General features: G+C 40.0%; 1 pseudogene across 1 annotated transcript; it reads left to right on the forward strand.

The window, feature by feature from the left end:
- The first annotated feature begins 25,165 nt into the window (after window positions 1-25,165).
- Window positions 25,166-27,840, forward strand: LOC308344327 (serine/threonine/tyrosine-interacting protein-like; annotated as a pseudogene). Its single transcript has 2 exons — window positions 25,166-25,241; window positions 27,188-27,840. The product of its transcript is annotated as a serine/threonine/tyrosine-interacting protein-like (transcript).
- The last annotated feature ends 44,249 nt before the right edge of the window (window positions 27,841-72,089 follow it).

A 72,089-nucleotide genomic window follows, 5' to 3' on the forward strand; every position in this document is an offset into this window, starting at 1 on the left:
AGGCACCATCTTTAATCCTCTGCATAGCCCCCCAGCATGAAAATAAAGGTAAAGACAAAATCTTTTCTTGCTCAATATAAAGCTGAGATTTCGTCCACAGCATTTCTCCAAGCTCCACCTTTGCCATGAAAAAGAGAGTGGGGCTCACTAATGATTGGAGACATAATTTATTTAATCTTCATGGATCCATTGGGAGCCATGGATCAGAAGCCCATGAATAAAAATGGCAAGTTTGCTCAGAGCATTCTAGGCAGTTAAGACAATTTGTTTAGCCCGCTGCTAAACACTCCAAGGACTTATCTATCCTGGCTGAAAAAAGCATGCTCACACTCCCATTAAAAGCACCGAATCACTATGCTTATATTCTAGTAAGTGGATATAAGATGAAATAAAAGTTTTAATGCCTGATTTCTGCCCCTTTTGGCTTCCATATGTTACTCCTTTATTCATTTATTCCCTTTCCATCTGTCTTCTCTTTCTTTTTCTCTGTGCTTTTCGATTTCTGTCTCTGTCTCTCCTCCCCTTTCCTGTCTTCTCCACTCCACCCCTGCCCCACCCTCTGTCTCCGCAAGCTGAGATGAACAGGGCAGTGAGACCACAAGCAGAAATTCTGATTCACATTTCCTCCCAATTCCTTCTGAAAAACTCTAAACTAAAGAAATATCAGCAGCAATGAAGAAGAAGTGAAGTTCTAAGGAGAATTGCTCGATTTTTCACTAAACATTTAAGTTGAATTGTGGCTTAACTTTGACCTTACTGAAAAGGCCATGGTCTCTCACAAAAACAGAGATGAATCTGACTCTCTTCCTAATCATTTATTAAGTTGATGGAATAGAAATATTTTTAAAAATTATGAGCACATTAATTAGCATATAAACTCTTAGATGTTATATATACTGATAAAGTAAATGATTTAATCAAATTAAGAACAGGAAAAGTTGGCAGTGGGAAAAAAAAAATCAGAGATTTTCCAACTGGGAGCCAAAAGTCAATGGCAATGAATGAATTGCCCATTGTCAGAAGAAAACTACTAAGACCCCTGCGTGGAAGAATTTATAGATCAACAGAGAATGAGAGCTCTGGAGGCTCCTGATATCCAAAACTCTCTCCTGTCCCTCCCTTTCCTCTCCCAGGATTGCGGTTTTATGATGATATGGATACCTGCGGCTCATGAGGACTTTTAAGACCTTGTCACCATTGGTAATTGTTATTTCCTGTATTAATTGAGCTCTGCTCTGTACTTTTACATCAGAGAGATTGTAAGAGGAAAAATCCAAGGATATTCTGCTTCACATATGATGGATTTCTAAGAGTCCTGAGAGAGGGAATACCAAGTGATGCTGATGGCCCAAAGCAGGTCGTCTGAGTTAGGTCCTAATGGAAGTTTTCTGAAGTAAATGTTACCCACCCTGCCTGGGATATAGGTCAGCACGGGTCAAGTGCTGGACCTGGCAGGGCAACTTTAGGTTTGAGTAGGTATGGGTGCTCATGTCTATCGGGTGTCTGGGAATTTGGGGTCATAGTTTAGAGCTCCCAGTGAACCCTCAAGTGATGAGCAGGGGCAGCCAGATTCCAGGCGGGCAGCAACTTCGGGAACTGACACAAGTGGGTCTCTGTCTGGGCTCAGTGCAGCTCTTACCCTTACTAGTTTTGTCTTCCCTACTTGGATCCAGTATCCTATTCTGAACCTCAAGAGGTTTTGCTAATCATGCAATTCTGTGTCTCCTGGGAGTTAAGATGGTTCTCTAAATGCTCAGAAGTACCACCCAGGGAACCAGCCTTCTATCAGCCCCCCTAGCATCTCCAGAGGAGCAGCTCAGTCCTCCTCATCCTCTCCTTCCTGGTATAGTGCTATTCCTTTCACAGGAGCACATACAGCAATCTGGCCTGACACCAACAGTCTGCCTGAATGCTTTCTTGTGGGGGTCTACTCTCCAGTGAGATGATGACCCCAGCCACTGATTCCCTCTGCCCTGGTAAGACTCCTGGATCTTGGTTAACTCTGCACAAGTGTATTCGTTTGCTGGGGCTGTCATAACAAAGTATCACAGACTGGCTGTGTGAACCACAGAAATTTATTTTCTCAAAATTCTGGATGCTAGAAGACCCAAATCTGCCAGTTTCATTTCTTCTGAGGCCTCTCTTCCTGACTTGCAGGTGTCCCCCTTTCTCTAAGTCCTTACATAGTGTCCCTCTGTGTGGTTGGTGCTTTACTTTTCTCTCCTTGTAAAGACACTGGTCAGACTGGCTTAAGGTGCACCCAAATGAATTCATTTTAACTTAATTCCCCCATTAAATGCCCTATCTCCAAATACAGTCACATTCTGGGGTACTGGGGTTTAGGGTGTCAACATATGAATTTGGGGGAGGAACACAATTCACCCCACAACCCCAAGTGTGCTCACAAGGACTGACTGCACTTCTGTCTCTACTATGCTGGGTGAATGGAGTTCTGTACCTCTACCTCAGAAGACAGCCTTTGAATGTGAGCTCTGTTACTCCCATGTCACTCTCTCTTTATTTTTGTGCAAAAAAATTTACAGATTCTCCCGTCTGATTGGACCAGTGACGTTCTGGCTATTTGCACATAATCGTCAAGGACTTTGACTCTTTCCATTGTCCTGGGTAAATTCAACAGCTATGTAAACAACCCATCTAAAACCAGTTCCCCATTTCCTCTATCTCCACAACTGCAAGGACTCATCTGTCCTTCCCTTCACAGCTACACATCTTGAGTAAGGAATTCATTCGTGCTATTTCCACAAAACTCCCCCCATTCAGTCCTGAACACAAAACAACCTGGTTTATGCTCCATCACCCTTTCTCCCAATATGTCCATATTTCTTATCTGTGAACATTTCACATTTGAAGAAGTCCTCCAATTGGCCCAACTTAAGCCATGCCCATCCTGGACCACAACTATAAATTGCATCTGCCTCAAACAGCAACCTCTTCCTTCTTTTAGATACTTACTTTTCTTCTAGTCATGTGGCTCTGGTGGGCTGCCAATTGAGGGTAGACACAATTATAGTTTGGAAGGATACATCAGAATTTAGCAAATAAAGAAAGCAGGAAACAAAGGGAGGTATAATAGAAAATACAAAATAATAGTAGTAACAGTAACACCAATAATTATAGTTGTTTTTGTTGGTTTTTTTTTAACACATCAGGTACTGGTTCAATGACTGCACTGAGGCTTTATTTTATTTATTTTTTAAAGATTTGTCAGAGAGAGAGAGAGAGAGAGAGAGCAAGCGAGAGAGCAGCAGGCAGAGTGAGAAGCAGATTCCCTGCTGAGCGGGGAGCCTGTTGTGGGACTCGATCCCAGGACTCTGGGATCATAACCTGAGCTGAAAGCAGAGGCTTAACTGACTGAGCCCTGCAGGTGTCCTGGCACTGAGGTTTTAAATAGATTAAGTTGTTTAGTCCTCTTACAGCCATGTGAGATAGATGTTACTCTTTCCCATTATATAGATGAGAAAACCAAGGAGCTGAGACATAAAGAATATTTTCTGATGTCTCCCAGCTAGTACAAGGCAGAGCTAGAATTTGGACCAGGCAAACTGGTCCAAAGATGCTTATTCTTCTAATCACTATACTACACAGCCTCATTATTATTATGTGTATTTCTTGGGTGTCAACAAGAATCCCAAGGTAGTATGCACAGGGAGAAGAAAAGATCAAAGTGGGTCTTCCTTAACTTGGCCCCAAGACCTTTTCAGGTCCACCATCCCTCATCAAGCACTTAGAACTCCTCTCAAGGGTGTGTGGGAATCTTCTAGATGCTATCAGTGAGGTTGTCTCAGGCTGTTGGTCTAGATGCAGGGTTTCTACTGCTATAGTACCATGACTATGTGAAGGGACTCTGGTAGGCATACCATCTTGGGCTCTTCAGATCTCCAAAACGGAGGCTCTGTCTTTGCCTCACCATGGTACTTGTTCTGTCCAGAACAGAGTTTATGGTTTTCTTTTAAGGATGCTCACCATGGTCTCAATCTTACTTTCTCACTCTGCTTCTCTTTCCTCCAATCCTAAAGTTCCCTCATCTCTTCTGGAATAAGAAGACTCAAGATCCTATCATCTACCTTTCTTTAACCTATTATTGATAGCATAAATTTTGTGTTCTAGCCCTGTAGGTCCTCAGATTTTATGTCTCTACGTCCTTTCCTCTCATACTTTTATCTCTGCCATGAGTTACAAAAATTCTCTTTCAAATTCAAAAAGCTGACAGTCGATGCTTTAACTTTCTTTTTCCATTTTGCCACAATATTGCCCCCATAGAAGGGAGTAAAAACCACCCTCAATAGTGGTAGGAGGTGGCAGTGTGGAGGGTAAAGTTAGTAAGGAAGTTTTGAGAAAATCAACAGATTAATATTTTAAAATTCATTTCTAATCACAGATGCATCATTTTACCCATGCTTTACATTGCTTCCAGATTCATACACTGCAAAGAAAGCAAACATTCCAAGCCACATCTCTCTGAAACTAAAATCTATTTTCTTTCCATGAGTGTACAGCAGTCCAATTTGTTGGATTGGTGCCAATGATTACAAAAGGTACCACAAAGCTCTGGCTTCTGCCCAGGGACTTGGAAGAAGTCTTTTTTTTTTTTTTTTTTTAGATTTTATTTATTTATTTGACAGAGAGAGACACAGCAAGAGAGAGAACACAAGCGGGAGGTGGGGGGAGGTGGGAGAGGGAGAAGCAGGCTTCCCATTGAGCAGGGAGCCCTATGGGGGGCTCAATCCCAGGACCCCGGGATCATGACCTGAGCTGAAGGCAGACACTTAATGACTGAGCCATCCAGGTGCCCCTAGAAGTCTTTATGTCAATAAATAAATGTTCACATACCTTCTTTCCCCATGCCCCCCTAAGTTTGAAGTACCATATAAATAATTACAAAATGTGGTAAAAATAAGTGGGTATGTAAGTCAAGGTGAAGGGAAAACAGATACAGAAAAATAAGATAAAGCCAAAGGTAAGATTATTATATAAACATAATTTCATCAGCTTCAATACAACTGTTAGATCTGGGTTCTCAGCTGGGCTGGGACAAGAACAGGTGACATGCTCATGGTCTTTTTAGCCATCCTTATTGAAACGCTGGATCAGATTAATGTGGACTAAACTCATAATCAGAACTGACAGGGAGCTCATTATAAAGGAATTATGCTTGGGGAATATTTTAAACAGCACAGAAGAGGGAGGACCTTGGTTGGGTTGTGGAAGTGTTATTCCATGCAAATTCTCTCAAAATAGGAGGGAAAGACATTCTAATCCTACCTGAGCAAGATCTTGAGGACAACAGGGGCATCTGCTTCATCCTGTACTGGATTTGATCATTACTATGTGTGCCTGTGGGGGAGACAGAAGGCTGGTGTCACTGGAGGCAGCTCTTAAAGAGATCTAGGCAGGCGCTCCAAATGGGGAGCCTGCTGAGGACCCAATCCAAAACGGCATCCTAGGGAAGCTCAATGAGTCAAAGTGTTGCCTTTCAGAAGTCACATGTTCTTCGTGGTTTTGAATAGTCCATGCAAGAAAGAAATGAACCATCTTGGTAAATAATTTCTCGCCCAGATTAATTACATCGCATTCCTTTCCTGCAATGTTCTTAAAACAAAAGAGTGGGTCAGGGGATTATAGGACCTGAGAAAGTGGGAAAACACTGGAATGGAGCAGGAGGCCATTCTTTCAGGTATTACAAATTTACTAATTTTATAGGTGAGCAGTTCCTGGGCCAAGACCTAGCTGACTTTTGTCAAAAAAAAAAAAAAAAAAAATAGAAAATTCTTATTTGCACATAAAGTTAAGTGATGAAGAACAGTAAAAGTATTAAAGCTTTTCTGTCTAGGACAGACATTTTTATCATCCCAAACATTCATGCAGTGTGACCACAGGGTCCACCTGAACAGGAAATGAGTTCCACCTAACCTGACGGGGTTTCAGACACTTTGGAGCATGGGGTTTGGTTCCTCAACGACATGGGAGAGATGCTCAGAAAATTACACGATGTGCAACTGTGCGTCAGTTGAGTGAGTAGAGTGAAAGAGAGATTGACACAGTCTGTGATGACCCCAGTGGAGTGCTATTTTGCTTCCAAAGGATGTATAGATCTTTTATTTCTAGGCTGGAATGTTTTTAAACATAAATCTGACATATACTAATTGAAAAAAAATTTAATGCAAAAAAATTGAAAAGAACAGCCTCGGGATTTTTAAAAATTTTTTTTATTTTTAAAAAGATTTTATTTATTTATTTTTTTTAAAGAGAGAGAGTGAGTGAGAGAGAGAGAGCATGAGCACGGGGTGGGGCAGAAGCAGATTCACCTGCTGAACAAAGAGTATGAGGTGGGGCTTGATCCCAGGACCCTGGGGTCATGACCTGAGCGGAAGGCAATCGCTTAACTGACTGAGCCACTCAGGCACCCCCTTGAGATTTTTTTTAAATAACTAAGATTTAAGCATATTTCTGTGTGGTTGTTATTTATGTATTTGTTTTTACTTAACTGAGACTATACTGCATATACTGTTTTTTATCCTTATTTCTCATTTCACATTTTATAAAAGCATTTTTCCATGTCATTTAAGTTTCCCTGGCAACATTTTACTGACTACATAGTATTTTGCCATATGAATATACCATAATTTATTTAATCATAAAATTTTCCCATTTTCCACTATGTATAAAATAATTTAATGCATATCTCCTACACACACTTTTTCTTCACCTTTTTTTAGTGAGAATGCCTAAGATCTACTCTCTCAAGTATACAATACAGTATTATTAGCTATAGTCACCCTACTGTACATTAGAGCCCCAGAATTTGTTCATCTTATAAATGTAAGTATGTACCCATTGACCAACATGTCCCCATTTCTGCCCATTCACCAGCACCTGGTAACCACCATCTACTCTCTGTTCGTATACAGTCAACTTTTTTTTTTTTAAAGATTCTTCATAAAAGTCATACCATATGATATTTGGCTTTCTCTGCTGGGCTTATTTCACTTGGCCTAAAGCCTTCCAGTTTCATCCATGTTATCATAAATAGCAGGATTTCCTTTTTATGGCTGAATAATATTCTACTATATATGTTATATGTGTAATAGCTAGCATTTTCCTTATCCACTCATCTGTTGATGGACACTTTGATTGTCTCTGTATCTTGGCTATTGTGACTAATGCTGTAATGATATCAGACAGCAAATATTTCTCTAAGATACTGACTCTATTTCCTTTAGATACGTAGCCAGAAGTGGCATTACTATATCATATGGTAGTCTATTTTGCATTTTTTGAGAAACCTCCATACTGTTTTCTATAATGGCTTCACCAATTTATGTACCCACCAACAGTGCACAAGAGTTCTCTTTTCTCAACATCCTCACCAGTATATCTTATCTCTTGTCTTTTTGATAACAGACATCCTAACAAGTGTGAGGTAGTAGCTCATTATGATTTTGATTGGCATCTCCCTGTTGAAGGTGATGTTATGCATCTTTTCATGTACCTGTTGGCTATTTGTACATCTTCCTTGAAAAACTGTTTGTTTAGTTCCTTTGCCCATTGTATTTCCTTTGCCTATTTTTAATTGGACTATTTGCTTTTTTTTTTTTCGTTATTGAGTTGTATGAGTTTCTTATATATTTTAGATATAAACTCCTTATCAGATGTACTGTTTGCAAATATTTCTTTCCCGTTCCATAAGTTGCCTTTTCATTTTGTTACTTCTTTTGCTGTGCAGAAAATTGTTTATTTTTGCTTTTATTGCTTGTTCTTTTCTTTTATATATACTTTTTTCTGTTTTTTTTCTTAAAATGCACACAAGGTAGAACTGCTGGATCCAGTCTACGCATCTTCCCATATTTCTTCCACATGATTCATTTCTTTGGCCCCATGCAGACTATTGGAAATAATACTTCATTTCAGTTTTGACTCACTAACTCAGCTATTTCTGTTCTGCCCCTTAGCTCCTCTCTCAGCTGTTAATTTCAACCATCAATTATTTAATTTCTAAATATCTATCTGGCTTTTTAAGTACACTGAATATACTCACATCTTCTTTGTGGGTTGTAATCATACATATTCTAATATCTTATTTGGTTTGCCTTACTACTTACTAATCATCTGCTGAGCTGGGCACTTCTCTTACCTGGTGTAGGTTTTATTCAAGCCCTTGGTGAAACAGGATATTCATCTTGGTATCCGATAGTCCTTTCACAAATGCTGTGTCTACAAATCCCATTATCATTTATCTCAGCCAGCCTCCAGTGATTTGAGTGGAGGGGTTGAATGTGGTACAACTCCGGCTGTCCCAACAGTTAGTCTTTTCAATGGGGGGTTTCTTATCATCTTGAGTTTCATCAACATCTTGGGCTCTGCCCCCACTTTATCCCTCTGGCACATGTATTAAAAAACATTGATCCCACTTGTTGAAGGCATCTCCTTTGCTTCCTTCTGGAAACAAGCAGGAGAGAAAAAAGGGCCAGTTTTCCCAGCTGCCTATATTTAACTCCCAACCAGCCACCCGAGAGTCCCCTTTATCTCACCATATGTGCCAAGTCCAAGCTTGGAACCCCCTCAAGGCTGCTCTTACCTTGTGGACCAATCTCTCTGTATCTATTTTCTGGTCTTTGGTTTTCTCCTTAAATCCAATTTTATTTTCTGTTTCCCCATTTTTTATGGAGTTTTCAGAATTTCTGATTCACCTGAGACATCACTTCCTGTTCTCCCAGATTTATTAGATTTTTAAAAAAATTCTATTATTTTTAGGGCTTCAGGAAGGAAAAGGAGACTAGAGCTCATCCTGTTTGTGATTTTGATCCAACCACCAATGATCTTTATTGAATAATTTGATAAAATATCGTGTTTCTAAGTTTTTTTACAAAAACAGCAGAATGATGCATTATCTAGTAACGTATGTAATATTTCAGTAAGGCAGGTGGGTCTCACCCTCACTGTATTAAAGAAGAATCAGAGGTGCAGAGTGATGGCTGCTGTAAGGCGCTTGGCAATGATAATGACCGGCATCTATACAGGGTCTTTCAGCTGATCCCACGACCGTTTTAGGTCATTTATTTTTAGCTGCAAAATTGCTTCAGGAACAGTTGTTTCCTGCATTTAGTACTGTGGTCAAGCTCTGGGCTGCCCACCCAAAGCTCACCAGTTCCTTACTTTGGAGACTCAGTGGGTATCCAGAGCAAAAGACAATCAGACGCTTTGCATAAATCCTTTCCTTAAATACATGTCTTACAGGCAGGTGGCTGCATTTGTACTGACTTACCCAACTCCCAATTAACGTCTAGGAGGCATCAAGCTTTAAATCTTCCTCTTGTTTCTAATCGCCTCTGGCCACACTTTGGAGAGTTATGATCCCATCAGCTTAGCTCTGATTGTGAACGGGCAGAAAACCTCTCCCCAGCTTTTGTACTCATCACTGCCAAACTGCTAGGCTCGGTGAAAAGGGAAGTACTTTGTTTCTGAATTCAGTCCATTCATAGGCCAATGCAAGAATGTGGCACATAGAGCAAAAACATTGTATTGCATGCATTGCACTGTCAGTGTGTCTGTCTCCACACTCCCTACCCCTTTATGATGGTGCTGGGTTAGATTCTAATATTTTTCAGAGTTTTCATAACTTACAGTGCTGTATACAGTGTCATTATGCAATGCACTATTAAAATTATTTAGCATAGTTTAACATGAAAACACTGGGCTTGCTGTGGAGATCTACACTGATTCTTCTCCCGACATGACTGTGGTTTCTCAGTCTTAGCTGCACATGGGGATGCAGCTTTAAAACACACCAATGCCTGGGTTTCCCTCTGATGGAATTCTTCCAGGGTTTGGCCTGGACATGGGGATTTTTAAAAAAGTTTCGTAGGTGATTCTAACATGCAGTCAAGGTTTCTAGCGTCAGTCAGGGTCTTAGGTGGTAAACTAAAAAATACAGTACCTACTCTTTTGAAGAAGACAACTACTAAATAAGTTTAGATAGATATAGATAGATGATACATTAGCTAGCTGGATAGATAGGTAGATATAGAGAGTTAGGTAATGGATGGATAGCTTTTTCTCCCTAAAGGTGGTAAATGTCACAGAGGAAAAGAACAGATGAGATAAAATAATAGGAGTGTTGGTAATCCACTTTGGATTAGCTTTTATAAGGAAAGGGTTTTCTGGGGTGTTGGCATTTCAGTCAGGATGACATAAGACAAGTGCTAATTAGATAAAGAGGAGGAAGGAAGAGTGTCCCAGGTGCCAGATAAAATAGCCTTTTTTTTTTTTTTTTTAATTTATAGAGGAATATATTGAGGAAAGATATTGACTTCAGTAAGAAGGACTCCAATAATATATTTCTGCAATAAGTGTATTTAGAGAAGCATTCTTTGGCTATGAAACTCTACTTGTATTAAATCTCTGATTTATTATACATCTGATTACCAATGATATTATGAGTAACAGTTTCTTTAGGTGAGGCAGCCATGATAGAATTCTAAAAATGGATATGGTTATATTATACATAATGTAACTTCTTAAAGATTTATTTATTTACTTTAGAGAGAGACAGAAGAGCTGGGAGAGGGGAGAAGGAGAGAAGCTCCCCTCTGAGTGCAGAGTACAGGAGCCCTACACCGGGCTTGATCCCATGACCTGGAGATCATGACCTGAGCCAAAATCAAGAGTCAGCTGCTTATCCGACTGAGCCACCCAGGCATCCCTGTAATTTCTTATTTTTAAAAGAGTTAACCCAAACTCTCCTATTTTAACATTACCTGCCTTAGTTTTACTTTTGGGGTGGGGGGAGGGAAAGATACATCATCTCTTGCTGCTCTATTCCAGAAATTCACAACCCTATATCCATACAAGGCTCTAATCCTTGTCATCATTTCCCTGAACCAGAGAAGCTGAGGCACAATTGGATGAGAAGTCTATTCTAGGGATGGGCAAATAGAGAGTTATCCTATCCTATATGCCAGCTTGATTAATAGTAGTGAATCCTCGTAGCATTGTTGAGGAGGATTCTGAGGCGCGGTAGGGTGTAAAGTCTCATGATTGATTATTGATGTCTGCCACGAGTGTGAGAGGAAGCACATGTGTTCCATACTTTGTTTCCTTAGATTAGTCTATTATAATTTAATTTGATTCAGGAGCTGAATTTAGATTTTTTTGACCGTGCTCTCTTTTAACTATAGATGTGTATTCTCTAAGGAAAACAAAACAAAACAAAAAGGAAACAAACAAAAAACCCCACAAAAGCCACCACGCAGCTGTGTTAATATTAGAATCATGCATACATGTGGTTGGGAATATAGGCTGATTCATAGTAAAAGCATTATCTGTGTCTTAACTTTAGGACAAGGGATTTTTACATATCACAAACTCCCTGCTAGAATGTCATTTTAAGATAGGCTGTCTTGTGTGTGTGTGTGTGTGTGTGTGTGTGTGTGCGCGCGCGCGTGCGCACATGTCCTTGAAGATAAAAGTGGTAAAGGAAGCCCTGATCCCCCTTTAAAGGATTAATTTTTTTATGGTGAATTATTTACTCCTTTTAAGTAATATCGGCATAAGATGGCAGACCAATAATGGATGCTACCAGATATGTCAAAACCCAGTATTACTATTCTAAACTACATTTTAAATACAGCATAAATGTGTCCCATTTCATCAGGATGTTAGATTCATATTGAATAAAGAAGAAAATACATAATATAATAATTTCAAATATTCCTTCAACATTCTAGTGTATATCAAACTTATTTGACTATTATCTGAGCTTTTGTTCTACGTATGACTTAGTATCAGTAGAGGCTGAAGAGATAAGTAACACTAGGTGTCAAACTCAGAAATGCCTGGAATCCTCCTTGACATAGAGCTTTTTAAGGGTGGTTTAACCTCACGATTACAATTTATTTTACCTCAGAATCTCAGTACTGGGTTGTCCTTCTTTGTACTTTTTAAAAAATTTCAGTCAAGTGACGAGAATGATAAAATAAGTTCTACTTCACAGAGATACTGTAAAAGAAAAGACAAAAAAAGATGCTTTAAATCATACTGTGGTACTTTGAAAGCAAATAGGGAAGTGGAGGTGGGTCATCTCTAACAGCGAAACATAAAATTTAATTATATGACATTGAAAATACTTACATGATATTGATGCTAACTCTTTTCACCTACTTTCACCGCTTACTTCCAAATGTGAGGAGAACACCAAGTGTTTTTAAAGTTTTTAATTGGTACTTCACTGACTGACATCTCTCTTCCCCTCCCCACCCAGGACACTGGCATTGACACTCTGGAGGGACAGCACGGCAACCTGACTCACTTCACCTGATCCCATTTCCACTCAACCAGAGTGCAGCACAGGAAACAGTTGTCTGGGAAGTAGTTTCAGCTCTCCATTTGCCCCTCTCTCCCAGAAAAGACAGAAAACGGATATGCAGATGGATTCAAGAACATCTCCCCAGGCAGGAAAGGATAGAAACCATTTGCATAGAATAGCATCTGGAGTCCCAGTGCACTCAGATGCTTCCAGGGGAAAGACAGCTTTCCACATTCATTGAGGTTTCCTGACCAAGGGGAAAAAGGGAACAAGGGAGGAGAGAAAAGGAGCAGGGGACTCCCTTTGTATCTGTGTCCAATATGGTTTCTTTTGATTTTTCATTCTCCATAGTCCAGGGCTCCCTAGGGGTTCTCATCTGTTACCAGGCTCGCTGTACCTGCCGGCCTGTGTGAAAGTGGCTCAGCTGCTGCCCTGGCTGAGGCTAACACACCACATCTATCTCCCTGGCGTCCGCTGAGCTCTCAGGCCGCAAGGATCAAGCCCCACACGGAGCACAAAGGCAGGTCTGTATAGAAAGAGTCGACCTTCTTTATTGTCCGATGCTCTTTGTGTGGATGCTGGGGGTCAGCCCTCCCTCCACATTCCTGCCTAAACATGAGAGAGAGAGAGAGAGAAAGTACAGTAAGTGCTCCCTGGATTTTTGTTTGGGTGAAAACTTAGGGTTATTCATGGAGTCACCATTTCCCGCATAATTTCTGTTCCAACAGAAAACTCAGGACATCAAAAGAACTGACATATAAAGAAATTTTTAAAACTTTATTAACATATAATGTATTATTAGCTTCAGGGGTACAGGTCTGTGATTCATCAGTCTTACACAGTGAACTAGCATTTTTTTATACCAGTTTTTCTATCTGGAGACCAGATAGAATATTTGGAATTGTGGTGGAAGGAATTAATGACAGAGAGGTAGAGTTTGTTTTGGATTTAAACTACCATCCACTGACCTCAGAAAAGAGGACATTAAGTGTCTTATCATCTTATTCACCATCATTGTCCACCTCATTTAAAAATTTATTTTACAAAGCACATGATTGTTGACTAAAGGTCAGAGGGGAGATACAGGAGACAGGGCTTTCTTAGTAGGTCAAAATGATCTTAATCAATGATAAAGAAGAAATCGAGGTAATTAAAAACCAAATGGGAAACATTTTAAAGTTTGAGGGTGTAATTTTTATTCAACAAAAGGAAGAAAATTTTCAATACAGGACACTGAATAAACAGTGGGGGTTTAAATCCAGATGTAAAACTCATTCTTAAATCTCTCATACTATCTTCCATGTCCTGCTTTCTGTCAAGAGTTTGGTTAGTAAAAACCATTATGGCCCACAGATGCTGATCTTTGATCTTAGGCTTGAGGGCAAACCCTTCTTTTTTTTCTCCAAAATGTTGTTTTATGGTTTAAAGAGGAAACTTTTCTATATTTAAAATCTCTTCTTTCCTGAACCCGTGCAATTTATACTTTATGAAAAGTATTTGCCACTTGAGAGTTAGAAATGATAAAATACTGCTTCAGTCTGCATTGTCTGTAACATTCCATATGCTACTAACTCCTTTGCATTTTTCCCCAATTAAAAAATATCAAATTTCAATCCCAGAAAACCAACATTCATCATTGTGCCCTGAAGTATATTTTGGGCACAAGTCATGGAGACCAACATTTTCTCTTGTGTTGTAGCAGTAATACTTTCCTAAATATTTTCCCCCACACCTATTTCCTGTCTGCCTCACTCTCCTATCATTCTTACTCTGAGAAGACTCAGAAAATGGGCAATCCAAAAAAAAAAAAAAGCACTGCTGTTCCATTCGTTCCGCCCTGCCCCCATAAAAAGCTAATATTTTCAGGTTGACTGAAAGTTTAACTTTGTTATTTTTTTTTTATTTTTCAAGAAAATCCAGCGTGACGTGGCACGTGTTAGTGCCCTCTTCCTTAACAAATTACATGTTTTTTTGACCTAAGCTAAAAGCTGTGCAAATCTCCCTTGTCTGTGTTTTCATTGTGTATGGATTTTGCTGGTACTGCCTCAGACATGTCCATGGTGGAACAGTGAAACTGAACCTCGGTTTTTCTGCCCAGAGCTCCTCTTTGTCCTTCGAAACTCCAGAAAAGACACCATCCCCCAAGAACGAGACCTTTTCTGAGGGTGCAACCTCCTTGCTCTGCTGCTGGTTATCAAAAAGCAGAGATGACTTGGGCTTTGTGTAACTCTATGTCCTTGTGGAGACAGTTACCAGAGAGTCTGCCATCATCTTATTTTTAGAAAGAGCTGATCTGGGGCGCCTGTGTGGCTCAGTGGATTAAGCCGCTGCCTTCGGCTCAGGTCATGATCTCAGGGTCCTGGGATCGAGCCCCGCATCTGCCTCAGCATCCCTGCTGAGCAGAGAGCCTGCTTCCCCCTCTCTCTCCGCCTGACTCTCTGCCTACTTGTGATCTCTCTTTCTGTCAAGTAAATAAATAAAATCTTTAAAAAAAAATGAAAAAGAAAGAGCTGATCTTCAGTGGTTAAAAGAATCATCAGGGTTTAAGAGAATCAGCAGGGTTTTTAAGAGTTTAAGCAATTTCTTAGGGGTTATAAAAAAACCAAAAGAAACAAAACCTAGCTCCCTTTTATTTTGAAGAGCTTTTTAATGTCATACAGAGTTCTTCCCCAGATACCAATATACTTGACAGTAGAACCTAACATGTTACCAGATGCTAACGTGAGTCTTCCCTTGTGGGAATCACCCCTTTAAGACTTTCAAGCAGACATTGCCTTCTGGGGAAAAAAAAAAAAAATTTTTGGATAAGGCTTTAAAAAAATGGATCAGAGAAGTTTTGAGGGCGCCTCTGCTTGTCTGTCACTAAGTACGCTAATCCTTTCTTTTCACTGCAGATTCGCCTGGACTGACCCAAACTTTTGCGCTGGGTAATGAACGTTGCACTGGTCATGCCTGGGGATAGGTCCTTTCAGCCAAGTCCCCCTTTCCCCCTAATGTGCCATTTCATTTTCAAAAGAGAGATATCCTAGAGCTATAAATCTCTCTTTCTTTGCCTGCTTGCAGCCCCTGCCCTTATGTGGGGCTACCTCTCGGAAGTTATTCACACTGGGATGGGAGAGGTCAGCCTGACGCACAGTTCCTGGCAGGTGGTCTAACACAGGAGCTCAGGGCCCCCATGCAGAATGGGCGGCCCCAAGGTGCTTTAAAAGCTCTCTCTGGAAATAATGGTCATGTGTCTTTGTCTACGTCTCTAGGGCCGTCTATGACAGGCTTTGGTTCATGACAGATCGCTGTCCAGACACTGACCCCGTTGTATCTCCAGTCAGCCTGCCTTCCAATCACAATATATAGCAACTTGACAACCTTCCAGAAAATAAACTCTTTTTACTTTCAGAGGAAAAAATAAATAAAAATTCATTGCTGGAGGTAGCTGTAGAGCGGCTCCTTTAGGAAAAACCATGGAGAATGGAGAAGGGAAACAGATATTAGAATATTAGAATATGGACTGTCATGACTAATATCACTGACTTTTTTCTGTTTGATCTGCCTGTTACTGAGATTCCATTTCTGCTTTGCCTTTCCATTTCCTTCTCAGTCTAAGTTGAATAACTTAGCCTATCATTTATCTTCAGTTTCTTCCAAAAATCTTTTTCTTTCTGATTCCTCTACTTTGGACTTTCTTTCTTTCTTTCCCTTCCTTCCTCCGTCCCTCCCTCCCTTCCTTCCTTCCTTCCTTCTCCTTCTCCTCCTCCTCCTCCTTCTCCTTCTCCTTCTCCTCCTCCTTCTCCTTCTCCTCCTCCTCCTCCTCCTCCTCCTCCTCTTCCTCCTCCTCCTCCTTCTTCCCCTTCCTCTTCTTCTTTGGTTTTCCTTCCTTTATTTTCCTTTTTCACGCATCTGTATGTAAGACCTTATGTCAAGCCTGTGGTGTATAAAAACATAAACATGCCGATTGCTCCTTCCTTTGCCCTATTTCTACTCCTGATGTAGTATAACACTTATGCCATTCCTTGACCATATTTGATGATGTTAGATGTGTCTTTATGCATAATTACTAATATGGTAACCAGTGGTATTTGCAACCCTACTAGTATTTTTTGAAAGAATAAATGAGAGCTTATATAAAGAATAGATTATAATTTCTTGTTAGCTCACCAATTCTCTAGAGTAGTGTTTCTTATCTCAGCCCTATTGAGATTTTGGGCCTGATGTTGTTTTGTCATGGGAGCAGGAGAGAATTTTGTGCATGGTAGGACATTTAGCAACATCCGTGCCCTCTACTCACTAGATGCTAGTAGTTCCTCCCCACCCAACTATGACAATTAAAAATATCTCCAGACATAGCCAGATGTTTCTTGGAGCAAATTTACCCCTCCCAATCCCCACTAGGAACTACCACTCTAGATGAGTGTCATTCAGTAGAACTTCCTGAGATGATAGAAATGCCTATTGAGCTCTTGAAATGTGACTAGTTTTAACTGAGTTAGGCTGTACATATAAAATTCACACCAGATTTTGATGATTTCATTTTTTAAAAAAGAATGTAAAATATAACATTAATAATGTTTAATATTGATTACATGTTGAAATGATATTTACATACATTAAGTTAAATATGATAAATTATCCAACTTACTTTCCCTTGTCTCATTTTACTCTTTTTAGCTTACATTATAGGGCTCACATTTTTGCTTATATTATATTTCTATTGAAAAGCACTACTCTAGACAGTCATTGCTTGATTTTGGACTTCTTAATAAGAAGTCCAAATTTTGGCTTCTTATTAAGAAGAAAATCCCAATTGATTCTCTTCTTACAGACATTCTTCTCACCTGCTATCCAAAAATGCCAAAAATATCTGTATGATTCTCTGTCTCAAGCCCTTCATTTGAGTGTCAAATCGGTGATTTGTGCTCAATGATTTTATTTTATTTTATTTTAAAGATTTTATTTCTTTATTTGACAGAGAAAGAGAGAACACAAGTAGGCAGAGCAGCAGGCAGAGGGAGAGGGAGAAGCAGGCTCTACGTTGAGCAAGGAGCCTGATGTGGGGCTCCATCCCAGGATCCTGAGATCATGACCTGAGCCGAAGGCAACCACTTAACTGACTGAGCCACCCAGCCACCCTTCTGTTCAATGATTTTAAAAGTCTGAAATCCACTGTCTAGGGGCATCTGGGTGGCTCAGCTGGTTGAGCATCTGACTCTTGATTACGGCTGAGGTCATGATCTAGGGTCATGGATGGTATCAAGCCCCATGACAGGCTCTGCAATCAGCGGGGAGTTTGTTTGAGATTCTCTCTCTCCTTCTCCCTCTGTCCCTCCCCCTTCTCATGCTTTAAATAAATAAATGAATAAAATCCAAAATCTAGCTCCAAAAATTGATTGCGTCAGCTGTGTTTAGTCAAGCATAGCAGCTGAATGCCGCCTGTTCTCTGAGGAAGAACAGCTTAGGATCCCTCAGAAAGGCAACTACTGTTCCAGTGCAAAGTCAGAGCTTTGCACTCAGCTCACCAAGTGAAATCCTTAAAGAATGTCCTAGAGAATGATGGCTTGAGCCATGCCAGTAGGAATTACCAGGGAGAAAGAAATTCTGTAGTCAAATGAGTTTGATATATTCTGGGTTAAATGAAATGAGAGAAGTCTATTTCACAACAGTTCTTCTCAAAAACGTCAATATACTAAAATGTACTATAAATCAAAGGAGGTAGATTGAATGCAACATTTCTCACATGTTTTTATTCATGGAACTTGTGTTGTATTTATTCTGAGAGTAATGAGAATCCACTAAAGCCAGGAGTGACATGAGCCATTGACATGTTAGAGAGCTTCTCTTTGGGCACTGTAGACGACAGATTAGAAGTACAAGAGGGGAGGTCAGGGGGAGGCCCAAAGTAAAAGGCAAAGGAGGAGGCTATTCCATTTGTCTGGATGAGATTTTTGAGGACCTAAAAAGAATAATTTGAAAGGTGTTTACAAAATTCAATGAACATGATTCAGTGAGTCCGGGCAGGCCCAGTTTCTGGCTTGGTAACTCAATGGTTAATGGTGGTTCCACCAAGAACTTAATACCCCAGTTAAGGAGACAGACTTGTAAACAAGAGATTACAGTCCACTATCATGCCCCCAAATTAGAAGTAGACACAAGACAGTACACAGGCAGAAGCCATAGCTTATACATAAACATTTAGACAAACAACAGAAAAATAGGTACAAGATTCATGATCTTTCCAACAATAGCAATATTTACAAATGTTCCAACTGTCCCTATTTAAAAAAAAAAAAAAGTTTGGATCAGAAATCGAGATTCAATTTTGTATTTAAAAATAAAGAGTGTTGGGGGTGTAGGGAGTTCCATAGAATTATAAAAAGACATATGTTATTGAAAAACAGAAAGCAAATGCAGACTGACAACTCAATGAAGGCAATGATTTTTTCTGTCTTATTTGCCCTATATCTCTAGTTCCTAGCTAAATGGCCTGGTATACAAATATTTGTGGAACAATCTGAACTCCAAAGCATTCTCTATATATCCCTGAAAACTAAACTTAATATTAAGAAATGGTACGACGTGATGATTTCATTTAACCAAAAACACTGTTTTTTGCAGTAGCAATGGGAATTCTTCTTTTTTGGAAATTGTTTCTCATCTTAGATGTGTTCGATATTCTAAATAACATTTGCTGTTGTTGGGAAAAAGCTCTTCTACATTTGAGGGTGGCAGCAAGCTGACTTGGCCTGAGTGGTCTTAGGGGAATCTTTCAAGGGATGACAGAGGACCCATAGCTGCATTGAGTTTCCTGATGCCACAGGCCTCAATATAGCTCCCACTCATCCATAATTCCATTCTGAATCCTGCTGAGTGAACAATCAGTTTTAAGAGACTACCCTAGTACTTAGTTCACAAAGAGAACTGGAAGTAATCTGTATCTTGCAAACTAAGGAAAGTAAATATTGGGAAATTTAGGCCAACACTTGATTTATTTTGACATTCTATTGATTATTAACCAATAGGTATTACTGAAACATATCAGATTTCCAGTAGTATGAGCTCTGCTTTTACCAGATACTTATTAATTATTAGAAGAATCTGAATTGTATTACCTTCAGCATATTCACACACCTCACTTTCAGTTGTGTCAATCTCTATGAAGTAATATTAAGGTCCTTGCTGCCCAAAGTGTGGTCTGTGGATCAACAGGATCAGCATCATCAGGCCATGTCTTAGAAATGCAGAATCTCAAGGCCTACCCCCACCAACTGAATCAAAAGCACCCAGAAAATTCATATACACATGCAAAAGTCACTGATCTAGACAAACCTTGATTGGTGATGTTAACAGGAATGAAAAATAGAGAAGACAAAATGTTTAATTTTAGGCATACTTGTTTTTATTAAGATATAATTGACGTAGACCATGTTAGTTTCAGGTGAACAGCAAACTGATTCAATATTTGTATATATTGCAAAATGCTCACCACAATCAGTGTAGCTAACTTACATTACCATTCAGGATTACAATTTGTTTGCTTGTGATGAGAACTTCGATGATACTCTTTTAACAACTTTCAAATATACAGTACAGTACTATTAACAATAGTTACCATATGGTATATTATATGCCCATGATTCATTTATTTTATAACTGGAAGTTTGTATATTTTCTTTTTCGTTCTTTCTTTCTTTTTTTTTTTTCTTTAAGTAGGCTCCATGCCCAATGTGGGCTTAAACACAGGACCCTGAGATCAAGGGTTGCATGCTCTGTTGATTGAGCCAGGCAGGCAGCCCAGGAAGTTTGTGTCTTTTGACCAGGTATGTAACATATGTCTTGGCTCTCTTTTTGTCAATATTTTCAGGAATTGCTAAGTTGCTATCCACTGTGGCTGGCTTTTAGCTTCATTTTGCTCACGCACTAGTAACGAGCAGTGGAATTTCTAAAAATAAATAAATAAATGAACCACTCATAAATCACATGGATAGATTGAACATCTCAGCATGCTATGACCTGGTATCTTAACCAAATCCCCTGGATGAAGAAGAGGCCAACCTTAGTGACCTTGGAAGGTAGAACAAGGACGGCCCTCTGGGTGGCAGGTGCAGAGGCCCCCAGCGAGGAATTCCAGTGTGGGGAGTGGGTCTGATACATGGAGAAGATAGGCTCTCTATTTCCTACTCTGGACATAGAAAGATGTGGCATTTTCGGGGGTTGTAGGGGAAAGGTGGTTCAATTTCAGAGAAAAGGGATATTTTTAAAAACTCTAGCCAGTCTTGGAAATCAACTCCAAAAATGTTATCTCAACCAGTATTACATCATTTTTCTGGAAAGGTAGAGAAAGTCACCTAAGAGGGGCCATTCCTGCCTAAGCACGTGATGGGCCAAATCTGGAGATGACATTTCCTTGTCTAAGTTCGAGACCCCAAGTCAGAGGGTGATTTACACGTCAGTTGCCGCGTGGTGGTCAATGTTCCAGGCTGTCAGCTCGGCCCCGCCCTGCTCTTCTTGAACAAGCCCCATCCGAGCTCCAGCTACATGGGGCTTTGAAAGGTTAGTCAAAGACCACATTGTGTTCCTCGAGCTGCAGGAGCGGCTGCACTAATTTGGATTGTGACTTGGCTTGTCTTCCCCCCACTCTTCCTGAGGTCTGAGCTGGGTTTGTGTCAATCAGTGGTGTCACATCATTCATGCACTGAAGGATGGTGGCCCTGCCAATCCTTAAAGTCGTTTTTTAGAATCATCTTAGTAAGACATCTGTATAGACAACTTATAGAATGCTATACAGTTCTGCTCACTCCATACCACTAACAGTCACCCTTGCATGTTTTTGCAGACTTCTGGAAGGCATGTGTCGTATCTGGTGCATTTAATTTGAATACTAATAGGTGGAAGGAACATTCGATTTGGAGCCAGAAGGCCTGGCTTGACCACTTCTTTGGTGCCTCAGTTTACTCACCTACAAAATCACCATATTATATATCTCATTGTAAAAATGAGGCATGTGAGGTAATTTTGTAAACCAGAGATAAATATTGTACCAAGTAAGAGGGAACCACATCTGAACCACGGATCAAATCCAGTGTAATCAACAATTCATGTTAAAGGATGTAGGTCACAATCAGACATTTTAAATTTGAACATAATCTGAAATAGCCAGAACGATCAAGGATCATTAGAATCAGGGATTATTATACAGTAATGTTGGCTTTAGCAGCAAACGTTCATTAGGTTTCCACTAAGGATGAATGGTTACTGGTTAGAAATGATAACTGTAATTGTCAAATAAAACTCTAACAGAAATATTCTTTGAGCTAATGAAGTACATGAGCAAGTAAACAAAACACAGCTTTCTTTTTCTTTCTTTCTTTTTTTTTTTTTTAAAGATTTCATTTATTTATTGGACAGAGAGAGGGAAAGCACAAGCGGGGGGAGCGGCAGGCAGAGGGAGAATCAGGCTCTCTGAGGAGCGGGGAGGCCAAGGCGGGGCTCCACAAGGGGCTGGATCCCAGGGTGCTGGGACTGTGACCTGAGCCGAAGGCAGATGCTTACCCACTGAGCCATCCAGGTGTCCCGGTGGCTTTCTTTTTTATAGGTAATGGCTGAAACAAGTCATCACTGAGATATAGCTCCACCTGGCAAAAGCACTCTCTCTCCACTTTTCTCCTTTATGGGGGCATTTCCCCATTCTCTTGGCTTTAGAAGATGACAGGAGGTTACATGAATCCGTAAAATCTCAGTTCTCATTCTCCTTTCTTTTCCTCTTGAGTATTGATTACTTTGTGGAGGGGCGTCTTTCTTTCTTCTGATTCTTGCTTTACTAATTTTTCTCTCTAAATGTTCTGCTTTCGTGAAATTTCCTCGACTCTGGTCTTTGTCACATCAACAGAAATTTCCCAACATCTCCGATCTTATTAGGAAAGCGTCTAAAGGAGGATTCCTGCTTATTGTCTCAGACCTTCCTTCTGAACTTTTAATGGCAATTTGGAATATTTTGCTTTTTAAAGGAGTGTTGGTTTAAAAGAAGAAGGTAGATCTTTTTTAACATGTGGCAGGATGGAGATATAAGGGAGAAAAATAAGAGTGTTCTTTCCTTCAATAAATCAAAATGCTACTAGCGGGAGTGTTTTGTGAATTGCAGAAAGTATTTTTAATTCCTTAGAAGAAAGACTTTGGGATGTTACAGCCCAAGATAATTAGTCTGTGACACAAACTGCGTTCACATTCGTGACGACATGTGTTAGCTGGGATTGATAAGGACAAACTGATGAGCTCAAACATAGGGAAGAGAGTCTAGAAATACTCATTGTGTGTTCATGACCTCACCTGGCATATTTCCTATGAAAAGCCTCAAGTATCCTAGCTTTTCCCACCCTTCATAAATTCAGTGTGAGCGTGTACCCGGTAACCCTTCAATCCAGGTTTGCTTTATGCTGTGTGCCCGGGGGTCTTAGTCACCAACTCTGCTGGGTCTCATCTTGGTGGACTCAGAGGTCCAAGCTCCTGCTTCCTATGTAAGACCTGCTCAAAAGCTGTATGGTTATTCGGAGTCTCATTCCCTTGGGGCCCTCAGTGTCTCCTAAAGATTAATAAGCAATCAGCCAATCTATCTTCTCACAGTGTGGCCAAAACTTTCTGTTTTTTTTTTTTTTTTTAGAAAATAAAATTTGCTAAGAATAATGGTATTTACCCCTTTTTGATCAGAGATGAAAAGAACCAGACTCTTGCCAGGAAGATGGAGAGTGCAATGACTTTCAGCTCTCTGCAGCCGAGGAAAGGAGATTGTGATTTTCCCACACTAGCTAGACAATTCTCAACCAACTGGATGATCATAGTCTTGTTAGAAGGGAGTATGTTTGTCCTCTTTCTACTTTAAGCCAATAATTACACAGTACTGTTGCAGTATACATCAATCACAGTTATTCATAGTATAAGTGACCAACCCTAAGAGAAATTAATTTAAAAATCAATTGTATATTTGTATATTTATGGCTTAAGTCCCATGAAAACTGGAAATATATGCATGGGACATAGTATATGCAACTGGAAATATATGCATTGGGACAGAGTAGTGTCCCAGGCCAAAACAGTGCCAGCCCCAAAGGAAACTGGACTGGAGGTAGAGCTGATGAAAATCTGAAAACAGGCCTAAGAAATGTAATGTTAACAAATGCCATTGTTGAACAAATAACTGTGTAGTTAATGGTCCGGACTTTTTTGTCTCTAATCTTCAGAGCAACTCAGCAAGAAGTATCATGGTCTCATTTTTTTCAGATAGTGAAACTAAGCCTGAAAGGTGGAGAAACTGACCCAGGTCACTTAGCTTTTAATTTCTCTCTGACCCATGTTCTTTCCACTATGATAGCTATGCTACTGGTCTCAACTATTTCCTCTTTGTTGGGCTTCCAAAATTAAACAATGTTGGAGAATCAGAAGGTAATTCCACAGTCTGTCAAAGTAAGCAGTAGAAGGCATTTTAAAGTGAAGAAAATATTAGGTTAAATTGGAAAACATGAATGAAGCAGATGCAAATTTTATAATAACTTGAATTCAAGACAAAAGGCAAAGGAACAGGTTCTTAAATTATTTTCAAGATTCTTCTTTTGAGGTGAAGGAGACAAACTTTAGTCATTCAACAAATTGCTATTTTTCTTCTTCTCCCAAAATTTACAAATCAACCATCTTAACAAAATCTAAATATTTATTAATTTTAGCATTTCTAATACATTTAAGGAGAGTTTCATACACTGTGTTTGATTTTATGTGGTTCCTGAAATTTGGAGCATTATTATTTTTTGGTTTTATCCATAAACAGATAAATTATGTCTATTGAAAATATATAAACTGCCTCCTTTTATAGGGAAATTCTTGCTTTCTGCTTATTAAAGAGCACTTAAAATTTTAATGGGCTACGAATTAATTTAATTCAAAGCTGATCTATAAAAACATGAAATCTCATGGAATATTTTCTTTACTTCAAACAAAACCCACTTTCATGCAAACCTCCATGGAGAGTGAGTTCCTGATCTGTTTTTCTGAAGCTGAAAACACTCTGTGTATAAGGCCATTACCTGGGGCTCTTTCTGGATGTGGTGCACAGGCCACGCATCCATATTGGAACTGCCAGTTCTTTGGATGACCCTGCCCACTTCACTACTGTTGGGCTACAACTCTTAATCAAAGTCACTTCAAAGACCCCAAACAGATTGATTCACATGTGAATGCAACCTAAACTGTCTTCCAAAGGAGGAGAGATTCTAGTCTTATGTTCCTTTGAACCTACTGTTGCTCATTTACTAGTATTTACTTTGCATGGCCTATGGCTGAACCATGGAAATTGGAAAACAAACTCCTATTCAGCAAGTCATGTCAAAGGTGACTGCGGAGCCAGAGAGTTGACTGTGGGACAGACATTCTTTCTGATCTGGAGGCCTCTTCTGCGGCACTGCTGTCTCCACAGTTACATACCTGTCCATGGAAGCCTTTCGTTTATCTTGTCTATGTGGGAAGTCCTAGACGATGCCATCAATCTGAGAGATGAGAGAGATGCCCATGTGACACTCCAACAATAGTTGAGGGGGGGGGAGGGGAAGAAGAGAAAGAAAGAAAAAAAAATTAGGCGATCCTGAACAAAGTTCTTTTGAACTGTACGATGGTCATAGAGAAGATCCCATAGGCACTTCTGTTCAGAAACGTACTTTGTACTCTGCCAAACACACAGTGAGGCAAGCATTCCCACTTGAGAACAGAAAATGGGTACTGTCCACAGACTCAGGGAAGAGAGAGGAAATAATCACATTCTTGAATTTTCTTCTGGGGGAAAATCAGATTCCCTTAGAATAACGCAGCTGCAGCATGCATCACTGCTTACCGGTCCTTGATGACAACCATATTTCCCGTTACTTCTTCTTCTGGCTGAGTCAGTACAGGGGTATCCAGTGCATTTTGTTTGAATGACTTGGGTGTTCTGTGGCCCCCAAATGAATGTTGCTGATATTTTTACTAGTCTGGATTACACGTTAGAAAATGTTAAAATTGCATTTTTTGAGACTTATTCAAATACATTTTAGAGTTCTTTTGATGTGAGAAATTCACCAATCCAGATTGAATGATAAGACTTTTTTTTTTAACCTGAAAAAATACTTTGCATATACATTTTTTACCCTATAAGTTTGCATGTATCAATCATGAGATTGCACGTGAAAATGCCTGGGAAGATCTAACATGCTTTGCAGCCTCCCGGCCATCATCATCAGTGACACCATCTTCAGCCCTAACAGGATCCTTTGGAAGCATAGCTGAATGCTGTGTTTATGATGGGAGCCAAGTCCTGTTCATGTTGCTTGAATTGAGATGAAGATGAAGCTTTTCTTATGGGAAGGTCCTTGACGAAGAGCTTTGCTGCCAAGATCACAGTCCTCCAGCCAGCTGACCCTTAGGGCAAGGTGCAAAGTCCATCTGTTTGCACAGACTTTTACTCCATGGGGGTTAATTTGAGCAGAAGTTTCTCAGACATGATATGGAGGAGATGTGCATGTGAATAGTAGTGTTTATTTAGTACCTTTTTTTTCGATTTGACATTATATTTTATAAATATAATTCATAAAATTTATAAATGCCTACAAAAGTAGACCCACGTACTCATTTAAAGCATCACAGGATGTTATTTACAAGTCTAACTGAATCAATTCTGTTCAGTGAAAGGATACAATTTTAAATATAGACTGAAAATTAAAATTTGATTTCGTTGTGACAGGAGTAATGCACTGTGTTTTAAACAATTGTTTAAATCATCATTCAGCTCTCAATATAGCTGAAATAAGACCAGATGAAGAGATAAAAATAGCAACGTATCCATTAAGAGGCCCTATGGAGAGTCCAGCATTAACTACAGTGATCTCATGTGTCTTCTGTAGAATATCTACAACCTTAGAGTACAAACACCCTTGGAGTTTTGCTATTGCAGAAGTCATTGAAGTCATCTGTGAGGTTATTTCCATGTACACCATTTCCTTCCACTTCTATTCCAGACTTCCTACTAAGACCATAAAACGCTTCACACCATGATCTCATTCGCCTGGGTTACATCACTCCGGAGTGGCGTGTGGATGTATGTATTTCCTAGAATGTCCTCAGTAGGCCAAGGGTGAGACATACTAGATTTAAAGTATTCCCTTGTTATCACAACTTTAGCTAAACATTTAAGCAGTCGTGACTATATACATTTTAACAGAATTTGTGGGAAAATCTAAGCAAGAACCCAACGTCCTGTCAGTCTAAATGTTAACTCCCCAGATCACATGTGCTCATGAACATGTACGTACATGTGGGGTGGGGGTGGGCTCTGGAGGAGCAGAGTACGTATGTGATAAAGTGGCTATCGGTATTTGGAACCGGGAGAAACAACAAATTGGGTCTAAATAACATCAGAGGTCTTGAAATAGCTCTGCTCAACCTCAGGCTTGGCTTTCAATGTGCATTTCTCCTCTTTATGGAAATCAGAGCACTGAGCTACCAGTGCACCTGCTGGAGACAGCTCGTTCAGGCGTCAGTAAAGGAAATATTTGGTAGGGCTCTTGCTTATGCCCAAGGCTGTGGGGCCTGAGGGGTGTAGAGACTCAGGGGGAGGGAGACAGCAGCAGCATGGCAGCCGGGTATGAGCACCCCAACCCTCCTCTTCCCTATCGTCATTGCCAGAGTCGCTGGGACCCTTTAGTCTGCATGTGTTAGTTGTAAGCTGGCTGCCCGCTGTCAGTCCTCCGGCTCACTTGCCCTCCTTCCTTTATCTGCCACTGGCATCCCAGTGTCTGCGACAGGGGACCAGATAAGTCCCACTCGCACCTTACCACAAGCCCTGGGGCCCTGACCGGGCTTCAGGTCAGGGGGACCTGAAGCTGGGGGTCCCCTCGCTCCCGCAGGGCAAGGAAGATGCCTGAGGAACGGACCTACCCAATGAGAAGAGAGATGCAGGAAATTTTACCTGGATTGTTTTTAGGCCCATATTCTTCTGCTATGGAAAAGCAAGCTTACCTATCCTACAGAAACATGGACTAACCCCTATAATATGCAAAAGACAAAATATTGAAGCAAACTTTGTTAAGTCAACCTTTCAACAATTATTTAGCTATTTAGTATTGGATATTGCAGATAATCCAGTTGAAAATAGAATGCATCATTTTCCCATAATTCAAGAATTTTTGGTGGAGAAAAAGTTACTGTCCATGAAAATGCAGGGATCTCCAGGAGTGCTGCCTCTGTTATTACATACAGTATGGAAACATCTGGAATGAAGAGATACATCTGCTTATGTTCCAGAAAGACTTTGTATTAATCCGAATGCTGGATTTGTCCATCAACTTCAAGAATACGAAGCCATCTACCTGGCAAAATTAACAAAACAGATGATGTCATCACTCCAGATACAAAGGTCATTATCTGTTCATTCTGGACCCACGGGCAGTTTGCAAAGAAAACACAAAGAAGAAGATGATTTTGGAAACATGCAAGTGGGGACTGGACACAATGGCTGATTCAGGAGCAACGCTAAAGAGGATGTGAATTCCTGTCTGGGAAGGAGAAAATACTAGAGACAATAATAATGTAAAATGGTAAAAACAAAACAAAACAAAAAAGAAAATATGGTCATGTCCACTGGGCCAGTGTTACTCCAAGCCCTTGGCAATTCTTGCTTCATTTAAGTCTCCCAAGGACCTTGTGGGATGGGTGCTACTATTTTCTCCACCTTACAGATAAGGGAATTAAGGCTAAGGAGCTGAAGCAACTCTTTGGGGAGTTCTGTAACTAGCAAGTGGCGGTTGGAATGACTCCTGAGCCTGCATTATTAATCCCTGGGCCCTGCTGCTTCCTCGGTGCAACTTGCACCCACAGGCAACCAGTAGACTGGGTGAAACCCAATACCCAGTACCTTAAGCTGATGCTGAATTAGTGCAGACCATTTTTCAAAGGAACAGCTTGGGACATGGCTAGACACCAACTGCTGCCTGACCACATGTGAAAAACCAAGGAAACATCTGTCCAAAACAAGCCAGTTTGGATGCACAAAGATCATTGATTGTTTGCACAATAGTCATTTGTACACAAACGGAGGCTTATTTGAACTTCAAACATTCTGTCCTCTAGTAGAACAGGTTGACTGTTTTCTTTGAAATCAGGCTCATGGCATGAATTTGTCTCTGAAATCTCCACTGCCCAGGGGTTGGGTGTCTCCTTCGGAACTGTAGGGAACTCTGGACTGGGGGTTGGCACAGTATTGAGGTCCCAGTGTATCGGCCTCTCAGTCTGAGTTCTGAGTTCTGAGTATTTCAGTTTGAGTTCTGAGCGTGGCTGCCTTCCCCTGGTGATATGCTCGTCTCTAAGTGAATCAGACTGGAGCCTCGAATCTCTCTCCCTCAAACCCTTATGACATTGTGTGTGACAGAATGCAAGTCTACCCCTGCCAGCAACAGGTGCAGTGTGGGGAAGAACACCATGCCACAGATAACAGGCATGCATATGTCTGGTGGATTTAATTAGACACAGGGCCCATTAACAATTTCTGCAGATGTTCACATCAAATCAGCTGAGCTAATTTCCTCACACTCTTCAGTTTGGCCTATTTTCTCCTTTCCCAGGTGTATCTACTCTCACCTTAATCTTATGATGCCTACATGCAAGCAAACTTCCTTCTGCTCCTGGAATCCAGATACTTGATTTACTGTGTGTTGTTGAAGAGATACAATTTCTGGTTAATGTTTAGTCTTTGCTCTGAAACATGTATTATTCATGGTTAAGGGCCCTTCGTGGAGGCTGGGGAAAGAGTGGCTGTGTCTAGCTAGGAGCTGCATACAGTCTCTGACACAGACACCCTGCTCGCTGGGTGTCTGAGGCCCACTGGCCCACCCAAGCCAATAATTAAAAAGGACTGATATTGGCCGCATTTAACTCTTCTGCAGAAGGAAGTATTTTGTGAAGTTAAGCACTCATGGTCTCAGAAAGCTAATACATTTTCTAAAGAATGCAATTTATTCCCAGAGGGGATCTTAAGGTATGTCTTCATAGCTACATATGCTGGATTTAAAAATAAGCATATTGTAACATAGTGGAGAGAAGACTTGAACCAGGAATGAGGGGATTGGGGTGCTCATCTCAGTTCCATCCCTAACTACCTGGGTAAACTTGCAAATCACTTTACTCCTCTCAGCCTTACTTTATTCATTTATAAGACTATAAGGTGGGAGGTTCAATTTTTAAGATTTCTTTTAATTCAAAAGTCCTGTATTTTTTTTTTAAAACAGTTTAACAACATTGTTTCTCTCTGCCCTCCAAACATGAGTCGTGGCTACACAATATTATCTTACAGACAGGCACTGAGCTTTACATATAACCTTGCTTTAAAGGCTCTCAACAACTCTGGTGGGCAGATACAGTTATTATTCCCATTTTAGAAAAGTCACTCCCATGGGCAGATTTCATGATACCTCTGAAATAATGAGGTCTTTAACAGATCAGTATAGACACAAACACAGAGACATCTAAAATATGGTAGTTGTTACTTCACTGTCCTTTCCTTTCTGTCACCTCAAGTCTCAACTACCTCTGTGAAGTGGATACATCTCGTGTCTGCTTTGGAGACACTCTTTAGATGATCTCCAGGTCTAAAATATGCGTCCCAGCTCACCTAATCTCCAGGTGGCTCTACAGGGATTGATGTTTAGGAAGGCAAGGAAGAGCTTCTGTTAAGAAGGAACATTCATAGACCATCTAGAAATAAGACTGTAGCTACACAGAAAATATTAGACACAGGCATTTTGGAAAGTCTTAGGACCTGCCTCTGATGATTGGTATGAGGCTGAGGAGGATAAGGAAAGACGTGACAAAGATGCAAACCGACAAGATAACTTACAAGATCACAAGGTAACTTACCTAAGACTTTGTGTTATGAAGTCTCTGGGTTAAATATCATGTAGATATATATTTTAGTTTATTCTTTCACTTTGCTTGCTTGTTTATATGCTAGATGCTTGTTTATATGCTAGATTTCCATGTTGCTATATTCAAGATCATAAAACATTTCCTAAGGAGGTTTAGAGTTTTGGGTTAGAGTTTTGGACAGCTCAAACAGAAGGTAACTCCTAGACCCACCTTCTGCCCATAAATTACCTGGGATCATGCATGACAACCAGACTTCACATTTCAAACTGAGAGCTGGAACCAGGGGATAGAGTTGACAGATGTAGCAAATTGACAGGACAAATGTGTTCTTATTTTGCATAAATAAATATGCACATTGTACTAAGTCTAGTAAATGGATTCCCAAAGTCCCATGACAATCATCAGAATTAAAGGAGTAAAACTATGTTAGGTGAGCCAGTATAGGTAACTGAGCATTATTAATTCAGTAGTATTTATGTAGTTCAAGAGATCTTGAATTAATAATGCAATGATATTTGATTAAAATAATGCTGCACCCTTAAAATCCCTGCCACATGCAAAACATAGTTGGGTAAGAGATTTATGGGGAAATCTCATCTTCCTTTCATTAACAGTACCATTGCCGATGACAGGAGGGAATAACAGAGTAGGGATTTATAGCAACATTTATTACTCTAACCATCTGATTTTTCTGAAGTTTCTGCAATGTTTATTTTTTATTTTTTAATTGATATATAACTGACATATATTGTTAGTCTTAGGTATACAACGTAATGATTTTACACATGTATATATTGTGAAATGATTACCAGGGTAAGTTTAGTTAACATCCATCACCTCAATAGTTACAACTTTTAAGATTTCCTCTCTTAGCAACTTCCAAATACATAATACAGTATTGTTAGCTATAGTCACCATGTAATACATTACACCACCAGGACTTAGTTATAACTAGAAGTTTGGTATCTTTTGACTACCTTCACTCATTTCACCCACCCAGCACACCCCCTCACCCTGTCTCAGGTAACCACCAATCTTCATACCTGAGTTTGGTTATTTTTCTTCATTAGAGTCCACATATAAATGAAATATATAGTATATGTCTTTCTCTGATTTATTTCACTTAACGTGATGCCTTCAAGTTTCATCTGTGTTGTCACAAATGACAGGATATCCTTCTTTGTGGCTGAATAATATTCCGTTGTATTTACACACCACATTTTTCTCTATCCATTCGTCCATTGATGACACTTACGTTGTTTCCATATCTTGGCTCATGTAAGTTAAACTTCTATGAACACAGAGGAGCAGATATCTTTTTAAGACAGTGATTTTGTTTCTATTTGATTTTTTGATAGTGCATTTGAATGGTCTTTTCCATGTTTTCTAAACTAGACATTGTAATTAGCTTTAGTAGAGGGATGCTTTTCATCTGGGAAGTGTTCCTTTGAAGGTAGGATTGGTGCATAGGTTCCCATAGGCCTTCCAGTGAATAAGAAAGCAAAGTCCCCTGCCACCTTCAGAAGAAAGCAAACCCCACTGTTACCTTTTTTTTAAAAGATTTTATTTTATATATATATTTATATATATAATATATATAAAATATATGTAAAAAATAAAAAATATATATTTATATTTTATTTTTTTTATTATTTTTTGAGAGGGAGAGAGAACAAGCAAGAGCACAAGAGCAGGGGGAGGGAGAAGCAGACTCCCTGCCAAGCAAGGAGTCCTATGTGGGACTCGATCCCAGGACCCTGGGATCATGACCTGAGTGGAAGGCAGAAGCTTAACTGACTGAGCCACACATGCACCCCATGTGTTTTTAATACCCCAGTATTTTTAATAAAAAAGAACATACTCCATTTTTCACCTTACATATATAAGCCTTGAAAGGGCAGAGTTATTTACACACCACTTATTAGGGTGATTACTATCACTTTAGTAACTCTGTATATTAACGTACTCTGAAAAGAACATTTGAAACATAATAAGCTATTAAAAATGTCCAATTATATGTCCCCAAGTATAGTGTTTTATTATCTGTCTTTAAAGATTAACGTGTTCTGTACAAGCAAATTGTACAATAGTGTAAACTTCACTACTTACGCAAAAAGCTGTTTTCTTTCCCATTTGTCGTGGAAATTTGCTTTCTACCTTTGAAAGTAGAGGATCTTGAACATAGTGATCTTGTTTAAACTTGTCCTGGTAACTTGGAGTTTTCCCTTGAAATAGTGTATTTTTAGTGCGGGATCCCACTTTGGTCCCGAATTTCCCCTTCTCTGGAGTGGTTGGTTGGCCCATCACCACCCACATTACCATCTTTACCCTTCAGGTTCCCCTTGTCAGTGGTACTTAGAACCAGGAAAGTGCACCCAAACTACGAGACAATAAGACTTCCAGTGAGTTCCGAAGCTCTAGGGAGTATAGCTCTAGGGCAGGGAACTGTGAGAGAAACTTTCGGGACTAGTGGAGTCCGTCCTTTACTTTGGTGCCATTCCTGAGCCCAGGGTTTCCTGAACTCTGACCCTGGAAGAGTGGGGTGCTAATGTCACCATTTGCATATCCCTTACAGATTACAATCCCGGGTTAGACAAATGGTTGAAAAATTAAAATCTATGTGATGAATATGCACCATGTTGGCCCATGTATTTTATGGGATGCAGAAAGAAGGCATCTTTTCTTTATCTCTGACTCCCCCAGTATGAATCCATAATTCCCAACAAAGCCATACCCGAGAGGAGGCCTGTCTTTTCCGCGGCTTCTCAGTGATTTGGCAATCTCTGCCCCAACCTCTGCTCCCAGGTTGTTTGTTCTCATGCTTCACGGTGTCCCTCTACAAAGCCACAAAATGGGTCTGGGAACGCTTTGGGGAAAGAATGGTCCTGTTCTGTGGGATACCCCAGAGGTGTCCCAGAATGAGACCACAGGCGTCCTTAGGATGCTGACCCGACCCTGGGAACTCAAGAGGTTGACACAGGGGTCGAGAACCGGTGTCCCTTGGATGCCTGCGGTGCTGTTATACGACCCCATCACACTGGGCAGCTGTCAGCATCACAGCAGACACATTTTGACTAGAAATCCTGTCTTATTGTGAGAGGTTGCACTGGTATGAAAGGAACATTTTCATTCAAGATCCATTCGGGGGATCTGCTTGGGAAATTAGGACCTGCTGGATTTGTAGACTCCAGGTTGCTCTTCATCAAATTTATTTTCTTACCTTTCTTTGATTGAGAGCAAAAGATAACAAATTATCTTCCCTTTCTGCTGCCAAGAAGGGACATCACAGGAGATTCATCTTCTGCTCCTTCCTGCCTATAAAACACGAACGGTATCTTCAAGGTCATTTCAGCACAGCCAGGGCCATGTCCACACTACAGAAGAGGAACGGCTTCTTTTCTGTGCCAGGCATTATGCCATATGCCTATGTACACCGAAGAGTGACCTGTCTGAGGGGAAAGAAATCAATACGTTGGCGGTTCCTTCAGTGGGTTTCTTTTCTCCCTTACTCGGCCCCTTTATCAATTTGTTTTTGACTTTGGTTTATCTAGCTTTGCAAGGGTGGGCATCATCAATGCATGATTTCCTCCCTTCCCTGGCAGTTCAGAAAAGGAAGGACCTGTGCCCCCAAAGAATGGAGAGGCGTCCTCTGACCCCTGCTTGGTTTCCTGTCATGTTCTCAACTTGGCAAACCAGTTACTCACCATCAGTGCAGTTCCATCCCACCAGAGAATGAATGGGAATTTAGAAATAGATTTCCTCCTCTGTTTAAATAACAAGAAAGTTCTCAGGAAAGTGAGATTGCCTTCATACATTGTAGGAAGTCCAAGGTGCTATCTGGGACACTGAAAGGGAGGGCTGGAGTGCCTTAGGAAAGATCAATTAGGAAAAGTGAAGGCTCTTTACTATGGAAAACAGCAGAGAATCCTCAAAAAGTTTAAAAATAGAACTACCCTACAATCCAATAATCGCACTCCTTGGTATTTATACCCCAAATGCACAAATTCAAAGGGATTCATGCACTCCTGTGTTTATAGCAGCATCACTTACAACAGCCAAATAATGGAAGCAGCCCAAGTGACCATCAATAGATGAATGGATAAAGAAGAGGCGGTGTGTAGATACAGACCATGGAATATTATTCGGCCATAAAAAATGAAATCTTGCCATTTGTAATGTCATGAATGGAACTAGAGAGTATAATTCTAAATGAAATAACTCAGTCAGAGAAAGACAAATACCACATGGTCTCACTCACATGTGGAATTTAAAAAGAAAGCGAATGAGCAAAGAAGAGAGAGAGAGAGACACCAAGAAACAGACTATAGAGAACAAACTGGTGGTTACTGGGGCGGGGGGGAGGTAGGTGATGGGGATGAAGGAAGGCACTTGTGATGAGCACGGGGTGATGGATGGAAGTGCTGAATCATCACATTGCACACCTGAAACCAATGTAACACTGCACATTATATTGTTACATTAACCATAACCATATAAAACTTAATTTTTTTTTTAAAAAAGGCAAATGTTCTTACCTTGGGTCCTGAGCTGCCTTCATTTTATCTTGGGGCATGGATCCAGGCATCCCTAGGGAGGAGACTGCCAGCCATCCTGGGTTTTGAGGGCTCCACAGAGATGACGATGCCACATACAAGGTACTCCATACAGTATGGGGTCCTGCTACCCTGGACCCCCGTTCATCAATTCAGCTAATCCCAGCCACATTTTTGGTGTCTGTTCTATGCTTAGCTTGCTCGAAGGAAAGAAGGTTCTGTCCTTGCCCCAAATGATTGGACTTCGTCAGAGATTTGAGAAATCTTAACTAATTTGAAGAATTCAATTTGGAGTACAAAATAATCAACAAAAGCGATAAAAAAAGAATCTGATCCCCTTTGTTAAGATTAAATAAATATGGGGGCACTTGGTTGGCTCAGTCAGTTAAGCACCTGCCTTCTGCTCAGGTCCTGGGATCCAGCCCCGCATCGGGCTCCCTGCTCGGTGGGGAGCCTACTTCTCCTTCTGCCTCACCACCCCCACGCTTGCATGCATGCTCTCTCTTTCTCTGTCTCTCTCATATAAATTTTAAAAATGTTAAAACAAAAGATAAATAGATATGTATTCAAATAAGTATCTTACTGTTAATATGGAATAACAAAAAGGAAAATATATTAATACACACATAAGTAGATTGCCCTGCACTTTTATAATTTTTGTAGCTTTGCATTCATCCTTTTAATTTTCAATCTTCCTCTCACACATATTTTATACAAATTATTACCAGATCACACATACCAAAAAGTGTAGATATTTTGGTGTTGTACCTTGGCAAGTTAAAGATAGTAGTATTTGAGGTTTTATTATATTAATCTTCATAGAGATGTTTCAAAACTATCTAATGTTACTATATATATTTTTATAGCTAAAACTTTACCAGTGAAAATATAGACATGAAAGCATTTAACAATGACCTCAACTTAACAGAACTAACTGCCAGTTAAAACCATCTTTTAAAATAGCCGTAAAAATACAACCATCTTCCCAAATTACTTAATCTTAAAATGTCACATGGGGTGCCTGGGTGGCTCAGTGGGTTAAAACCTCTGCCTTTGTCTCAGGTCATGATCCCAGAGTCCTGGGATGGAGCCCCGCATCGAGCCCCGCGTCATGCTCTCTGCTTAGCAGGGAGCCTGCATCCTCCTCTCTCTCTCTCTGCCTGCCTCTCTGCCTACATGTGATCTCTGTCTGTCAAATGAATAAATAAAATCTTAAAAAATAAATGAATAAATAAAATCTTAAAAAAAAGTCACGCTTTTTGGGGCACCTGGTTGGTGCAGTCAGTTAAGCATCCAACTCTTGGTTTCAGCTCAGGTCATGATCTTAGGGTCGTGAGATCGAGACCCATTAAGACCCTGCTTAAGATTCTTTGTCTACCTCTCCCTCTTTCCTTCCCGATCTCTAAAATAAAAAACTAAAGCTTAAAAAAAAAAAACATAAAAGTCGCACTTTTGTATTCTTGGGTGAAGACTGAGTTTTCTCAATCATCCACTATATATGAAAGTCAAGTTATTGCATCCTACACCTTAAACGTCTACAGTGCTGTGCGTCAATTCTATATCAATAAAACTGAGAAAAGGAGATTTCCAAGTTTCTTTTAGAGCAGAAGGGCAAAGATCATAAACAACTCTCGGCATACAAAATCATCTTAGTAAAATTTTAGCAAAAATAGATTCTGTGCACATTTCCCCTTCCCCCCTCCATCAACACAATTTTCTTAAAAGCTTCTTGAATTTTTTCTTTTCAATTCAATTTCAGTTTCTTTCTCAATTACCTACAAGAGAGCCAGGTAAAGGTAATGAAGAGAAAACCAATCTCCATGAGAACATAGAAGTTACAGCTTACTAAAGAATAAATTTAAAGACAGTATTTTGGTCACATTGTATGTCAGAGATCAGGGTATATAATGAGGCATCTTTAACATAAATAACATATCAATTTCAGAAATGTTTATCTTTAATATCTGGTAGTCCACCAGAAAGTAGCACAAAGAACATTTTATTGGTACATGGGAGACCCTAAGACAGCATGTGTTGTGACATAACTGCGCTGTGTGTGAAATTCACGTTGGTGCCTTAGTCATATCCTTGATTGGAAGAACACCAGAATACCCAGACACTGCAAGCATGTTACAGCTGTATTGTCTTCACAAACTCTTCGTGTTTATGGAGAGAAGAAAACCAGAGGAGGTGGGAGAGGAGTAACAGTTAAATATGGAGGGGGCCTTTCAAATAGAGCAGATCATTTTTACTCTCTTTCTCTTCCCCCTTTTTGAATGGTGCCAAGGCACAAAGGCTTCACAGGTTGCCCTCCAGAGATGCTCAGCCAGGGATCACCCCTACTCTGGGCCTTAACTGCTATGAAGGCTCCAAACATTTTCTACTCCCCTCTACCCCATCTTTGCACTCTTGCCCCAGGCTCCTTCCCCAACACAGTATCCATCAAGCGATACCCTAGCCTCTTAGGCCCACAGAGCTTGACCAGCCTGGTTATGTCCAGCTTCAGTTAAGACCAAGCCACTCCATAAAATAGACACGCACATCTTTAAATGTAAGACAGCATACAATTATAAGCATCAATTCCCACTTATCAGTTATCAAAACGAAAATGATACCGCAAAGGGCTTATATTTAGGGTACTTTGTAAATATGAGGGATTGTTGGGGCACCTGGGTGGCTCAGTCATTAAGCATCTGCCTTGAGCTCAGGTCATGATCTCAGGGTCCTGGGATACAGCCCCGCTTTAGGCTCCCTGCTCAGCAGGAAGCCTGCTTCTCCCTCTCCCACCCCTCTGCTTGTGTTCCCTCTCGCTGTGTCTCTCTCCGTCTAAATAAAATCCTTTTAAAAAAATATGAGGGATTGTTTTCTAGAAAAATACACTGTAGCATATTCAATATCTGCATGACTCAGCCAGGCTGCTGATCTTACGTAACCAGAAGGTTTCACTGAAAAGGTAAACTTACATAACCGGAAGAAGGTTTCACAGAAAAGGTAAAATGATCACTATTTAACAGAAAGGAAATTGATTAGAATAGGAGAAGCAAGAAACCGGCCATGAATGTGAAGAAGATAGTACTTGGACTATGTTCTGCCTCTCAACCTTGCATTCATGCAAAAAAGTCTCAAGTGTCTTATCCCTCTAGGTTCCTATACAGACAGACAATATTTTTGCAGCTTTTTAAGAACGGGAAGAAGTTTGTTATTCCATTCCCAATACAGAATTTTGCCTTTCCACGGTCTAAGCCCAGCCTGGCTCCCAAGACGTGTATCATAGGGTCAGCCATGAAGAAAGCCAATAGTTTACAATTGCAATCATGTTCGTAACAGTGCGCTCAATGGCAGTACGGTGTCTCGCGTCTATTATTAATTTATAGCCAGCTCTGTCCGAGGCACTTGGCCTTTGCCCTCCTGCCTGACAGACAATAGCCAGGGAGTTAACGCAGCACTGTTTGCCCATTGTCCTCACTGTTGTTTATGCATGTTGAAAGAAACAACTTCATCAAGGTTTGAATTCTTTCCTAAGGGCGATCTTTCCGTCCAGCACACCACCTCCAGAGACTACTTAGCCAAGGGCTCCCTTCTGAAGTCGGCGCCACTGATGCCACCTTGTGGGCACTAACCCCTTTCCTGAAAAGATCAGGTAGTTACTGCGAGCTTTTCTGCCAGCCTTCCAGGGCCTGGGAACCACGAGCTCCTCGGAGCCTCTCCTGGCAAGGTTATTCCTAGCTTCCCGCCCCCAGCGCCTCCTGGAACCCCCGGACGAGTGGCCTCTTAAAGGTGGCACGCAGCTCGCGGGCGCGGGCCGGTCGCGTGAGTTGAGCACTGCAGCGTGGCTGTGCCCGGCAGCCCGGGGAGGCACAAATCGCTTCCAGGAGGCTGCGCATATGATTAGCGTGAGCCAATGAGAAGGCTCGGAGGAGGCAGTGGTTGCCAAAAGAGCAGATGTGCGTGAAGTCTGCATCGGTTCATCTGGTGACCTCCCGAAATCGGTGAAAGATTTATATCGCTAATTATAGACTTTTTCCCCCCTAATTTAGTCATCCTTCTCTTCGTTAGAAAAAAAAAAAAATGGAGATGCAGTTCCAGTTTAAAATCCAATGTTACATTAGGAAGGGTGTCATCTTTTTAGGGGTTTTTGCAAACCACAGTTTAGATTCTGTCCGAATTACACTGCCCGCCTCCCCCTCCCCCCCCCCCCGACAGGGCACTTTACAGAGTTACCCCAAATTTTGGAGCTTTGCGAAATAAAAAACCAAATGCCCTTCGGTTGGAATTTGCTGTTCATTGTAACTTAGAAGTTGTGAAAATAAACTCCAGTTGCCGGGAAATTTGTGTGTTGGTTAGATAATGACTATAGAGAAGAGAGACTGTGGTGGAAATTGGGTGCATAACCAGGCCATAATTCAGCGCTTATTTCTTGGAAGTATTTTATTTTTACAGTCACGTATTGTTTGGACCATAGGGATCTTTCCTCAAAGTGTGGGGTGGAGTGGGGGGTTAGAAAATGAAGTCACAAATCCAAAAGCTTTCTGGAATGAGATGAAAAGGGGGCAGGTGGTTCTCCCTTTTCTCTAAGGATTCGCTGGCTTGCCTGCGGGACTTGCCCTCCATGGGTTCAAGTTTTCTGTAGCTGCTTCCTCTGGCGCCATCAGAAGAAAAACAATCCCTGTCAATCTGCCTTGATAAATGAACACACGGCTTTCCTGTGTCTCGCAGACAGGTTTGCCGCATACATGTAGGCAAAAAAAGACGACCAGTGTGATACACTCTTAGCCAGGGAACATCCTCTGGCATTAGGTCTTAAATGTACTTCCCCTGTTCACTGCAGGGCTGCAAGTCCAGAAACAGCAGACAGCATGCACACGTTCGTGGAAGGTCTGTGTTTAATCAGGAATATTTCCGAGTATGACGGCGAAGGATTTCTTGCAATCCCATCCCCGGAATGAAATCAGAGTTGCTTCTCTTGCACAAATGGAAAAATTTTTAATCGGAAGCAAATGAATCAAGCGATACGAGGTGGTTTTCAATGTTAGCCCTTGAGTTACTTTGACTTCACTGACATGACAGTAAAATTCACCAGACTTGATCGGAAAGGCAACATAGTTTCTTTACAGTAATGTCAGTTTTAGAGCTTGATGGGTAAAGAAAATAAGCATGTGTGAATGGCAAGAAACCCTCTAGCAGTGCCACAGAAGATAGCGTCTGCCTCCCACACAGACCCGGATACATAGACCCTGAAGCCAAATGCCCGCGTGGACGTGACTCCAAACCAGTTATTTCCCGATCCAGGAAAATTTGTTGTCAGGGACTTGATTGCCTACGAAAGGAATGTTGTTTTGTTTTAGAACCAAAGATTTCCGACAAGATAGAACATGAGCTCTCTGAAAGGAGAGATCTTTTTGTTGTTGTTGTTTCTGTTTTTTCTCACAAACACGCTCAGACATAGCTTTCCTTTCAGCTAATTAAGCTGTTTTAAAGCAAACTGGTCAAACAGTGACATCTTGGTGGGGAGCCTGGGAGTCAATTGCGTGATATAGAAGGCAGGGCACTTACAGGGTGACTTCCACTATTGTCTTCTCTGGCTGAATATTTTCTACTTGGTCAATGCTGCCAGAGTGACCCCATACAATTGGGAGAATTCAAAGCCACTGGCCTCAAGAGATGCCATTAAGAAGACAACCACAGAATAAGATTTCATGGTCAAAAGCCAAACTTAGTCTCTCCTACCAAGTCCTGATGTTTACAATATTTTATATGTATGTTTTCTTCCTGTCATTAGCATACTGTTCAAATAGTTAAACCAAATGAGAACACAGCCATCAGGAATTGTTCTAAATAATTTTTTGTGTGCTAGTGTAAAACCCACAGGCTTTTTCATAAGAGAAGTAGTTGGGGGAAAAGTCCACTTTTAGATTAATGATGGTTCCTTTAAAAGAATATGTGGAATACGTAGATCAAAATTTCTCTTAGCTAAATCCGTAGTAAGTATGATGGACCATCTCCTCAGCAGAATATTTGTTAAATAGTGTATGACATCCATTGTCAAAATAGATGAACATCAATTTGGTGTTTTGACAGCTATCAAGATGGTGCATGCTTTCACATGCTGAAGGAAAACATTAAATAGTCTATAAATAATTGCAAGATTATTGAAAGTCCTGTACTTTGTATTTCTTATATGAAACCCCAGCACATGGATTCAGTCAATAGGCTAGAAATGGGTCTTTTGAAACTCTGATCATGTTAGAGGACGGTTTTTTCTTTTTTCTTTTTCTTTCCATTAATAGCAAATGATTCATTATTTCTTGCCAAGAAGCATGATGTCTTTATAAAACAATATGATTCTGGACCTAATCACGCTGAAAACTGTGTTAAGGTAAGTGTTTTCCTATAGAAGCCAAATAGCACCTGTTTAGAGTGGAGATCACTGACCAAGGGAATTGGAGAAAAGAGTTAAAAAACAGAAGCTGGAATGATGACGTACTTCTTCCCAAAAAATCACATACCCACGTAGATATTTATTTAAAGGAGATCCCGTGTGTTCCTTCTTTCTTTCTTTCTTTTTTTTTCTTTTAAATATAAAAACTTCTATAAGAGAAACAAATGCCTTGATCTTTCTCATTTGGTTGGTTCAGAAATCTTTTTTTTGTTCTTTTTTTTAAATTAATGTCCCTTTGACTTTTAAATACCAGCTACGCTAAAATAAGTGATTCATAAACACAGAACATCTTGATCATAAGGAAAGGGGAGGTGACCACCCACACTCGCTAGGGTTCTTCGATTGCAAGGAGTATGAGCAGCAGTGTCAGTAGGCTAAAACTAGGAGAGGAGCTTCGGGAGTCAAACTGTCTGGATTTCTATTCCCGTTTCCCACAACTTGCTGTGTAGCCTTGGGCAGGACATGCAACCTCTCTGTTCTTCAGTCTTCCAACCTGAAAGAGGAGGCTGATAATACACTACCCTACAGGAACCATTGTGAGCTTTAAATGAGCGAAGTGCCTGGTGCAAGAGAATCCTTCTGTAAACATTGGTTTGAGTATGAGGAGGATGGCTTTACGCTGAGGGCTTCAAATATGGTATTACTTATAATCATCACCAAAATTCTATATAAACTAGAAGGTTTCATGATAAGGCTGAGAAAATTAAAGTTTGCAGATTCTATTAAATTTTTCTATTGTCACAGAGCTCAGATTCTGACCCAGTTTGCCCAACTCTAAAGTCTATATTATTCCACATCTTACTCCTTTTCAAGTAAACATCAACACTGTTTGATTGTGAAAATATAAAAGAGCAAAAAATACACACTCCAAGTTCTATCTTCGTTAAGCAGCACTCTTGGACACTTGGATAAATTATCTTGTAGATATGTCTGAATTCTGATACAGGGCACATCATTTGCATACAACACAAACATCTTTTGCGTGTTAAGGAGTAATGGGGCCATACTGAGACAGCCCTGCCCAGGAAAGATGCAACCCAATGATGAGGATGCCATGGAACCATCCCGAAGTAGAGCAAAATGAAGAATTCAAGGGACTTTGAACTAACTAGTGAGCCTTCCCAGCAGTTGGAAACAAACCCTGGTTCACCCCGGCATGGTCCTGGGTTACATCGTGAACTGGTTTCATCTTTCTGCCCACAGTCCTGGGTTCACATTGTGGAACCCATGGTGGCCAGGAAGGGAGGGTCTATCTGGCCAGCCTGGGTCTTCACTGGACGCACTGTTTGCACGGCATTCTGGCCAAGGGCTGCTCAGGGGAGTTGGATGGTGGAAGGAAGACAGTGGTTAGAACAAGGCAGGCCCGGGGACAGACTCCTGCTGTGCCATCATCTAGCTCCCCTGTAACTCTTTTGTCTGAGTCAGTTTTCTCCTCAAAAGTTTAGGATAATTTCTACTTTCGGGGCTGTTAGTGAAGATTTTTTTTAAAGTGCATGAAATGCCAAACACAGAGCTGGTTATGCAGAAAATGATCCGTAAGTAGCAATCAATCACATAATGATTTGTAATAACCACTTAAAACATGCTTTGAGAGCCTGCTGCACTAATCCGGGAGCTGCACCTGCGAGGTACCTGCTGTCCCCTACTTTTCCAATGACCACAGGGGTCTATGTCTATGGAGAACAGTACCATCTCCACATTTAGGGGCAAAGGGCCTTATTTCTGCTGTAGATGCCTCAAGTTGACAAGTAATTCAAGTCTAAAGAGAAAATCGAATTATGAAAAAGTATTTAAGTTTTGTTGTTGTTGTTGTTGTTGTTGTTTTTAAGTAGCTGCTAACAGTGCCTGGGTGACTCAGTGGGTTAAGTGTCTGCCTTCAGCTCAAGTGATCCCAAGGTCCAGGGACGGAGTCCCACACTGGGCTCCTTGCTCAGCAGGGATACTGCTTCTTCCTCTACCCCTCCCCACTGCTTGTGATCTCTCTCTCTCCCAAATAAATAAATAAAAATCTTTAAGAGAAAGAAAGAAAGAAAGAAAGAAAGAAAGAAAGAAAGAAAGAAAGAAAGAAAGAAAACACTTGCATAAAATAAAATAAAAAATAAAATAGTTGCTAAGATAATGACATCTGGGTCCAGGAGTGGAACGAAGGAAATTTTGACTTTGGAAAATTAAACACAGAAGGCCCTGAGTGCACAGAAGCTATCAAACCACTAAAGAAATCAAGATTGTTAACCTGCCTTCATTTGATTGAGTCAGAGAACATAAAAGTGAAAAGAATTCCACTGCTGAATGACGGAAAGATCGCTAATGTCCCTACATATAGTCAACATAATCTGTGCGGTGTAAGAAATGCTTCCTTGTGGAAAGAGAGAGAAAGGATGGGAAGGAGGAATGTTCCAACACCAGTTGCCCATACACACAAGACCACCTTAGATCTAATGTATGGCAGGCAATTGGTAAAATGCAGAAAACACACAACTCACAATTTTCCCCAAACTTTAGTGTTTTGAACACAGTCAAGGACAAAGTACCTCACAGTTCATGTCCTACAAGCATTTGAGTCTCACAAGAATAAAGCTGAAAATCTGACAGAAGCCACTTTCTTTCGTGTGAGGGGTGGCTGGTTCCATCCCTATAGTCCCCGTTCTGTTGAACTATCTACACAGGAACGTTTGTAACAGTTTTATTCATAAATGCCACAACTTGGAAGCAACCAAGATGTCCTTCAGGAGGTGAAGGGATACACAAACTGTGGTATATCCGGACACTGGAATGCTACTCAGCGCTGAAGAGAAGTGAGCTACCAAGCCATAAAAAGACATGCAAGAGGGGCACCTGGATGGCTCAGTGGGTTAAGCCTCTGCCTTCCGCTCAAGTCACGATCCCAGGGTCCTCGGATCCAGCCCCACATCGGGCTCTCTGCTCAGCAGGGAGCCTGCTTCCCTCTCTCTCTCTCTGCCTGCCTCTCTGCCTACTTGTGATCTCTATCTGTCAAATAAATAAATAAAATCTTTAAAAAAAAAAGACATGCAAGAAACTTAAATGCATATTGCTCTGTGAAAGAAGCCAATATGAGAAGGCTCCATCTTACATGATTCTAACGATATGATATTCTGGAAAAGACAAAACTATGGAAACAGGGAAAACATTAGTGGTTGCTATGGGGCAGGGGGAGGGGGAATTAACAAGGAGAGCACACAGGATTTCTAAGGCAGTGAAACTATCTTTCTGTATAATACTATAATGGCGGATGCAAGTCATGACACATTTGTCACAATGCATGACGGTACAACACCAACAGTAAATGCTAATGTCAACCATAAACTTAAGTTAATAAAAATGTATGCTAAAAATTTAAAAAGCAAATTTATATTTAAAAAGAACTCTCTGGGAAGCTGAAAGTACAGATGAAGAATTATGAACAAGTTCCATCAGTGATGACAAAACATTTTTCCACTGATGTAAAAATCCATATTTTGGGGGCACCTAGGTGGCTCAGTGGGTTAAAGTCTATGCTTCCTGCTCGGGTCATGATCCCAGGGTCCTGGGATCGAGCCCCACGTTGGGCTCTTTGCTCGGCGGGGGGGTCTGCTTCCTCCTTTCTCTCTCTGCCTGCCTCTCTGCCTGCTTGTGATCTCTGTCTGTCAAATAAAGAAACATACAAAATCTTTAAAAAAATTTTTTTAAAAATCCATATTTTGGATTAGATTACGAAGCTGAATGAAATATTTCAAAGGAGGAAGCAGTAGCTTAGAGTTTGAGGCTACAGTGGACCAGCTGATGATGACGTGGAGTGACTGGGAGACATTTAATTATACCAGAATTCTTATCAGGATTGCTGTTGCTTTTGCGTACACTCCTTAAAAATTCTGTGGATTTTGAAAAATTGCCCCAACCCTGTTTTCTCCAAGAGCCCTGTTATTTTTAGTATATATCTTGCAATTTTGCAGCACATGAGGCTTTTCCGGAACATAGACATTGCCTTTAAGCAGAAGTACCTGTGTTTCTTTGTTATACAGTCACGTGCTGGGATCTTTCCTTCTTGTCCATTGACTGTATTCCTTTCCCCATGTAGAATCTTCCAGATAGCTTAATACTCTGAAAATTAAAAAACTGATGTATTTTAAAGCCTTCCTTTCCATAATTCTCTAGCAAGAATTCTGCCATTGTAGCCCCAGGAAAATGAAAAACAATAGCAACTGGGGGGAAAAAAGGGAAAGAAGGAAGCATCAGGGAGAATTCCAGTAAGATTTGTGGAGGAGAAATGGAGCCTTTTTGCCCAGCATAGTCGAAGTCCAAAGCTAGGATGAAGAATGTAGAAACTCAGTGGGGGGTCAGAGGTGCCATCAAGAGCCAAAATAGCCTTAGCCTGAGCTATTACTCAGGGTGGGCCACTGAGCCCTGAGTAAGTTGAAAGAGAACAATGTCTGTGTTCACCAGGTTTTGGTTACAAACGCAGGGCAGAAAGCAGCAGCCAAGGAACAATGGCTATCACAAAGGAGAGCAAGGAGGTAGGTGCAAGGACACCACTGGGTCCCCCAAGGCCTTGGCAGGTAAGAGAAAAGGTGCACATACAGAGGCTTTCTGTAAAGACATTACTTCCAGACAGAGTTGAGGGAACAACAGTGGATGGCCCAGAAGTATCAACTTCAGGAAACTCTTCATCCCCTAGGGCTAAAGAAACCAGGGAGGATAAAGCAAAGCCCAGGGACAGCTGGAATCGTGCCAGTCTCTAACCACGGAGGCGCAAAGCCAGAGATGTGGTACCAAAGCAAGAGGAAGCACGGACGCCGTACCCTCATTTCTTTCCCCTTCCAAACGCTCCTCTCTTGCCGGTGCCTCCCATTAACCACACGACAGAAGCCAACAGGCAAAGACAGCTGGGAGGTCGAGTCGGCAGGGGTCAGCCTCCTGGGACACGCTGGAGAACAAATGAGGGCCCGGGGTGAGGACAAGCAGAGAATAACCAGACATCTTCCATGCCAACATGAGACCATCCGCGTAAGGCCCTCTTCCTTACATGCACAGACGCCATGTTGGAGAGGAGCACCAGCAGGTTCTGAAATATTGAACATTTACCTAAAGAGACTGGGTCACTTAAAGGAAGTATTTAAATTATTTAAACATACTGAAGTGTGCCAAAATATTGTTTCGTTTTCTCTTTCCTGCATCATCATTGTAATAAAAATTAGATCAATTTTTTTTTTTTAAATAAAGCAGCTACATTTTCACTGCCCAATGCCCTGCAGTGTGAGGAAATCCGTGAACCTCTGCTTCATACTCTCTCTAATTCCAAAAGTAACTGAGGTTACAGATGAAATGTAGCAGAGGGGCGCCTGGGTGGCTCAGTCAATTAAGTGTCTGCCTTCAGCTCAGGTCATGATCTCCGGGTCCTCGGTTCAAGTCCTGTGTTGGGCTCCTTGCTTAGTGGAAAGCCTGCTTCTCCCTCTCCCTCTGCTGCCCCCACTGCTTATATGCACTCGCTCTCTGTCTCTGTTAAATAAATAAATAAAATCTTTAAAAAAAGAAAAGAAAAGAAAAGAAAAGAAACATAGCAACATAGCAGAAATGTCTTGATAGAACCAGGAAGAAGAGATGATTTCAGACTCCTGCTTAATAATCTTAATAATTGCGTGGTAAGTTATTTGACATCTAAAATGGCAACATAGTACATTGTGTACATTTTGATTATTTAAAATACAAATTTATGAAATACTTTCTTAAACAGAATATAAATGACAATTTCTCAGGTGGGATCTTCTATAAAGTACATGGAGTGATATGTGGGAAAGCTCTCCCATCAGATTTTTGGAGGTAATGAAATGATGTTCAAGCACAACATGCATCTGGATGATTTCACGTTCCCTGCCCTCTTCTGTCTCCTCCAAAATGTTTTATATGACATCTTTACTCATACTACATACCAGTTTCCCAATTTTGTTCTGGGCAAAATGATTTTTTTCAGAATTCATTTTTTTGAGTTGTACAGTTCAGTGAGTTTAATGTATATGTGTAGAATTATCACCATTTAATTTTATTTTTTTTAAAGTAATCTCTATACCTAATATGGGGCTGAACTCACAACCCGGAGATCAAGAGTCCCATGTTCTACTGACTAAGCCAGACTGGTGCCTACACAATGATTATTTTTAATAAAGACATCCAAGCCTTTCCTAGAGAGCTCCAGATCAGCTTGTCCAAATGTCCTGTTTTGTGCACAGACCCAGTATCCGTCCTCACGAGGTTTCTCCCTGAAGATCCCCAACATCAAAACACAATTTTTTATTTCTTTGTCCAACCCTTCCTTTCCTAAATTTAGTTATCCCAATACAAAATTCTTCCACAATTGTCGTGCCCAACATTTTCCAACCTGCCCTCGTAATTTTTAACGAAACTCTTTCATAAAAATTCTTTTGTGTCTATATTTTTATTGCATATATCTACATTGCATTTGTTTTTATCTTATCTCCCCATGCATATGAACATGAAAATATATGAACATATATGAACATATGAACATCAAAATATCTGTATTTTCACTGTATTTTTCTAAAATAGTAAAAGCTAGATATCAGAAGATGAGCAATAACTTCAAATGGGGACAAACAAAATACTCACAAATCTATCAGAGTAGGGTGTGTACTTCCTCGTTTTATACACACAGACACACACAAATATATATAAAATTTGTTTTGAAGTTCAAACAAAAGTATGTGCATCTCAGTGAGCAATTTGCTTAAGACACAATATGACTCATGTTTCTCTTGTTCCTTCTTTTTTTAAGCTGTTTTCCCAAGTCTCAGTTAAATATTAAACATCGTGATGGCAATACCCCCTCTCCCAACAAACACACACTCAAATCAGAGCTTTCCTAAAAAAAGTCACCTTAAACCAGTAGGATTGGAAACCCGACTTAAGCAAGCCTTTAGTGAAAAGAGGCATTATCTGGAGCCCTCAGACTAATCATTTTTGGTTTGCAGCAAGAACTTCGAAGGGTGACTCCCAGCGCGGTCTCCTGGCCACTCACTCCTTTTCCTGTGTAGTCGCATGTTAAGCATGATGACTCTCTGTATAGAAGCCATGTGTTGTCATAATGTAACATCATTAAACAAAGTGTTTAGAGCAGTTTTAGCTGAGCCAGAACATGAACAACAAAACCCGCCAATTACAGTGTCATTTTGTGTAGTTGTTAAGGTTGCAAATGTCTCCAACTTTTTCTGGTAGGCCATATTGAGCATGTCACAGCGAACATCTGAGATAACGATTTGCTAGGCAATGTGCAATTCTCGCTCCTTTTTTCATATCAGAGAAGAAAGAGTTCTTTATAACAATTTGGCTCAAATGTCTACACACATTGCTCCAGCGTCTGTAGCAGCATGTGTTTCTAGGATTGTTCTGGAAGAGAAAATGCAGAAACAGCAGGGAGCAGAAGATAAACAGGCAATCCGTGACTCATTAAAACAAGCATTGGTAGCCAACATTGTGGAGTGTGTGAAGACCCCAGATCCAACTCGCCTATAAACTTTTTTTACCAGCTGGACTTAGCATCTGTCGGAGCTTGGAAAGAGAGGTAGTCTGTTACAAATGATTTCAGTGTGTCGCATTTATTAACCTGCCACCTTACATAACTCTGCTGATTGGGAACTCGGGGAAATGCTTGAGCAATGACACAGCTTATTGTTGGAATGTTACAACTGCAGTAATAAAGACGCAAGTTGCCATTAAAAAAAAAAAATACAAAGACCACGGAGCAATTGGAAAATGACAATGAAGCAAAGTTAAAAAGCATCACAGTCTTGAGAAATGTACGTGCCAGGAGAATAATTGAAATTCGGGTTGGATTTTGATCATTTTCAATTCTTTACATCAATTAGGCAGGAAGAGTATTTTCTTTTTTAATAGTTGTCACATTAGCTTTGTTAGCAGCTCTGAGGAAAACAAATGCCAAACTGGGAACATTCCTGTGTCCTTTTCCAAGTACTTACTGTTCTAAATGAAATGAGCCGCTTCTGTCTTTAAATCCCTGACAATTCCTAGAAAGGCATTTTCTGTTTTTTTCGTGTTTTCGTGGGGGAACTGAAGGAAGAGGAAAGGGACCTTTCTATAAAAAACCATGTCCGTTTTTGTCTTAAACAGCTTTGCCTTGCCTCACAGTTCGTTCAGGACAAAGAACATTACCCCAGAAATCAAAACCACACCAGGTACCTGATACCCTTTTCGTTCCAGTGCTTTGATTTGCTTCTCTTTTGTCTCAAAATTTTCTTAGGATTATTTGGTCAAGAGGTGTAAAATGCCACAGAGTAATTTTCTATGTGGTGTCCAGACCACATGCCAGCGAGTTCAAATTAATGGGGCTGTTTACACTCTGGTACAAAATTTGCACATATTAGCTTATAAAATATGGATAAGCTGGTTTCCTATAACAAAATACAGCCCTGCCATTTCAAAAATGAAAATTGCAGAGACTTTGGAAAAAAATCAGCTGAAGGAATGCTTCACGTTTCGCCATGGTTAGCCTATTATTTGTAGTTTTGAAACTTTATTGGTCCCCAATCTAATCTTTTCTGAGTATAAAAACATTAACATATGGTTTCACACAGCACAGGGCTGGAAAGTCCGTATCCCAAATGCACATTGTACGTAGGGTGACATTCACACTAAATACCATCCCTCAGGGTCTGTACTTCATTTTACCTGGGATTGGAGAGCCATGAAATCCCTGGAAAAGTTGTTCATGATTCTGAACCAAATGGTGCACAGTGTACGGAGATGCTAACAGTGTATGCTTCTGCCAAAGGTTGTGGCTCAAATGTCTCTCTAAGTAACATTAAAAATCTGCTGCTTCATGCCTATGAATTTCAATATTTATAGCATCCCATAAAACGGTCCACTGTCGGCAAGAGATGCGCCACTGTGCACTCTCCGAGCAGATGGCCGGCAATATGGCACCTTTACACGGACCAGCTGTGGAGCACAGAAATGGATGCTGGTCTGAGGCAGGGTATGGGCCCCACATCTGGAATTCTAACCAACTGGCCTCGGTACCCATTGTAAAGTTTCTTTCCCCGAGACGAGCTCTGATTTAGAGCTGCTCACCAGAGTCCTCATTAACACAAGAGACTAGAGGGAGGTTAGGGCCTGGAACTCCTCTGTTGGGCATCTGTTAGAGTCTGTGGATGGCACTCCGTAGTCCCTTATAGACGCACCCAGGGGAGGATTCTCTCATGCATGATGCGACGTTCTCTACTTAACTAGTTTTATACCAAAAGAGGAGGACTTATTAGAAACAAAGCCCACTTTCCCTGCACCTCCTTTTCTAAATGGGTCAGAAAAGACCCACAGAGATGGAGCAATTTCTAGGATATCTAAAAATTTGGTATAAATGTCTCACTTTTTTCAGATCTCCAGTGGAATATTGTCTTGTTTTGGGTAGGTTGGACTTTGCTCAAATGCGTGGTTAGAAATTTCTAAAATACAGAAAGCTCTTAGACTTGTTCTCCTTATTGTAATATCACTACTCTGGTAACTGACACAGTATAATTTTATGTAGTTTGATTCATTCAACAGAAAGGTAAACTGTTTTACATACATAAATAGAAAGGTAGGCTGTTTTACACACATTTCAAATATGAACAGGAAATGGTTGTTATATAAAAATTCTCTTGCGGGGGCAGTGGTGGGGGGGCTTGGATGGCTCAGCTGGTTGGTGGAGCATCAGACTCTTGATTTCCGCCCAGGTCATGATCTCAGGGTGGTGAGCCTGCATTGGGCTCCCTGCTCCGCACAGAGTCTGCTTGAGTTTCTCTCCCTCTACCCCTTCCGTGGGTTTGCTCTCTCTCTCCCTTGCTCATTCTTGCAAATAAATAAATAAATAAATCTTTTAAAAAGTACTTTTAAGGGTAACATCCTAATTTCACTTTTACTAAGTATTTTCTCTTTAGAGAAAATTCCACTCCCATTCTTTCATTTTGTAAAATACTTTTTCCCACATTACCCAATTATTCACCTTAAAATTTATTTGGTGTTCAATGGCCCCATCTCTTAAAAAATGCTTTATGTATAGCCTCATTCTACTGATGAGTCATTTTCTAAGACAGTATCTCGACATCGATTTCTACCTCCTCTCACCCCCAAGGGAAATGCAGATATTGTCAGCAAGTGAGCCAATACAAACAGTTACCCATGGGGCTATGCTAACTTAATCATGTAATTTACAAATATTTTAGAGTCTTTTCATTAAATAATCATCTACTTTAGAATATAAAAATAAAATTGTGTTTATGCTATTTGGCCTCAATGTTTAAAAAGAAAAGTTTGATTAGAAGGTCTAATTTTTCTTTGTCAAAGAAGTTCTAAAGGATTGATTTCCACCTGATGAAAATCCAGCAGATTAAATATGCTCTTATTAATTGACAGATGAGTGATTGAATGGTATGGTGGGTTAGTAATTAATGCATGACTAAATACCCAGCCAAGACATAGTAGCTAAAGCAATAATTGTTTACATAAGATAGTATCTGCTACAAATGCTCCCATATGGCATGTACCCTAGAGACTCAATCATTATAAAGAAAGAGGGTAGAGTGGTGAGAAGGAAATGAACCACACTGGATACTTGGAATTATACTGATAAGAGATATGGAGGTATTAAAATGTAAAGAGTGTTTAGGTCACTAAGAATGAACCCAAATTGGCAATCTGGTGTAATACACATGATCATAATGGTTTCAAATTCACTAAGGGAGAATTTAAATTTTTCTTTTGTTTTTTCTGACCATGATTAAATTTCTCTTTGGCTGTTTGATATCCTAAAGATATCATGTATTTACTTCAACAGAAAATGCCAAGAATGAGGTCATCCAGACTCTCCTTACAACTGTATGGATCATGAGTATATTGTGAATGAATGTGTGGTATCTCTGAATGGAAATACGGTCTCTCAATCAAAATCAAGTTTCACATTGCATGTGAAACTAACACGATATCAACATTCCCAAGCAGCTATCTCCACCTATAGTTGCCACTGCCTCTCCATTGTGACTACAAGCTTTACCAGCACAAATAACTCCATCTCTGGGTGTCCATCAGGCAGGCAGAGTTCCAGCATGGTGTTGTCTGCCTCAACGTGTGCTCGTCACGGATTGCTGAATGCAAAACTTTTCCCATCTTGTAGAAGGACTTCCACTCCACTGCTCCTGACAAGAGACAAATCTATTTATGTATGCTGCTTCTGGTTTTGAAATGCAGAAAGATCACTTTTCCTATGATATTTTGAAAAAATTGCTCTGAAAGCAGTACCTTAACTACAATAACATGGCTATCGGATGGCACAGATCCATAAACTTGTGTAAAAGTAATATTAAAATATCTGGTAGAATGTAGTTTTTCTTAGATTTAAAAATGTGTAGGTGTGACTGCCTACGCATGTGTGTATCTTTAAAAACCTTAATATAATAGAGCTACAAAAAAGAGATGCATCTTGTTGAATAATTTCGTGATTTTAATTTTCAGTTTGGCACTCAAAGAAAGTGAAGAAAATCTCCAGGTTATTGGTGTTTGTTTCAAATTCCTACACTCCTAAACATGAGAATGAGTTACAAATATTGAAGGGGAGAAAACTAGGTTTATCCTAGTTTGCTGGATTAGAATTGGAATTAGTGTGAAACTCTTGGTTTCAAATACATAGATAGAGATAAAAATAAGTATAGATATAAAAGTGTGTGTTTGCATATATTTGCAGATGCTCACATTCCTGGCCCATATCCTGACAGGACCTACGAGCCACAATAGCTCGATAGCAGTAAGCATACCTAGCACCCTGAGACTGCCTTCAAATACTGTCCTCCACTGAGAGGAGCCAACGATCCTTAGAGAGATGGCTGATTCCAGGGCTGGGGCAGGGGAAGTTCCAGATGAGCCTGGAACATTTATTGTGCCAGAAAACAGAAAGTGCTCAAAGAACTACGGTGACATGTGAAAAGGACACAAGCGCCAACTTCATGGATCTCACACTGGCCAAACTAGGGACAACTGAGCATCAAAATAAACAATGATAGTAATGCATTAAAACTATTCAAACAAAATTGAAAATTGTAAAAACATATATGAATAAATGAACACATTTGAAGTTTGATAAGGTACAAGATACTTACATAGTTCTAAAGGCTCTCCCCACAAATTATTTATTCATTACAAAGGGGAGACAGATTAACTTCACAGTTGGGAAAACTGGCTGACATCACCCTTATCAAACCATCTAGTGAACCTCACCGGTAATGGAACAAATGGAAATTATGCTTCCACACAAGAAGAACCAGCATCATTTCTGTGATATGCTTGTGATATGGACTACCTGAATCTAATCATGAGGAGGAATCAGACAAACCCAAACTGAAGGACATTCTGCAAAATAAGTGGCCTGTAATCTTCAAAAATGTCAAGGTCATGGAAGTGAAGGAAATACGGAGGAGCTGTTCCAGTTTAAAGGAGACTAAAGAGACATGACAACTATTTGTAAGGTGTGATTCTGAACAGGAAGAGTTTATAAGAGACTTTTTGCTTTTTAAGATTTATTTATTTACTTATTCTAGAGAAGTAGGAAGAAGCAGAGGGAGAGGGAGAAAGAGTCTTAAGCAGAGTCCACCTCGCTGAGTGTGGAGCCTGACCAGGGGCTTGATCTCATGACCCTGAGACGACCCTGAGATCATGACCTGAGCTGAAACCAAGAGTTAGATGCTTAACTGACTGAGTCACCCAGGCACCCCTACAAGAGACATTTTGAAGCAATGGGTGAAACTTGAAAGGGATCTTGAATGTATCCATGTTAATTATCTGATTTTGACGGTTATGTTGCATTTGTATTGGAGAATGTCGTTATTTATAGGAAATTTGCACTGAAGTACTCTGGGATGATGGACCATTAGGGGGACGACTTGCTGTAAATAATTCATGGGGGAAAAAAGTTCTTCATCCTGTTTTCCAACTTTGTTTTAAGTTTGTAGTTTTTCAAAGTTAAAAATGCAACATTCTAATATCTTTGCACAAGCCTTACTTCCAGAGAATCTGGATTGACTTAAGGTGGGACCCAGGCATGTGCATTTTTTAAAAGCTCCCCAGGTGTCTCCAATGTACACCTTGGATGGAGACTTATTGGTTTATACTCTAAAGTCTCATTTTACAAAAGAGTGAAAAGAATTCCGAAGCCAGGCTGAAGATCTTGCAGCTGGCACAAAAGACTCCAGGACTCCTAGTTTGTTCATTCATTTATTTTATTGGTATTATATTCAGGGCACTGTGCTGGGTATTTTGGGGGGAAAAACAATAAAACATACATGCTTGTAATAGTAACAGTGCCTTCTCTTGTATAACATTTTATTACTTGTAAAATGTTTTAACATTTCTTTTGGATGTCAAAGCAACTCACTTGAGTATTATTACCATAGTTTTACAGACAAGGTAACCAAGGTTACAATGAGTGTGTGATATTTTGTGTCGGGTCCAGGACTCTGCTGACACCTAGGTCAGGGTTTTTCTGCCACAGTCTGCTAGTTTAACAGAAGACAGCAAACATGAAATATCAGATGAGTAATAAAGAGGCATAAGCATTTTGGGAACATACAAGAACTTGAGACCCCTCCAGGTACAGTACTAGGGAGAACTTCACCAAGGAAGCAGGATGTAAGTTGCAGATTGAAAGATAGTTTAGTAAAATTATAAGCAGAGAGAGAAGTAAAATCATTCTAGACAAATGGGGTATATGAGCAAAAGACCAGAAAAAAAATAAAATTTTAATGTTTTATGGGAGATAAAGAGGCTAGTTTGGGTAGAGGATCTGAGAGTTCACATTAGTGAACAATTTCTATCAGAAAGATTATATTAGGGCAGACTATAAGAACTCAACACCCAAAGAACAAATAATCCAATCAAGAAATGGGCAGAGGACATGAACAGACATTTCTGTAAAGAAAACATCCAGATGGCCAACAGACACATGAAAAAATGCTCCACATCACTCGGCATCAGGGAAATACAAATCAAAACCACAATGAGATACCACCTCACACCTGTCAGAATGGCTAAAATTAACAAGTCAAGAAATGACAGATGCTGGCGAGGATGTGGAGAGAGGGGAACCCTCCTACACTGCTGGTGGGAATGCAAGCTGGTGCAACCACTCTGGAAAACAGTGTGGAGGTTCCTCAAAAAACTGAAAATAGAGCTACCCTATGACCCAGCAATTGCACTACTGGGTATATATCCTAAAGATACAAACGTGGTGCTCCAAAGGGGCACATGCACCCGAATGTTTATAGCAGCAATGTCCACAATAGCCAAACTGTGGAAAGAACCTAGATGTCCATCAACAGATGAATGGATAAAGAAGATGTGGTATATATACACAATGGAATACTATGCAGCCATCAAAAGAAATGAAAGCTTGCCATTTGCGACAACATGGATGGAACTAGAGGGTATTATGCTTAGCAAAATAAGTCAATCAGAGAAAGACAACTATCATATGATCTCTTTGATATGAGGAAGTGGAGATGCAATGTGGGGGGGTTGGGGGAGGTAGGAAAAGAAAAAATGAAAAGATGGGATTGGGAGGGAGACAAACCATAAAAGACTCAATCTCAAGAAACAGACTGAGGGTTGCTGGGGGGAGGGGGGACGGGAGAGGGTGGTGGGGAAATGGACATTGGGGAGGGTATGTGCTATGATGAGTGCTGTGAAATGTGTAAACCTAGCGATTCACAGACCTGTACCCCTGGGGATAAAAATACATTATATCCTTATTAAAATAAATTTTAAAAAAAAAAGAATTCTTATCTGCAGCCTCCAAAGAGTGACTACAACCTGAATATTGTGGGTTAGAAATCAGGGAAGGCTGGCTATGAATTTGCTTTTTATTATTATCTGCTCTATAATATAGAAGAAACAAAAACATCTAGTATATGGTGCTTCCAACAATGAAATGAGAAGGTCAAGGATGAATAAACTCACCAAGGCTCTACTGAGGAAGGATGATTGATCTGGTAGGAGGTGGGGAGCAATATGCATTGCTCTCAAAATAATTGCCTGTCCATGTGCAGGGCTCCTGACTTAGGGGATCTTCTTGCTGACTCATGGCAAACTCATGAGATAGAAATTACTGCTGCTCACTCTTATACAGGTACACAGGAAAGAAGGAAGCTGGGAGTAGAAAGGGTTCATTTCATTCCTCAAGATCACCCACCTGATAGGTTTTATAATAGAGGTTTGAATTTAGAGCTACTCATTCCTCAAACCCATTCTCTGACTCTAATGTTCTTGCACAGGCCTGGGCAAGGCCACTGTGTGCACAGCTCCAGTGAGGGTTAACTAGAAGGAGGAACTCTTAACAGGAAAGTAATCTTTTGTCACAATATGCACCCTCAAAGTTGATAGAATTTGTTCGATTGCTAGATATTTGTTGCTCTGTGTACTTCAGTTTTGCTTAGGTAGAGAAAATACTGACTTTGGACTTTTATCAAAATCATAATTCATAGTATTTTTTCATAGTCTTGAGTATCAAATTGGGAACTTTGCATCAATAAAAAGTGTTGAGGATTTATTCAGAGATCTGTTTTTTTATTATTATTACTATTCAATTTATTTAAACTAAAAAGCCCCAATTACTCATTTTTCCCACCCCACATTCCCTGTCTCTGATAACCACCAGTCTGTTCATTGTATCTGTAAGCTTGGTATATATATATGTATATATATATATACACACACACACGTGTATGTATATGTATATATGTGTGTGTGTATATATATTCCACATATAAAAGAAATTATACAGTAGTATACACTAGGTGTCTATCATTTTCTATGAAAATAAAAATCACTGGAATTTTCTGACCACAATGATATGAAACTAGAGATTAGTTAGATGAAAAAACTAAAAAATTTACAAATATGTGAAGATTAAATAATATGCTACATAATATGCTATGAAGATTAAATAATTTGCTATCCAAAAAGTCAAAGAGAAAATAAAAAGGAAATTAGAAAATACCTTAAGACAAACAAAAATGGAAATGTGACATACCAAAATTTACAGGATGCAACAAAAGCAGTTCTAAGAGGAAAGTTTATAGCAATAAATGTCTACCTTGGGAAACAAGAAGATTCTCAAACAATCTAACTTCACACCTCAAGGAATTGATAAAAAAGACCAAATGAAGCCTAAACTTAGTAGAAGGAAGGAAATAATAAAGACCAGAGCAGAAATAAATGAAATAGAAACTAAAAATACAATAGAAAAGATCAATGAAACTAAGAGCAGTTTCTCTGAAAAGATAAACAAAATTGATGAAACTTTAGTTAGACTCACCAAGGAAAAAGAGAGCACTCAAAAAAATAAAATCAAAAATGAAAGAAGAGATGTCACAACTGATATCACAGAAATACAAAGAATCATAAGAGACTACTATTAACCATTATATGCCATCAAATTAAACAACCTAGAAGAAATGGATACATTCCTAGATGCATACAACTTATCAAGACTGATCATGAGGCAATAAAAAATCTAAACAGATTGATTACTTGTAAGGTTACTGAGTGAGTAATCAAGAACCTCCCAACAAACAAATGGCTGATGGCTTCACTGCTGAATTTACCGAACATTCACAGGAGAATTAATACCAATCTTTCTCAAATTCTTCCCCAAAATAGAAGAGGTGGAAACTCTTCCAAACTCATTTTACAAGACCAGCATTACCCTATCCCTAAACAAGACAAAGATGCCACAAGAAAAGAAACACTAGGCCAATATCTCTGATGAACATAGATGCAAAAGCAGAACTGCTCAACAATATATTAGCAAACTGAGGGCACCTGGCTGGCTCAGTCAGTAGAGCATGGAACTGTTGACCTCTGGGTTGTGAATTCAAGTCCCACATTGGGTAAAGAGCATACTTAATTTAAAAAAAAATTAGTAAACTGAATTTAACAATACATTAAAAGGATCATTCACTACAATCAAGTAGGATTTATTTCAGGCATACAAGGATGGTGTAACTAACATCTGCAAATCAGTCAATGGGATATACCATATTAATAAAATGAAGGATAAAAAATATGATCATACCAGCAGAGGCAGAAAACACATTTGACAAAATTCAACATTTATTTACAATAAATATTCTTAACGAATGTCTGGTTCTGATAGAATCAAGAGGGACTGGAAATACTAAGAACAGACTTGAAGAAAGCAGTTTGAAAAGAAGTTTCAAAAAATTCTAGATGGAATGAGTTTCCTTACCTCTTGTTTCCAATACTGAAAATAAACAGAACAACTCATTGTGTCTTGTGGTCATCAAACCATTCTAATCTGGGAAAAGATGCTCTCATTGAGGCCTGTGTTGAAGGTGTATGGAAATAAAGCTTCTGTTCATACTCTTGATGACAGAGCATGGACATTAAAAATGTTTTATTCTGAGAAACAGAGTTGAGAGCAGGGATTTGATAAGAAGTAGTATCCTATGCCAGGCCATCAGGGCCCCTTGCATAGAATCTGAATGGTGCTTTTTTGTTAGACTGACACTCATAATATACATAACACAGTCAATTAATACCGTGGTTGAATGTTGTCATTGCGTGCCCACATCAACTACCTACCTCACATCATTTGTCGAGCCTCTTCAATGTAATAAATGCATACTGTTTATGCAGCAGGTGTGGGGGTGGGGAGTGTGTGGAGAGAAGATGGGAAGGTGTCACTTCATGGCTCTTCATTCTGAGGAGATGTTCAGCCATGATTACAATGATAGGTCTCCATTTGTTCTAATATGAACTAGATTTGAAAGGCCCTGCCATTTTAGTTAGTGAATACTCATTTTGACTCCATGGTTGACCTTTGGCATCTGAAATTCATCTTAGAAAACCGTGACTTGATGGGAACCAAAGACATAAGAAGAGTGAAAAGAAATAAAATTGTGTTAAAAATGGCTGGTTCCATGCCTCTTGATTCCTGAATTACTTAATGGCAAACAAGAACAGTCTCTGATCTGACCAGAAGAACTTGTAGGTCATTCCTTCAACTGAGCCAGACAGAAAGCTGGTCACTAAAAACAACTGAATAAATTTATGCTGAGCTTCTATTTGATAGCCTTCAGAGAAATATCTTAAGTAAATTGTTCATTTTTATTGGAAATAAAAGAATAAACAGATATTATTACATTATAAAACCTATATAAGAAAACAAGTATGAGTCACACTTGAGAAATACTAGTTTAGATGCTCAGCATTTTGTAAAACAGAGTTGCTCATTCACAGGACTTTCCCCTTCCTGAAGGACTATAATCAGTTTTCAATTGTGTATGGTCATGAAGGAAAACACCGATATGCATTAATCACAAATTATTTCTATTTAGGGTTAAAATATATTTTTGTAACTTTCTTTAAAAGGGATATACTTGAACATATCCCTTGGAGTAAAGCTAAGCTGCTGTAACAAAGCGACCCCAAAGTACAGTGATTCTAAAAAGCTAGAAGCTATTTCTCTATAACATTTCTTCAATGACTGGTCCAAGTCTGAGGGACATTTCAGCTCTGAACAGATTTCAGACACTCAGAACTTTCCATGTTGCTTCATTACCCCCTCGGGCATGGTTATTATGGTTGAAACTGGGTTGTTATCATGTCTAGATTCAGGCAGTAGAAAAGAAAAAGAGGATGTGGACAAAGTAGCCCAGCACCTAAAGCTATGGACCTTAAGGTGGCACATATCACATTCTTTAGTGTTCTCTCAGGGAAAACCTGATCACATCTAACTGTGAGGGAGAGTGGGAAAGGCACACTCTAGCACCACTGTTACATATCCAGGGGAAAAGGGAAAGAGGGTTAAGGAGATAACCAGAAGTCTGCCCCATGTTGATATTATGGGAATTCATAATTGAGTGTGTGTACTTTAAATGACTTAGAAGCTATATGGTAAAGATCTCAAAGAAGATGTTGAACAGCCCAGTTCTTTTTTGCCTCCTGGAGAAGCCATTCAATTCCTCTAAACTCAGGAGAAGGTCAAGGCCTATGTTAAAACAACTCACCCTTTTGCCATATAACTTGCAACCCAACCCAAGAGTTCACATAAATGAACAATGTCATTAAGAGCTAAGAAGAGTCATATCTGATACGCCCCCAGACCACAAACTAGCACCCAGCAGGTTGACCGAAGCTCACGGACACTGTTCATTAGTACATCCTTAGAAATAATGTCTTTGGGAAAAGGAAGGGAATTCTGACAAAAGTCCTAGAATTGTCACTTCCTTATACCTGGCAACAGGCTGGCCTTTGGCAGGACAGGGGTAGGCTCACTATATTCTCCAGCACAACCCTCTATCTTGCACCTACACTGCTCTGGTCTGGCCCCTAATGGCTTTTGAGCTTTTTAAAGCAGGGTTATACACACTGCAACCAACCCACTCAAACCCAGCATTTAACTTCAGTTGTGATGACAAAAAGCCCTGTTGTAAGACAGTAGGCTGGTTACCTTTAGCAGGAGTTAGCCCCTCACAGGGGCAATGCCTCTTCACAACCAGTAATGGACATCTCCTTCATTTACTTTTTCCAACCAATTCTTGCTATGCTTTTTAAATACTCTTTATTATAATCTCTACCAAGTTTTGAGTTGTCAATTTACACAAATCCTAGGTACTTCCATCAACATTAAAGGCAATGGATATATACATTGTAGGGCAACGTGAAGTTGAATTTCAGGACAAGAAACAAATTAGGGAAACTGGATGGTTTTCCAGTTTCTCCAGAGTCCGTTTTTAACATTGTGCTTTCACTGATTCACTAAAATTCAAATTTACTTGACAAAATCCTGTAACATCAGACGGTAGAATACTGCTTGAGAAAAACACCAAAAATGCACTCTTAAACCAAAGGGACATCGTTTGTGGTTAAGTCTCATTGGCCCTTATCATAGATTGTAATCAAAGAGAAAGAAAAACCACAGAATCATCATCTCATGTTCTCATAGAATAGGCACAATGATCGTTTGTTTATGAACATAGAACTAGAAATAAGTTTTAAAAACCTTAAAAAATAAATACACTAAAAAAATGAATTCATGATGATACCTAGATAAAGAAAGACTAGAAATTGGAAATCCAACAGTAAGAATAAATATTGGAGGGTCCCTGGGTGGCTCAGTGGGTTAAGCGTTTGCATTAGGTGCAGGTCATGATCCCAGAATCCTGGGATTGAGCCCCCCCCCACGCCCCCTTTCACACCCCCACTCCCTGCTCAGCGGGGAGTCTGCTTTTCCCTCTTCTTCTACCTCTCCCCCTGCTCTTGTTTGTTCTTTCATAAATAAGTAAATAAAATCTTTTTAAAAAATATTTTAACAAAAAGAACAGATATTGGATAGAAGGGAAATGGACTGATTTGTGTGCCTAAGAAGGTAAGCTTTTGCTTTCCTTTATTGCTTCTTTGTTGTCATTTTCCGTAAATAATATCTTTATTGAATCTTCCTCTGAGTGAAGCAACAGACTGGACTGTAACTTAAATCAATCAGCTGGTCAAAAAAGCAGTATTCTGGGCCAAAGCCTTTGAAAATGTACCATATGCATTAATTCCCCAGAGCTCAGGTCAGATCTCACTGGTTAAAAATTATGTTAGACAGGATATTGGTTTTCTGCTCTCTCTGGACTCCCAGAACCCATCCTTTGCCCTTATAAATTTGAGCCAGTGTCTGGTTTTGTTTGGGAAGAAAAATAAATAATATAACAAAACACACACGGGGGATATCCAACAAGGCCATCATTAACGTGCTAAATTACTTCTAAGATCCAACCCCTTCCGAACTCCACAGATGCAAATGCCTTGCCTCGCAGTAAAGCTGTCTTTCTCTACAGAGCTGGAGCAGAGGGACAGGCATTTGCATTTGACTTCTGCTGATGCAAACTTAACATTAAAATGCTATTTGGCAAGTCCGCAAAAGCACAGAAGAGCAGAGCCTTATTCTTTTTTTTTTTTTTTTTTTTTTAGAGGTTGTTCTTTAGAGAGACTCCTTAAGAGTGCTCAGTAGGGTGTGACCATATTGCTCCCCGTGGTCATCATATGGTTCGCCCACGCAGACGCCGGATTGTTTTGTGGATGTGAAATCTTGTATGTTACCCCGAGAGCAATGGAGCCAGCGGAGCCAGGAACCGCTGTTGAGACTGACAGCTACATTGTGTTCCTGAAGAGTGAAACGGCAGAATCAAAAACACAAATGGACCCAGACAGAATGTCCTGACCTTTAAGAAAAAGCCTGATTGGATATGGTGTGAGCTTGCCTTCATCTCCCTCCATAATGTATTACACCTTTCTCAGCCCACTTTCTCAGGGTAGGCGGCTCACAGACGGAGCTTCTCTTAGATTCTTTATGGGAAATTATTTAGGATGGGGTGGGGGGACAGGAACGCTGAAGTATGGAGCCACCTCCCCCCTACACAATTTATTCTTGATACTTATTTTAGATCAATATTAATGACAGAGGGTGTTACTTTCATTAATCCCAGCATACTGGTATTTATGATTGTACTTAAAATTTTTAAAAATGCAGACAGTAACCCAGATACGGGAGTGGGTGGGTCATCCATGCTTCCGAACAAATGCCGCTTAAATATTTTTAAATTCGTGGACGTTTGCAGTCGCTGTTGGCCACATTGCCCACTTCTTCGAGCGATCTAAACACAAACAGAAAACACACAGAAAAGTCGAAGTAGTTAATCCCTCCTTTCTCTCTAGAGATTTTCCTATTGAATAAGGTGGTGAAACCATGGTTTTCTTTATGAAAAAGAAAAGCTCCTTAATTGCTTGGTAAGCAGACGATATAATAATTAAAAGAATGTCTCTATTTTAACAAGTTGCTGTTTCAGACTTAATTCCCTCCTCTTTATAGTTGGGACTATTCAGTGTGACCAGGTAAACAGTCCGGCCGTTCACGTGTGAAGATCTCTGGGACACGTTATTAAATTCCGTGTCATGAACTCTCTGACCGAAACACCATACGGTGAGTTGGAACAAGAGTTAGAGAATACTGGAGATAATTAGCATAACATAAAATAATAGTTTCAATTACGTGTTTCTTTCTGCAACAGAAGAGGTGGCTGGCGAAGTTGAAATTTGACCACCGGAAAAAGAATTACAGCACCCAAAGAAAATCCTCTAGATGCTTGTTTGTGGTTTAAAAACAAAACAAAACAAAACAAAAACCTAGCTCTTATTTTCACTAAAAGATTTCTTCTTTGCACTTGTTTTCTAATAATTCTTTCCCCTTGGAACAACTCTGCATGCACACAGCGGCCTTTGAGGCTTCCTTCTGTCTTTCTTGTCCGTTCTCTCCTGCTCTTTTCCTGATTCTAGGCTGCCCTTTGCTAACAAAATCTTCCGTAAGCTTTTGGTTGTTACTGTATACCCACTCACCACGAGATGGTTTGTAATACATGATCCAAAATAGTTGTAGGATCACATTACATTTATCGGTAACATTCATCTGCCTCATCAAATATGGGGACAGATCTTCTCATGGTGTTTTTTTCACTCTGGACTTCTAAAAGCCTGATGATGCCACTGGTGTTTCTTGCATCTCTGTTATACAAGAGGAAAGCATCTTCTAACTCAATTAGCATGCTAAAGAATGGGTTTGGTTTTGTGCTCCATTAAAGTCGGCTAAATGGATGCGCCGCATGTCTTTATTTCAAAAATAAAGCTGAACAATTAAATCCCGTGTCTCTTTGCTCAGCTTTTGATGCCACACAAAGCTTTCCCACTTGCTGCCTTTGGATGTAATGTTAACAAAGTCAGTCAACATCAAGCGCCCCGGTAACAGGCATGGCAGAATTCCTTGTTTTTGCTCAATCAGTCTGTGTTCAAACTATCAGTTTGATTTATTTGTCCACGTTGACCCTCATTCACCACTTAATTATCCTCGTATAATGTTTCAAGAGGCTCCTGACACACGGAGAAAGACAATTGCCGATGTTCTGTGAAACAACTGTTGACCTGATGGGCCCAAATGAAGACCGTGGGTCGAAGGTTGTTTGCTTTTGGAAGAACCCACTTCTCATGCCTGAGAGCTGCGGCCAGAGCCACTTGCTGTGGGTGCCAGGGGCTGGCAGGTCAGGCTGTTAGGTTCCCCGAGTGTGTGCTGACCGTCACAGCAGGACGGTCACGGTGCTTGGCTCTATCAGACTCTCCAAATCCCCCGATATGTTTGGAATAATATTAAAGTTAAGAAAACACACACACACACACACACACACACACACACACACACACCCTGTACTTCAATTCCAGCAAGGTCCTCATAAGTATACGGTGACTGTTGTGGTTGAAAATACATTTTCTCACTTTATGTAGCAGCACGAGGGATTTCAGAATCACAGGCATGAGATGGGAAATAATGTTATAAACACAGAACTACTCCCTATCTGGGTGGATCTCTAAGAGCTGGTAACAAATCAGATGAATTCTTGTTTTATTGGTACACAAACTTGTATTTGTCTTTTGTGCCGTGCCAAAGATGGGATTGTGGTAGGTTTGATTAGAAATTAAGGAAATTCATTCAGAACTTTTAAAATCTGACAACAATTCTCCATACATAGACATTAAAATTCAGGCATAAAGGAAATAAATGATAGTTGAAAACACAGGCTACAAATACTAAAATTTACAGGAAAACAGCACATGTAAATATAAAAGTCTAATTTTATATTTATGAAGTGGATTTCTATAAAATTTGAAATTCTTTTCTGGCAAGTTGAGGTCGTTTTTCATTTGGCTCCATCATAGTCGGTGTAAATGGATTTTACAACACCCTACCCACCTCAGTTTGTTGTTTTAATTTTTCACACATTTTTCTCTCTTGTTTGGTATGTTCTCCATCTTATTAAATTTCGGCTCCGTGGTTACCAATGTCAACTGGCAGCACAATTGTTTTCCCTAAATGAAAAATATTCGTAAGTGCCGTTTGAACCTAATATTAGAAAATCACTCAGGAATTCATGATCCAACATGGCCTCCATTTGTTGGTGATTTTTATTACCCTTTGGTGCCTTGCCTTACCTTCTCTGTAATGGGTATATGATTACAAATGTTGCCACACAGAAACAATATCATAAGAACTGGGTAAATTATAAGCAGCATTTGCAAAATGCAAACCTCCCCATATTTCCAAAAGCTACTTGGTAGGACTTTTTATGGCTATGATTGCAACCCAAACCCTGGGAAGCATTTATGGAAGCCCCCGTGACCCATACGAAAATCACCAAAAAGTAGTCTCGAATACCCCACGTTCCTGAACCCTCCTTCCCTCAGCCTGAAGAGGTCGGAAGTTCCAGCAGAAGTGGTCTTGTGGCCAATGAGCCTCTACCTAATTCTGTCCAGAGAGGCTAGGGGGTCTCCTGACCACAGGCATCCCACACAGACTTAGCAGTGGTTTCCTTTCAGCTGCAAGCTTTCTACCATCTGAGGCTTAGGTGCAGTGTTCGAGGGGAGCATATCTAGTGGGTGTACCATGGAGTGAGCTGCAGCCTACACGTCCAGTTTTGACCACAGTGGATCCACAACTTTCAGTTGTTTTCCACAGAAAATTTTTCTCCACGGGGTGCCTGGGTGGCTCAGTGGGTTAAAGCCTCTGCTTTCGGCTCAGGTCATGATCCCAGGGTCCTGGGATCGAGCCCCGCATCGGGCTCTCTGCTCAGCAGGAAGCCTGCTTTCTCCTCTCCCTGCCTGCCTCTCCGCCTACTTGTGATCTCTGTCTGTCAAATAAATAAAATCTTTAAAAAAAAAGAAAGAAAGAAAGAAAGAAAATTTTTCTCCAGGACAAAAGATGGCATAGACTTTAAAGAGTTAAAAAAAAATTTTTAAACTCTGAATATAGAAGACTTCCAGCTCTGAGATTACATGAATGTAGGAATAAAGCTATTGTTTTTAGAGCTGCAAGAATGCAAAGGGACAAAGTGAAATAGGTAGGGGGAAAAAAAACCAGGTGGAAAACAAGGCCTCCATGTTGCCCTTTGGTCCACAGGTCCATCCTTCCAAGGAGTTCCACCATCGCTGCTGGTAAACCAATCCACTGCTTCGTCTGGCCACAGATATACACGCTGAGATCTCCTGAAGGCTCCCGCCCATCAGTATGCCAGTGGGAAGGTGAAGGTACCCACAATAAGGAATTGTTTCAACATGGATTCCTGTTCTAGGGAAGGTCCTGGGGCCTTGCTCTCTGCTCTGCGCTTGGCCCCAATACCAAGAAGTTTTCACACCATGTTCCAATAGAAATAATCAAAATAAAAAGTTCCCTGAGAAAAATGAAGCCATCTCAATTTTTTTTCTTTTATCTCATTCCTTCTCAGAGTTCCTGTCTACTTGAAAATTTTTTTTTAATCTGAAAAAGCATTATCTGCTTTCAACTCTTATAGCTGTTTGCACCTGTTTCCTTCAAAAACCGTTATGTCAAAGGTCCACTTCCAACACTTCAGGATTCTCTCACAGATCTCCCTTTGCATCCATTTGCTACGTGCTGCTAGTGCTTCAAAACAGAACACAAATGTGAAAGCAACCAAGAGAGAGTGAGTTAGCCGGGAGCCACAGAAACAAACACCTGTTCTAGCAAATAGCTTAACTAACTCCCATCAGCATAAACCTCCCAGCTGACTGAATTAAGGTTAATAGAAACTTTACCAAGAAGATAAGAAGGAATGGGACACTGACGATCATTCTAAATTTACTTGAACATTTTGTGAATTACTATGGACAGGGTTAATACTCTGTTAGATTTGTCTTTTGAGGGAATAGAATGTCAACAAACTATGTGTTGACCCTCTTTAAGCCAAGTGGATAAAAACTACCTAAGAACCTCCCTTGTTTTAGGAACTGCTTATGAATTGTGTTAGGTACCTTGAAAGCTCAGCTGGCTTCTCTGCTTAACACCTGTGTGACCTCCTGAAAGTTATTTTGAGAAAATTATTTTTATCTATTTTACATGTAAAATGGGAACCTCAATGTTGGAAATATATAGTGAGATCATCTAAGGTCACTGTCTAAAAGAAAGTGACCTACAAATTAACTTCCTTTCAGTTCAGTTCCTTTTGCAATTCTATAACAACTATGAAGCCAGTGGTCATCCTTTCCGGAATGAACTAATTCAGGTTCACAGAGAGTGATCAGAAGGCACACCTAAGTCTGTTGGACTCTGGCTATATTCTTTACATTGCCCCATTCTGTCTTCATTCTTCCCCTGAGAGCCACAATAAAACAATGAAGACTTAGCTACAACATGTATGATTCACAGAGAAGTATGTTACAGGTAGAGGTGAGCAATGGAAAAGAAGTAGAAAAATACGAAGACCCGTAGCTAGTCATTCTGTATCTTACATCAGTCTTGGAAGCCATGCAAAATGGCAAGGCCCTGCCTGGAGATGTTGGAAGAACAGTAATGGGGGGCACAGCTGATTGGTTTAAAACAATGGTTCTGCTAGAGGGGGACATGGGGGACACCAAGCAATGGTTGGAGATGTTTTTGGCTATAACAAAATGGTTGTAAGAAAGAGGCATTACTGGCTTCTGGGGATAAAGTTCAAGAATGCTGCTAAACATTCTGTAAAGCACAGGATTGCCCCTCTCAACAAAGAATATTCATCCCACAAATGCCAATAGCACCGAGATTGAGATGCTCTGGTTTAAAATGAAAAATCCAGTAAGAAAAACATTCTTCTTTCTTTGTAATGATTCCTTTTCAGTATTGGTCTGTACATTTTCTGGCAGCAATGTCAAGTGGAGGTTTGCTCAGTACATTAAGTCTGAGTTGTGAGGTTGCAGTGGTTCTGGGTGAGAAAATTAAGTGTTTGAATATATGTCATGATGCTAATACTGGAAGGAAGAAAGACCGGAAATAATCGGTATTCGAATTATTTAGAAGTTTTAAACTGAGAAAACTACTATAAAATCTTAAATGTTGGGCTAAAATAAAATAGTAAAATCTCCTCATGTTATTTTTCTTCTTTCTGCTGGAGTCTGAATTCTTTGCCTTAGATTATTTGGAACCTGGAGATCTGTAACAAACCCAGCATCTAAAATAGACCATGCCTCACAGAGAACACTACAGAAAAGATAAAGTCATGAGTTAAAGTTCATTCTGAATCTGTGTGTTGCGTAAAGCTTCCGTGTTTTATTCTTTTGGCTACTCCCCTGGCAAACACAGACACTGAATTTGAACAAGATGACACGAATAACATTCTACAAAGAACAGAGTAGATTTAATATGTGGTTTAATGGTGTGTCAAGTACAAGCATTAGAAGTACATTTGTTAGTGAACTCCACAGTACAAGCACCACTAGCTTGCTCATTGAAAACCAATGACTTGTGGAGGAAAAAAATACAGACACTCCATTTTCTTATCTCACACTAGTCTTTCTAATACAAAAAAGCATTGAGACTAAATGTTTGGTAGAGTCTACAATGTTGACCCCAAAGTTCAGGATCTCATTGTTCTGTTTGGTTCTCCGTCTGATGGCAAAGGAGCTCCTGTCTCCCAGATTCTAATAGGAAAAATCAAGTTGGGTTTTCCATGGGCTAAGTCTTATTAGCAAAATTTCAAATACACTTTTCATAAAAATATATGAATGTGTAATACTTTCTGGTTGGTATGTATAGATAAAAGAAACATTAATTTTTTTATATGGAAAATTTATGACCAAAAGTCAGTATGTATCAAAGAGTTTCTCCAAGGCACACCAATAAAGAATTCACCTACTGGGTTATGTTAAAACAGGGCAAGATAAAAGTAAAGTTAGTTCATTTCTTCCCATCACAACAAAAACGTTGATAAAGAACATACTTGATCTCAAACAGAGCTGCCTGCTGGTTTCAGTTACCTGGGAGTTTGGAGCCTGTGGTTTGAATAATGTTTCCCCTACAATAGGAATGACAGCAGAAGTGTGGAGAGACTGATGGGGCTTCCTGCAGGCTCAGCTTTTAGAGTTCAAACTCATTCTTTATTTGCAAGTAGGAGCGATAACAAATGTGTAAATAAATAGTCACTGATCTTCTCATGTTCCTTTTTTGGGGGCTGGAAATTACATAACAGTTCCTTCAACAGAGGTGAACTGACTTCATCAAACTACATTCCAGATTATGCAAGTTTTCAAAAGAATTAGCAAAGAATAGTTTTCTTTAATCTTATTTGAAAATAAACGTCTGTACCATGAGATTCTTGAAGAAATAGGGTTGAGGCGGTTCCGGCATTGACGAAAGATGCTTTGATAGTGAAAAAAACACAAAACCTATAATATGAGTAGACTTGGTACACATGCATAAGCTCTAATTTTACTAAGTACAAGTTTTGTCTCCTCAGTTCTGGATAACATTTTGCCAAAATAATAAAATTTTAGTGTAAGATTTTACATTTTAATGTGGACTATAACACCTATACTATCATTCACAATTATTTTTTCCTAAAATAATGCCTAAACCAATATAAAGAGCTATCTACTCGATCCTCAGATCAACCAAGTACCTTGGTTACCATTTATTTGATCTTCAAGCACATCAATAAAAATTCTTAGGCAATGCATTTTATAATTGCTTACATTAGTTTTTAATAGTTTCTAACCATTCAAATGAAAATTACAGTATTTAATTATCATTCCAATATTTGAAATCTATATATGATTCTGTGATTTAACAACTACATTTTAAGTAGTACCCAGAGGAAAATACGTAACCTCTGCTAAATTAACGTTGAAGTTACAGGGAAGTGGAGACAAAGAAGATCCTGGCAGGAGTCAGACGGGCTGAGCCAGATAGCCTTTCTGATTGGCCACCAGAGGGCAGCATCTTCAAATGGTTGTGGGTGGGAGCGGGGACGAGTAGAGGGAAGCTAGGGTCGTTAACCGCATCTATTCACACTCCTCCCTGAAATTTTCCCAGTTGAAATCCAGAAGGCTTTTTAAAAATTCCAACTTTTTTAAAAAGCGGAAGAAATTCCAAAGCAGAAACAATAACACTTCAATAGCACTTAAATGTGCCCAGCACTGTTTTAAGTCTTTTATATATATTAACTCCCATGGTCCCCATAACAACCCTGTGATGTGCACACCAATATTGCCCCCAATCTTGCAGCTGAGGAAACTGAGGCACGGGAAGATTCGGTCACTTGCTCAAGCCAAGGAGTGGAGCTGAAATTCAGACCAAAGTGGTTGGTTCCAGGGTTCAGGCATCAGATGCCACTCCTGGAACTGAGACTTCTCAGGGTTCTCTTTTTGCTGCCAGTCATCCATCAGCCTCTCTGCTGCAGTGTAAGTCAGATTTCTTCCTCTTACTCTATCTTCTTAAAATACACAATTCTATATTTTCCTCTTATTTTTTATAATAAGCCATCTGTAATTTAAAGAGAGATGCATTCCGTATTCCTTGAAATTCATACATATTATAGGCATATCTATCATATTAAGACTTTTCAGAAAGAATGATGTCCATTTTAGGTTTTGGGTTTTCAGAAGGCAGAAAGTAACCGTGTACAAAAATAAACAAACACTAGAGCTTCAGTCGGTGCAGAGCTTATAAACGGTTAAAATGAGATAACCTCTGTGGAGAAAAATGAAGACTCTCTACAAAAAATGCATTATTAAATTTTCATTATGTTACTGGAAAAAAGGTAACTCAAGAATTAGAATATGAAAAAGACAAAGAGAATTGATTAACCCAAAATCCCAAATCAAAACAATTTTTAAGATAAAGTTACAACCCCTGTAGAAGATAGAAGTTGCAAATTAATATGAAATACATCTCAGCTGTCAAGGAAATAACTCCTTCATTGATTCATTGATTCATTGATTCATTTGACATCTAACACTAACGGTGGATCTAGTGACCTCATCACAGAGTACGGTCTTGAAACATGAGTAGGTTTTTCCTAGAAGAGGTAAAGGAGGAGAGCTTCCCAGCAAAGGGATGAGCAAAAGCAAAGCCCAGACATGTGGAAGAGCGGAATGTGTTTGCAGAATGGCAAAGAGACATAATTGGCGGAGGCTTGTGGCCTGTGGGGGGAGGTACAAGGCGGGCGAGGAAGCAACACACGTAGCAGGCAATGGGGTGTGAAGGGTCTGGGATGAAAAGCACAGTGAGGGACTCAACCTTTTATCTCACTAAAAAATGGAGAACCTGTGGGTTAAATTCTAAAGCTGGGCTAAAGAAGTAGCTAATGTGCAAGTAAAAGGTCAAGTTTGGACGTGGTATTAAGTATTCATATGAAAGGTGTAATAATGGGTTCACCTATGCTGCCAGATTGGGAAAGCATGCTAACATTTTAAGGGCCTACATGAGTTGGAGAAGCAGTGATTTTTAAAGTGAGGAGAGGAAATAAGGGAGGACACTTAACCAAGAGCTTAGACAAGTAGTGTCTCCAGAGCATGCTTGGGACGGGATTTAGACAATGAAAGTTTGCCAGCCAGGGTCTATTGGTCTCAGACCAGAGGAATGATCAAGAGGACCCAATGATTTAAACCAGACTTTTTTGAAAATAGGCACATGGCCCTCAAGCATTTTGAGTGCCTGCTATCTTCAAGGCACTGGGCTGAGAGCTCTATAACCAAAGATGAAAGAGAGATGATTTCTGCCATCAAGAAATTCACAGTTGTACAAGGCAAGGGAGAGATGAACAAGAAAACAGATCATTGCACTACAACAGAGACATCCTAATGAGGACCTGTTTGCACTGCTCTACAATATTAGAAAAAAAGGAAACTAGTCACTCAGTAGAATGTTCAGATGCTTGTTGTCTGGAATTCTTAGGGCCAAGGATGCATTCCTTTCCTCTCCTCTTTAGAAAATTCT

This window comes from Martes martes (assembly GCF_963455335.1).
Source record: "Martes martes genome assembly, chromosome: 6".
NCBI classification, from domain to species: domain Eukaryota; kingdom Metazoa; phylum Chordata; class Mammalia; order Carnivora; family Mustelidae; genus Martes; species Martes martes.